Source organism: Mytilus californianus, unplaced genomic scaffold, assembly GCF_021869535.1.
Source record: "Mytilus californianus isolate M0D057914Y unplaced genomic scaffold, xbMytCali1.0.p SCAF_7, whole genome shotgun sequence".
Classification (NCBI taxonomy): Eukaryota; Metazoa; Mollusca; class Bivalvia; order Mytilida; family Mytilidae; genus Mytilus; species Mytilus californianus.
This window is the reverse complement of record NW_026262723.1, coordinates 7,202,301-7,263,248: the sequence shown is the minus strand read 5'-3', so window position 1 is coordinate 7,263,248 and position 60,948 is coordinate 7,202,301. Positions and strand designations below refer to the sequence as shown.

Sequence of the window (60,948 nt, the reverse complement as noted above, 5' to 3'; positions counted from 1 at the left end):
AATGATGAACACTTTTAGCAAAAGATAAATTGGATCGGGGGTCTGTGAATTCACATTATTTGTACAACTCTCCTTACTCGTGGGAAGCGTGTGCTTTACATCGAGGCTTGCGTTGCTTTACATTGACGCCATAGTAGTTCAACCAATCGGGGAATGTTTATTTGGGGGATACATCTATTTTTACTGCAGGTTTTGGCATATTTTAATCGAAATTAGAGAAAAATGGAATGATGTTAGGAGATATAAAACAGAAAATGATAAATATTTTTAGCAAAAGATGAATTGGATCGGGGTTCTGTGTATTCACATTATTTGTACAACTCTCCTTACTGATGGCAAAAAATGGAATTTCCGTGACCTAAATGGTTCGCGAAAATTAATATTTTTATATATATATATATTAAATATGTAAATAAGCAAAACAAATGTAAAATAATTCAATTTTAACCAGCAATAAAATAGTACATTCGTGTATTTATTTACAGTCGCCAAGTTCCATACCATTTATCGACAAACTAGTTCAAACACACCCGCTACTTATTCCTAATAGTATTATTGTAATAAAGTATCGTTCACTATAATTAGATTTGTAAAACTGGCGATCAACTATTATACTTGTAAGAATTCTTGTCTTTTCAGTTTAGATAGTAGTTTAAAAACTTAATAATCTTGGGATCCGGCCTCAAAACTCATGAGCCAGACACATTTAAACTCATCAGTTAGGGTCTTTAAAATGTGTACCCCGGTTTGGTCGGCTTATATGTTTCTGGGATTCACAGTTTTACACCTTATATATTGATTCTAGAACAACGACCGACCTCTCCAATAGCAATATTTGTTGTTTTTTTTTTAATTTACACATCATAAATATTTAGACATTTTTAAATATAACCGGCATTTCTTGTTCAAGATTTATACACTAATATAGTTAAACTATATGACTAAAACAAACCTACGTTCACCAGAAAAGAATCCTAAACGGCCGTGAATATTTTTTAGATCTGGCGAAAAAGACATACTTGAAAATTAGGAATTTGCATATCTTTCCACAAGGATTTGTCTTACCAGAGACATATAATACATTGTTTAAATGTCTCTGGTCCTTACATTCCATAACAAAACCATTTAGAAAACTTTTCAGCCGCATCGGATATTTTGTCCGGAAATGTTCATGAATTCTCCGAAACGGTTTTCTAGTTTTAGAAAAAAAAGTAGTGTCGGAAACGTCATCATTTAATGTGGTTATTACGTTTTTCGCATCCAATGTAAATAAAATGTCTTCAACACATGAACTAAAAGACGGTAAATGGTTTAAGTAGAAAAATTGAGTGCAGGAAACTGCAATTTTATCAGTTTTGCGTCAGCATAATAATTTGTACTACAAATTATCACCAGATAACATATTGTGATATTTTAAACAAAGCTGTAAAGGAAGATGGACTAGTGAAGAACCTGTCTGGTCATGTTATTTGATAAACTGTTAAAACAATTATTCCCACTAACAAGACATAAAATCTGAACAGTTTCCAAAATACAGTACAGAAAAGAATAGGTTTCTCAGGAACAAAACCGACTGGAACAAACTACCTTATATTATAACATCATAAATTGTGGAATATGGGTGCGTTCCCCAAATTCATGTTCACTCATTTGATGTTTGCCCCTCTGCACATTCACATTGCTATAAAAATAAAGATAATAATTTTTTTTATTGTTTTAAAATAAAGAGATTTATTAAAAGGTAAACAGGTTTCCCTTAGTGTTTTGTGAATTGTTTTGAAGAAATAAATAGTCAATGTCATGATGATATATATCACAGGCAAGTTAATTCATTTGAGAATTGTAAAAAAAAAAAGGTGAAATATACCGTAATGTCTATTAAACTTGTCTCAATGACATTGGCACAGCAACAATGAATAACCAAAAAAAAAACAGGCCACAAAGCACATGTTTACTAGGTGTTGTATTTCAGCTACATGTACATGTATAAGTTTCTTTCATAATCCAGAGTCAAAAGTCTTTGATAGTTGGTAATATGAAAATAGTCTTAAGATATGTGTATGCCTGCTATGCCGTTTATGGAATCATATTATTTTTCTATTTTAATATTACATGTTTATTCATTTATAGTCATTAAAGATACATTAGAGAATAAAGGAACTTTAGGACAGATAAAAGCAAGGATAAGAGCTGAGGTGTTTAATGCACTGAATGACGAAAGTGAAAGTAAACCTCAACTTAGCAATGAAAATTTGATTATAAATGAACTAATCAGAGAGTATCTTGATTTTAACAAGTACAGATATTCATCATCAGTGTTGGTAGCTGGTAAGTACTTTACAATTAATTAGGTCTTTCTGACATCAAAACTTAATAGATTTTCATCCAATAATTTTTTTAATGAGCTTGATTTGTACATACATTTTTGTTGTTGATGTAAATTAGGTCATAAGTTTCTCGTTTGAATTGTTTTACATTTGTCATTTTGGGTCCTTTTATAGCTTGCTTTGCGGTGTGAGTTTTGCTCATTGTTAAAGGTGGTATGATAACCAAGAGTTGCCTAAACTCCTACGTAATTTGATCTCTGGTGGAGAGGTGTTTCATTGGCAATAATTTGACATCTTCTTAATTAGACATATTGACATGATTGAAGGCAAAAAAACTTTTTTTATTTTTTTGCCATAATTTGTGAAAACTTATAGCAAAGGAGATCAGAAATCAAGATAAAGATTATTTGTTCTAAATAATCAGGTCAGGCAGGGATATGAGAATCAACAAGTTTTCTATTGCCTTATTTAGTAATTTTAATTAAATACATGCTAAGTATTACAAATTTACCATACAGAGAGGAGTAATACTTATACAAATGTTTTTTATCCAGCCATATTGGATCTATGTCATGTATATGTGACTACTTCAAATTTTAAGATGGTGCAGAATTCTGAGTTGAAGACATATCATGAATAAGCATGTCATGCATGTCTTAGTATAGTTTTTATGACTTGCAGAAAGTACAAAAATGTATATACACCATTTTAATCATCTACTGGCCCGAGAACACAGTTATTTCGTAGTGCATCTCTTTTAGACAATAAATTCAAATTAAAAAAATCGCACCTGCTCTATCTCAAAAAGATTTTTACAGTGTAGTGTACTACTATTGATACAAATAATATCAAAATTATAGAAACTTCTACCAGCTCTTACTCAAAATATTGACAATTCTGTGTTAAGGGGGGCTAAAATTCAGTTTGACAGCTTCAGACATTCTAATTTTTGACCTTTTTTAACTGGACCAAATCACTACTTAACATAAAGATTCAGCACCCAAATTTTTTTAACATGTAATTTCATCCCCTTACTTAATATTTCATGCATAAAATATCAAGAAATAAATTGGGAAAGTGTATCAAAAAAAAAATGCAAGTTATACACTGTTCACACTAGGGACTATATTCGTAGACAACGAAAACCAAAGGACGATAACTGTGTCCTTGGACCTAATAGGATAGAAAGACTTGACCAATTTTAATAAAACTTTGCATGAACTAAGCTTAGGCAGTTATAAGATAGTTGGCCAAGTTTCATGGCCATAGGATATATATTATAGAAACTAGAGCCATTTTAATATTGAAATTTGGATGTTTATTTTTGACGTTTAAATCAAATATTTTCAACTGTCAAGATTTTGGCCTAAAAAATTTAAATATTGCAAAAATTTGCTTTTTAAATACTCTTGAATTTAATATAATAAGTATTAAAAGCAACGGAACACTCATTTGATTTATCAGATTTATTACAGTTATTCAAAAGTCAAATTTATATGAGCCTGTGCCTGAAAATAGAGATTTTCGAATTAAGGGAAGCCTTACATAAACATGCATTTTTTTCAACCAATTTGAAGTTTTTGAAGTTTTTTAACCATACATTATTCTTCCATATATATTAAATGTACTTTAAATGTAAAGAAAAGTTACAAAAACCATACCACATGAGTATAAAATGGTCTTAGGCCATGTAAGACTGAGAATTATTTAGAGTCGATTTAGGCCGTAGCCCATATTTACATATAAAAATGCACACAGAGGCTATAAGAAATTGAAATTTGTTACTTTTTGCTCATTTCTATGCTAAGATGTCATGATACAAGAAGTCTAATTGCAAAAGGACTCTTGAATTCAACTTTTTTTTGCAGACAGTATGGTTTGATGACCAGTTTTTCACTTTTCAATGGAAAACTTGCATGTAGTTTTAGTCTCATTTGGCATATATTTGAACCACTTACTATCCTAAAGAAGGAAATTATGGTTGCATATGAAATGAATAGCTATAGGGTGTACTTTTGACATGTTATTTGCCATTGAATTAAGAAAGGAGAGGTTGAACAGCTACTGAAATATAAGATATATACTTGCATCTATAGATCCTTTGTAAATAAAAATTTATTATATATATTACTATGTATGAATTAAAGTGGAAATGTCATATATCAAATTTAAGCATTTGACATGGTTGATAAGAATATTAGAAAGTATTTTATCAGTATCTCTTATGCTTGTGTAAGTAATTGAATAAAAATGTTTTGGTAAAATTAAGTATTAAAAGTTTTAATTTAAAACAACCTGACCAAAAAAAATGTGTCACTTTCAAAATTGTCTTATTGCAGACATCTTAACATGCTTAAGGCAAAACATCTTATTCATTCAATGTTATTTGGAGTGGAATATTTCAAAAATACAAATCCTTATATCAGACATACTAATGTCTTTTTGAAAATGACAGACAAATAAGATTTGTAGGTAACTGAAATTATCAAAAACATTGGACACCTAACCTAAATATAGTTATTAGTATACACACAGTCTTCACAAAACCTATGGTATACACACATTCTACACACAGCCTATGGTATACACACAGTCTACACACAACCTATGGTATACACACAGTCTAAACACAACCTATAGTATACACACAGTCTTCACAAAACCTATATTATACACAAAGTCTTCACGAATAACAGTCCTTCAGGAAATTACTTTGAATAGGCCTGTGATGTCTCTTTTTAGGATAAATTTATTGTTCGCTACCACAGGGCTTGTATCATACATGTATGATATCAACATCAACCAACTCATCCACATCTGAAAAGATAAGGAAAACAACAAATGGAAAAGCTATGAATTTAAATCATGTTTTATGATATAACTTTTTTTTCAGAGTCAGGACAACCAAATGTTCCATTAGACAGAGGATTTTTAAGCAGAGAACTGAATATCAGAGAAGACAGGAATTCTAGCTCAGTGTGGGTGTTTTTTTGTTTTTATTTATTTTAAGTGCATTCAATCTTTGAATTTCATTGTAATTTGTTCTAGATTTAATGCTATTCTGTCAAATCCTGTTGATATTAGGGCATGTAGGGCAGGCAATTCAACTTGTTGCCATTGATGTTGTATCAAACTTTCTTGTGAACACTTAAAAACTGATCTTAATTGCTACAATACATTGTGTATGTACAATAATAATATGGAAATTTTGACTTTGAAAAAAATTGCTGCTTTAAATTTGTTCTTTAGGTAGCACCCCCACAGTTAGCATGGTTAGGTGTGTAGTTTCGCATCCCTGTGGATTTTTCAAATATGAAAGCTAGTGTGAAATACAATACATTTTTGGATAACTGAAGATTAATATAGCCTTCATAGTGGGCTCAAAGGAACATCAACAAACATGATAAAGATCGTGTAATGTATGTATTATGGGCTGTTTTCTGTATGACAGTCCATATATTCATATCCATTCCAGACATTGGTTTGGAAATTATTGTAATGTTTTTTTCCAACTTTTTGTCGCACGAACTTTGTGATTATCAATTTTACGAGAAAAGGAGGCGAATGAAATACAATTTTTATTTGATCATTTGGTAGATTAATGTCAATAGTTTCAGAAAATGTATCCCTAAAAGGTTTTGAAATTCTAGTTTGAACCAAATTTTGAGGGCATGTGTGACATTTTCAAGCCCTTTTTGCAATATTTTATGGTAAATAAATGCAGAAGGTTGCCATGGATACACAAAAAAGGAATTATATTTCACCATTTTAACTTTTGAAAACCAAATCTATGGAAGATACTGATTACATACATATGCTAATGTATGACACAAACAGTTGGCTTAATGTATTATCAAGCCAGGAATAGAAGATGAATAAACATTTTGTGGTTCAATTTTAATTTTATTTTCTAACTGTGGCGTGCTTGCTACTTATACAAAACATAACAGCAGCTCCAACATTGTCAAATCTGACCTGCGATCTCGTGGGGGGGTGGGGGGGGGGGGGGGAGGATCTGGCAGGGGATCTTGCTACATGACGGCTCATTTGACCTTTAAGAAATGTGTATTGTTAAACCTGTCAAATTTGCTTAAAAGTGCCCCGTGACCTGAGGTAATTTTCAAGCACAACCTTGTGGGTACCCTACTGGGGCCCCATAATAAACCTATTGCAAATCCAAAATCCTCTATTGTCTTTATACTTATATGAAATTTAGATGATCAAAATAATAATTAATAAGATTATATGATGGAATTTTTATCAAACCTGAATGCCTAATAGTTTTCAATAAGAATGGATAAAAATTGTGTATGGTACAGCTATTACCTCATCACACAACTTTTGTCTGTGATCTCAAATTTTCAAAAGTTACCAACATTTGGTCACTATTTAAAATGTTTAAAAGATGAAAAAAAAAAAAAAAAAAAAAAAAAAAAAACACTGACCAAAAAAAAGTGAACAAAATTTGTGGTTCTTAGAACTAAAAATCCATTGAAATAGTAATTAAAGGAAATGTGGGACAAACTTTAATCACAACAACCCAACAACAAAACAACACTCAACTTGAGATGTACAGTGTATAGTCCAGCTTGTGCCTTTTCAATATACATCAAGCTTATAATTGCTTTACATAAAATGTGAATATACTGTGAAGTCTATAAACTCCAATTATATGATTTTATATTGCAAAAATTGCAACAGATGGGGTTTGTAAAATGAAAACTAAAATTTTAAAACCATTATTTCTATGCAGCAGTTCCCGAAATTGCAATGATTAATCTCTAATGTTTGTCGTTTTTTCAACGATCACATATATGAATCCATGCAGAAATTTATATACTTATCAAAAAAAACTAGTGAAGAAGTTCCAGACTTTGGACAGACTATTGAAAATATGCATAATATGTATGTAGGGATGTTTTTTGAAACTCAACAATCTGTCTTCTTTTACTCTCCAAACAGTGGAATTATAAAAGATTAATCTAATATGAATAAAATAAGATGTGAGTATATTTTCATTAGACATCAACCAAACAACAAAAATTACCAATGCATTTTGTGGGCAACATTCAGTCTACAACAATAGACAGGTATACAATACAGTGTACATAGATGTAAGAAGATGTGGTATGAGTGCTAATGAGACAACCCTCCATCCAAGTCAAAAGTTGTAAAAGTAACCCATTATAGGTCAAAGTACGGCCTTCAACACGGAGCCTTGGCTCACACCCAACAGCAAGCTATAAAGGGCCCCAAAAATGACTTGTGTAAACCATTTAAACAGGAAAACCAAATGTCTAATCTATATAAAAAACGAGAAATGAGAAACACTTATGAACCACATCAACAAACGACAACCACTGAACAACAGGTTCCTGACTTAGGACAGGTCAGGCTCTAAATCCTTAAAGTCTTAACCAAGTAAGCATGTAAGGAACAAGGAGTAAATATCAGTTCAGGAGATTTACAGCTCTATAAAACCAATGTCTTCCTTATAGATCAGATTCATGCTTGGGAAAGTTTTTGCAATCTTGTATTTATGTGAATTTAGGTAAAATAAACCCTTGTGAAAATTAAGGTATATTGTTCTAGTTTAATTTACTGAATAAATTCTATTTTACTTTACAGACCTTTATTATATGGGTTGGTATCTACATATCTTAAAGAAAATAGAAAACCAACAGGTCGAGAGACATCACCACAGAGAAATCAGGGTCCAGGCAGGGGAGCTTTTCTAGAGCAGCTTAGGCAAGACTTGGGTAAGCAGAAGGTGTAAATATTCATACATTCATGAGGGTGTGGATGGGGGTTTACAGAATAGAGAATAATGGACAAACAATATAAAGAAAAGAGAAAAATGAAAAAAAAATAGAGAATAATGAGGTGCTAAAATTTAAAGAATAGAGAATAATGGGCAAAAAATATAAAGAATAGAGAAAAATGGCATCAAACATTACAGAATAGAGAAATGAAGGAACCCTCATCCAGACCTTCATTCATTTGGATAATGCTGCATTTCATGTTTGACAGATCATTTGTTCAGCTATCATTAAACCTAAAGATGATTAATTGTGATCTTGTTCAGGTACAGGAAATAGTGAACATTCATATGTGGAACAAAAGGTTTACTTTAATAAGTGGATCAAAAAGTTTACTTTCATACGTGGATGAAAAAGTTTACTTTCATACTTGGATCATACATCATCGTAGCATGGAACAAAATGATAGTTAGTTTGTACTTGGATATGCAGCTTAGCAAATCTCTGATCTATTGTTATTTATTTTTATTGAAAAAAGTGGGTTTGATTTTAAACTATTTTGAGAACAAATTTAGAAATGCGACACATCACAGTGCATGTGTCTGTCCCTCTGTCTGTTTTTCCATCCTTCTGTCTGTCTGTCTTTCTGATAATCTCTCCTGCTTTTTGTCCGTTACATAAATTTTGTACCATTAAACTCTGACCTTGACTTTGACCTCTTTTATAGTAAATCCTTGTTTATTTGGTGTCCAACTCCTAACTTTTGTACTGTTAAACTTAGGTTAACCATGGAAGTATTATATTGACAGGAATAACAACAACGCCAGTTCAAAGGTTTAATCTGCATTACTGCCTATCGTCAATGAAATCACTGAAACTTTCCGGTCATATTCGTGTTCACGGAAATATATGAACAGACCGGTTGTTGTGGGATATACTTACCAAGTAACCAGAACAATTCACTCTTTATATTCCGCTCTATGATGGCCACATTAATCTTGAGTATATATAGAGGACTGGATTTATTCTAACAAATTTACAATTTGCATAAAATAGAGAATGGAAACGGGGAATGTGTCAAAGAGCAAGAAAAAAAACAGCCCAAGGACACCAATGGGTCTTGAACACAGCGAGAAAAGCCTGCACAGTCGTCGTCGTCGTTAGCTTTTTACAAAAATCTTCTCCTCTGAAACCACTGGGCCAAATTTAACCAAACTTAACCACAATCATCATTAGGGTGTCTAGTTTAAAAAATGTGTCCGATGACCCCGCCAACCAACCAAGATGGCCGCCATGGCTAAAAATAGAACATAGGGGTAAAATGTAGATTTTGGCTTATATCTCTGAAACCAAAGCATTTAGAGTAAATCTGACATGTATAAAACTGATTATCAGGTCAAGATCTATCTGCCCTGAAATTTTCAGACAAATCTGACACACTGTTGTTGGGTTGCTGCCCCTGAATTGGTAATTTTAAGAAAATTTTGCAGTTTTTGGTTATTATCTTGAATATTATTATAGATAGAGATAAACTGTAAACAGCAATAATGTTCAGCAAAGTAAGATCTACAAATAAGTTGTCGTGACCAAAATTGTCAGTCGATCCCTTTAGGAGTTATTGCCCTTAATAGTCAATTTTTAACAATTTTTTGTAAATTTTTGTTATCTTTTACAAAAATCTTCTTCTCTGAAACTACTGAGACAAATTTAACCATACTTGGCCATAATCATTATTAGGGTATCTAGTTTAAAAAATTTGTCCGACCATCATGGCCGACTTGGTTAAAAATAGAACATAGGGGTAAAATGCAGTTTTTGGTTTATATCTCTGAAACTAAAGCATTTAGAGCAAATCTGACAGGTGGCAAAAATGTTCATCAGATTTAGATTTATCTGCCCTGAAATTTTCCGACGAATCCGACAACCTGTTGTTGGGTTGCTGCCCCTGAGTTAGTAATTTTACAAAAATTTTGCAGTTTTTTGTTATTATCTTAGATATCATTATAATATCTAATATCTAATACTATTAATTATGATTTTAACCTTATTTTACATGATTTCCAAAGCATCAGTAAATACAGGTGAGCGACACAGGCTCTTGAGAGCCTCTAGTTTAAATAATAATAAAGAAAGTAATTCCTGTTTTCCTGTCAATTAAAATATTTACAATATTAAACATTTCTACTCTTTGATTGTTACATAAACTAATTCATTAAAATTTTTAAATAACCCACTAAAAAACATTTGCAGTAACGTAAAAAGATAGCGTCATGCTCATTTTGTTTGGTTGTTTTTCTTTTTTGTTTTAACTTGTTAGTTAATATGCATTTGTTATCAAAAAACTTTTTGAAAAAAGAAAAAAAAAATAAGACTTTATAATCCCCAATTTCTTTAAAGTAATCATGCAATGACATTTATTACAAATATATAAATCTAAAATACTTGAAAGTAAATATCTTTTTATAAATCTCGATAAACTTGGCACATTTCAAAGGTAAAATATTTTATGTCTTCATATGTCTACATTTTTATGCCCCTGCTGTAGTGGAGGGGGCATTAAGTTTTACCCTTGTCTGTCCGTACGTACGTACGTCTGTACGTCCCAAAGTTGGTTTCCGTTCTCTAACTTTAGTTTGCCTCAACAAAATGTTATGAAACTTATACACAATGCTCATTACCACAAAACACAGATCAAGTTTGAATTTTTGGTGGCGTCACTTAAACTGTTGTAGAGTTATGCCTCTTTAAAAATGGAAAAAATGCTGATTTTTTGTTTAAGTTCTCTAACTTTAGTTTGCCTCAACCAAATGTTATGAAACTTATACACAATGCTTATTACCGCAAAACACAGATCAAGTTTGAATTTTTGTGGCGTCACATAAACTGGTGTAGAGTTATGCCCCTTTACAAATGGAAAAATTGCTGATTTTTTTGTTTAAGTTCTCTAACTTTAGTTTGCCTCAACCAAATGTTATGAAACTAACACAATGCTTATTACCACAAAATACAGATCAAGTTTGAATTAAGATGGTGACAATTAACCCGTTGTAGAGTTATCCCCCTTTACAAATGGAAAAATTGCTGAATTTTTCGTTTCTGTTCTCTAACTTTAGTTTGCCTCAACCAAATGTTATGAAACTTATACACAATGCTTATTACCACAAAATACAGATCAATTTGGAATTTTGGTGGTGTTACTTTAAACGTTCTAGAGTTATCCCCCTTTACAAATGGAAAAATTGCTGAATTTTTCGTTTCTGTTCTCTAACTTTAGTTTGCCTCAACCAAATGTTATGAAACTTATATACAATGCTTATTACCACAAAATACAGATCAAGTTTGAATTTTGATGGTGTCAATTAACCCGTTCTAGAGTTATCCCCCTTTACAAATGGAAAAATTGCTGAATTTTTCGTTTCTGTTCTCTAACTTTAGTTTGCCTCAACCAAATGTTATGAAACTAACACAATGCTTATTACCACAAAATACAGATCAAGTTTGAATTAAGATGGTGACAATTAACCCGTTGTAGAGTTATCCCCCTTTACAAATGGAAAAATTGCTGAATTTTTCGTTTCTGTTCTCTAACTTTAGTTTGCCTCAACCAAATGTTATGAAACTTATATACAATGCTTATTACCACAAAATACAGATCAATTTGGAATTTTGGTGGTGTCACTTTAAACGTTCTAGAGTTATCCCCCTTTACAAAAGGAAAAATTGCTGAATTTTTTGTTTCCGTTCTCAAACTTAAGTTTGCCTCAACCGAATGTTATGAAAATTATACAGAATGCTTATTATCACAAAATACAGATCAAGTTTGAATTTTGATGGTGTCAATTAACCCGTTCTAGAGTTATCCCCCTTTACAAATGGAAAAATTGCTGAATTTTTAGTTTCTGTTCTCTAACTTTAGTTTGCCTCAACTAAATATTATGAAACTTATACACAATGCTTATTACCACAAAATACAGATCAATTTGGAATTTTGGTGGTGTCACTTTCAATGTTCTAGAGTTATCCCCCTTTACAAATGGAAAAATTGCTGAATTTTTCGTTTCTGTTCTCTAACTTTAGTTTGCCTCAACCAAATGTTATGAAACTTATACACAATGCTTATTACCACAAAATACAGATCAATTTGGAATTTTGGTGGTGTTACTTTAAACGTTCTAGAGTTATCCCCCTTTACAAATGGAAAAATTGCTGAATTTTTCGTTTCTGTTCTCTAACTTTAGTTTGCCTCAACCAAATGTTATGAAACTTATATACAATGCTTATTACCACAAAATACAGATCAATTTGGAATTTTGGTGGTGTCACTTTAAACGTTCTAGAGTTATCCCCCTTTACAAAAGGAAAAATTGCTGAATTTTTTGTTTCCGTTCTCAAACTTAAGTTTGCCTCAACCGAATGTTATGAAAATTATACAGAATGCTTATTATCACAAAATACAGATCAAGTTTGAATTTTGATGGTGTCAATTAACCCGTTCTAGAGTTATCCCCCTTTACAAATGGAAAAATTGCTGAATTTTTAGTTTCTGTTCTCTAACTTTAGTTTGCCTCAACTAAATATTATGAAACTTATACACAATGCTTATTACCACAAAATACAGATCAATTTGGAATTTTGGTGGTGTCACTTTCAATGTTCTAGAGTTATCCCCCTTTACAAATGGAAAAATTGCTGAATTTTTCGTTTCTGTTCTCTAACTTTAGTTTGCCTCAACCAAATGTTATGAAACTTATATGCAATGCTTATTACCACAAAATACAGATCAAGTTGGAATTTTGGTGGTGTCACTTTAACTGTTCTAGAGTTATGCCCCTTTACAAAAGAAAAATTGCTGAATTTTTAGTTTCCGTTCTCAAACTTAAGTTTGCCTCAACCAAATGTTATTAAACTTATACACAATACTTATTACCAAGGATCTGGAAATTTTTTCACACAATTTCGGTCATTTTGAGATTGCCTTTTTTTTTAAATTGTCGATATCACACTAGATTCATAGCATCAACAAACTTGTATTGACTGTTTCATTGCATTTACTCATGAATTTTCTTACCATTTTTCTATAAACGTTCAAGAACAGTTTTTGGAGGGCAATGGTTTGAAATTGAAATGATGTTATTGACTCAACGTTTCTTTCCATTTGGAAGTCGAAATTAAAACCGGAAGTTTTGCGACAATACTAAAGTATGAGTAATTCTGGATTCATTTCCTGGATTTGTTTAGTTTATCAAATTGACAGGAAATCACCGGCTTTTTAATTTTATTACATTTAAAAGTGTTTTAATATAACAGATTATTGTTGCACTCGTTTAATTTAGCATGAAATCATTTTGCATTTTACCATTAAATGTCTAATCTGCTGAAGGCAATTTCACACATGCGTATTACATAGTAAATAAAACACACGTGTTACTCGTGAAAAATTACCTTATTCTACATAAATTAAATTAAGTTTTAATTTTTAAATCAGAATTAATGATTATCTTTGCTGAAAGGTAATTAAATAATGAATACAGTTGTCATGGAATTTTAATTTTTTTTTAATATTAGTTCTGAGCTTGTGATCAATGTGTGTGAATTAAAAACACAGTTAAAAAGTGATTAGCAATCATTTAAGCCAATATTTCCCAGAGGCGTTAATATAGTTATGAGGAGGGCCCTCGGGATTATCATACTATACTGGAGTGGCAGTTTTATTACAGGAAAGGGATTATATGATCACAAGTGCAAAATGGTGATCAAGAAACCTAATCTCAATGAAATGACCGAAACTATTTCTGTAAAAAAATTAAAATTTGTCCTAAATCCAAATTTTCATTTAGGACAAATAGCTTTCAGTTTAGGTCATGACTGGCAAATATGACCGTTTCCAGACCCTTGCTTATTACTACAAAACTCAGATCAATAACAAATTTGGGTAGCGTCACTTTTACCGTTCTTCAATTGTCACTTTATAACTTTATATGATATGTAAGCAGGGGCATCATCTGTGTCCCATGGACACATTCCCATTCATTTTTTTAAAACATCACGTGAAACCTGATCGCTTCATCACTATTACCTGTTTTACTCAAGATCCGCTTTCATGGGGAAAATACTTTAAGATCAATTTAAAACAAACAGTAAAAACCAAAAATTTGCAAAAATGAATACAACTTTCCATGTTAAACTGTTGTAGTTTAAACAATTCTCGCCCGTTTTTCAAGTTTTTTACACTATTAAATTTCTTTCAAAAGTTAAAGTTTTATATGATACAGGGCCACCATGTTAATTAATAAACTAGGTATTTCCCACAGGTGCTTTTTAATTACCAGACTCAATAAAATCACGTGACTGAAGAAATTCCAGATGCTATTTTACAACCGCGGTATCACATATAGTTACCAAAGGGGTCTTGCCCCTGTGACAATAATTGAATAAATCCTATGACTATCATATAGAGCTCTGCAGGTCATCAATACATACTAATTAACAGTTGTTTTTCCTTTACATTTTACTTCCATTGGTTAACTTAACATGGTATGCAGTTGCATCAAGGGCTGGGGTGTATCATATACCAAAGTCAGGTCACTCTGACCTTGGCTTTGACCTTTGACCCCTATGATAGTAAAACCTTGTCCGATTTGTGTCCTGTGCATAACTTTTGTACTGTGAACTAAAAGGTGACCAAACTTGGTATGCTTATGCATCATGGGATAGGGGTGTGTCATATATAAGTCAGGTCACTTTGCCCCTATGATACAGCTGTAATAATTGTCTGTTTTTAGGTTTGGTGCATAATAGCACTCAGATTGACAAAAAAATATATATATGCAGAAGCATCATGGAACCAGAATGAGTCTAATACCAAAATAAGGTCACTCTCACCTTGATGTTGATTACCCTTTTGTTGGAAGCAAAATGTCTCAAAATATCATTGTCCGAATACTGAATTTTACAGCAGCAGCTAAAACGCATGTATGGGGGTATTAGTCTCACTAAGAAGACAGCTCTAGTTAAGACTTGTAACCATGGTAACAGCAATATTTTACTCTATAAACCAATTCTTTGTATTTCCACTCTTATATATGATCTCCACATTATATCATCTGCTCTCACTTGACACATTCATAATGGTGTCTGTAAGATGTATGTCCTTGTTTAGGCAAAAAGAAGGTTCTTATGGTGTGGTCTCTGTATTGTCCTTCTTTACATAGTGAGGCAGCTAGTCTCACATACAACCCTCCTCTCACATCCAGGCTTGGACCCAGGCAATGGCAGAAAACCTTAAGTGTATGATTGAAAATTAATCAGTTGTGAAGATGGGCTGCATGCATTTCCCTGAAAAGATGACAAGATGTATCCAATAAAATCTTTTAATTTTTTTTACAAAATTGCTAATGGTTCTAGAAGTAAATAAAGCTTCATGGGATTCAATGTTATGTACAGTTTGCCTAAGCTTCATGGGATTCAATGGTTTGTACAGTTTGCCTAAGCTTCATGGGATTCAATGGTTTGTACAGTTTGCCTAAGCTTCATGGGATTCAATGGTTTGTACAGTTTGCCAAAGCTTCATTGGATTCAATGTTTTGTACAGTTCGTCTAATCTTCATGGGATTCAATGATTTGTACAGTTTGCCTAAGCTTCATGGGATTCAATGTTTAGTACAGTTTGCCTAAATTAGTTTTGTATTTCAAAACATAGCCTCCAATATTCAGTTCAACATTCAAGAATATTATTAATACATTTCATTTTCTACATGTTAACCTCATTCAAACAGATGGGGAAGGTGGGGTTGTTTGATTGCTCTCAAAAAAGTTTAAGCAAAGCCTTTTTAGCATAAGTTGCATATACAGTTCTGCCAACTTTTAATAATACAAATGCGTGAGATTTGGCCAAAATCGTAAAGATCAAAGAGAAAAAACAATAGATCAAAGGAAAATGCCGCCAAATAAGCATGAAAATGCGTGAGTCTCACGCTAAATGCGTGAGACTTGGCAGCCCTGCATATATATGATCAGTTTGTATTATATAAAATTCTTTTCATTCTGCACAATATGTTTAAATGATTTAACATCTGAAAAAGACAAATAAAAATTGTAGATTAGGCTATCATTATAAAAATAAGAAGATGTGGTATGATTGCCTATGAGACAACTCTCCACCAAAGACCAAATGATGTAGAAGTTAACAACTATAGGCCACTGAATGGTTTACTAAAAATGCATCTCTTTTATGTTATCATTGCTTGAAAAATTAAGGAGATGTGGTATGATTGCCAATGAAACAACTATCTACCAGAGTTTAAATGATGTGGATTTAAGCAACTAAGTGTTACAGCTCGCCCTTAAAAATTAGCAAAACCCATACATATAGTCAGATAAGGGCTATTCCATTAAAACGTATGTGGGAGGGTAGGAAGGGACTTTCAAAATATCCCTACAACCAAGAACCATTTAGATAATTTTGCATAATGGTAATAGACGCATACTGAAAAAAGACCCATGACCAACATTTAAAAATTAAATTCCCTTCCTACCCTCCCACATACATTTTAATGGAATAGCCCAAAACAAGGTCCTGACATTGGGTCATTTAAAAAAAAAAGGTGAATTTTGAAATTGCAAAATTGAATAAAAGTTACTAGTTTAAACCACTCTCTTTATAAGCAAATCAAAACAAACAATACTTTTGGAACAACATATTAAAAAATGCAATCTTAATATTGTCATACAAGAATACATTGAATTATTTTTTGATAGGTGGTGTAATATTTTGTCTTTCCTGTTACCATTTTCAAAAGGATTTTTCTGCTATTTAGAAAAGGTCTCAATAAAATTTAAGCTTGTTTTTCATGGCCAATAAGGTGGTTTTCAAGAACAAAACATCTATATATTTTCATGTATACATAGATTGTTTGTCAATTTTCCATGTTGTACTGAAAAATACCTCTATAAATTGGTTTTTAAAGGTTTTGAAAATAACCATCAGCAATGTAAGTCAAAGATAGCAATTCGTAATATTCAGAATTTTTTCTCTTTCTAATAAACCCAACATTAATTAAGTAAATCCCTAATTATCCTGTTACTGATAGCAGTAGTGCATTTTGTGTGTGCTCAATTGAGAAGATAAATAAGTTTTAACCTTTAAATGAGTTCAAATAACCAACCATTTCATTATGTGAAAAAAAAATGTATGTAATTATATACTTTTCGAAGATGTTTCTGTCAAATATTGTCTATAATGTTACTGTAGTAACAGGATAGACAAATTTCTATATTTCTAAATTCATGTGTGAAATAACTACTCCCTTTGATGCAGTAATGGTGTTTTTATGCCCCACCTAGGGGCATTATGTTTTTCGGTCTGTGCATCCGTTCGTCTGTCTGTCCGTCTGTTTGTCCGTCTGTCCCGCTTCAGGTTAAAGTTTTTGGTCGCTTCAGGTTAAAGTTTTTGGTCAAGGTAGTTTTTGATGAAGTTGAAGTCCAATCAACTTGAAACTTAGTACACATGTTCCTTATGATATGATCTTTCTAATTTTAATGCCAAATTAGAGTTTTGAGCCCAGTGTCACGTTCCACTGAACATAGAAAATGATAGTGTGAGTGGGGCATCCATGTACTATGGACACATTCTTGTTCTTCTGTGGTCTTGGTTTCCAACACATAATTGCACTTTTTTCAAGTATAATATAATTAATAAATTTGTTGGTAACAGCAAAGACAGAATAAAATAGTTTGCACTTATTTTTTCACTAAATGTCTTGAATTTTCTTTTTTCTACACTGTTATACAAGAAACATGCCGTGTTCAATTTTTAGGATGCTTTGTGCTTTTGAAATCATCAGCGAATAGTTCCATATTGAATTTCACAGAGAGAAACAATTTACTGGTTAATCTTTTATCGGTTAATGTATAGACATGTATTTCATGTAGCTGGTTGAATTAATTTGTAGACAAAATGTTACATATAATAATAAAGAAGCTGTGATTTTTCATTAGAGTTATCATAAACTTTTTAAAAAAAAATTTTTTGCAGATTTCAATGCAATCAGAAAACAGGAAAAAATCATTTGAAATTTGTTACCCTGACGCTGTAAGCACATAAATTACGCAAAAATCTGACTTAAAATCATTTTATTCTGAATTGTGTATATCATTGATTTATCAATGTATATAGACTCATAAATCCTACAAACTTTCATTTAAACACTTACAACTACCTTTTTCATTAAAAATTAAAATTTTAGCATAGGTGTACTGAAAATTTCAACATTTTTATTAAATGACCCACATGACTAGCTGTGAAATAAATCAAGCGAGAAAACTGACAGCTTAATTTATTAAAAAAAAAATATGACCAACATTGAGTCAACCTTATAAGTTTTAAACTTTTTATTTTATTTCAAACAGGAGAAAGAGGAGAAGGTGAAGATGCTGTGATAATAAAACGGTGATAAGACAGACTTCAAAATATTCAGTCTTATTTATTTGTCAAATCATGGTGATTAAGAGGGAAGTGAAGGCTTGCACGGACAGTAGAATAGTACAAAACAAGAGGAAATATTTTATTTTCAAAGACATTCTGAACTAGTTTGTACATGTATTTCTGTTTTGTAGATTTATATATTTGATAATATTATTTGAATGTATGCTATTCATTGTTAGTCATGAATATAAAGAAGAGACTGCCTTTTAAAAATTTTAAATTGTCTGTCTTCGTTTTTATGTCTCAAAAATGTATAAATGATAAGAATTTTACATTAAATTTACTTTTGTATATATATTGTTAATAATTTATAGTTTTATAATAAACATTGGTGAAATTTTTTGATTTTTGGTCAGAAAGATGAAGTCCAAAACCAGCTTATAGTATGGGGATGTTGGGAAGACGGGTGGTCGAGGAAAAGTGGGTACCTTGATTGTGTAATGAACTGCTATATTTTTCAACCCAGATCCCTGAAACTTCACAGGAAGATTGCACATGTGTTGGAAGATGTGAACCTGCTATTATGGAATTTTCTCATTTTTCCAGACTTGGGAACTAAGTCCTTTTTCAGAAAAATTTATTAAAGGGGGTACAAGTTTTCAATTTCTCTTACAGTTTTCAACCAAGATCACTAAGACTTGACAGACAGATTGTACACATGTTCTTCTTTCGCCTTCATTTTATTACAACTACATTGTAAACATTCTACATTATTATAAGTCACAATTATTACAACTACATTGTAAACATTCTACATTATTATAAGTCACAGATATTACAACTACATTGTAAACATTTCTCGAGAATTTCTCGCTGCATTGAAGACCTGTTGGTGACCTTCTGCTGTTGTCTGTTCTATGGTCGGGTTGTTGTCTCTTTGACACATTCCCCATTTCCATTCTCAATTTTACATTATTATAAGTCATTACAGCTACATTGTAAACATTCTACATTATTATAAGTCACAATTATTACATCAACATTGTAAACATTCAACATTTTTATAAGTCATTGCAACTAAATTGTAAACATTCTACATTATTATTAGTCTCAGATATTACAGCTACATTGTAAACATTCTACATTATTATAAGTCACAAATATTACAACTACATTGTAAACATTCTACATTATTATAAGTCATTACAACTACATTGTAAACATTCTACATTATTATTAGTCTCAGATATAACAACTACATTGTAAACATTCTACATTATTATTAGTCTCAGATATAACAACTACATTGTAAACATTCTACATTATTATTAGTCTCAGATATAACAACTACATTGTAAACATTCTACATTATTATAAGTCTCAGATATAACAACTACATTGTAAACATTCTACATTACAACTACATTGTAAACATTCTACATTATTATAAGTCATTACAACTACATTGTAAACATTCTACATTATTATAAGTCACAAATATTACAGCTACATTGTAAACATTCTACATTATTATAGGTCACAAATATTACAACTACGTTGTAAACATTCTACATTATTATAAGTCACAATTATTACATCTACATTGTAAACATTCTACATTATTATAAGTCACAAATATTACAACTACATTGTAAACATTCTACATTATTATAAGTCACAAATATTACAGCTACATTGTAAACATTCTACATTATTATAAGTCACAAATATTACAACTACATTGTAAACATTCTACATTATTATAAGTCATTACAACTACATTGTAAACATTCTACATTATTATTAGTCTCAGATATAACAACTACATTGTAAACATTCTACATTATTATTAGTCTCAGATATAACAACTACATTGTAAACATTCTACATTATTATTAGTCTCAGATATAACAACTACATTGTAAACATTTTACATTATTATAAGTCATTACAACTACATTGTAAACATTCTACATTATTATAAGTCATTACAACTACATTGTAAACATTCTACATTATTATTAGTCTCAGATATAACAACTACATTGTAAACATTCTACATTATTATTAGTCTCAGATATTACAGCTACATTGTAAACATTCTACATTATTATTAGTCTCAGATATAACAACTACATTGTAAACATTCTACATTATTATAAGTCATTACAACTACATTGTAAACATTCTACATTATTATAAGTCACAAATATTACAGCTACATTGTAAACATTCTACATTATTATAGGTCACAAATATTACAACTACGTTGTAAACATTCTACATTATTTTAAGTCATTACAACTACGTTGTAAACATTCTACATTATTATAAGTCACAATTATTACATCTACATTGTAAACATTCTACATTATTATAAGTCACAAATATTACAACTACATTGTAAACACTCTACATTATTATAAGTCACAATTATTACATCTACATTGTAAACATTCTACATTTTTATAAGTCATTACAACTACATTGTAAACATTCTACATTGTTATAAGTCACAAATATTACAACTACATTGTAAACATTCTACATTATTATAAGTCACAATTATTACATCTACATTGTAAACATTCTACATTATTATAAGTCACAAATATTACAGCTACATTGTAAACATTCTACATTATTATAAGTCACAAATATTACAACTACATTGTAAACATTCTACATTATTATAAGTCACAAATATTACAACTACATTTTAAACATTCTACATTATTATAAGTCACAAATATTACAACTACATTGTAAACATTCTACATTATTATAAGTCACAAATATTACAATTACATTGTAAACATTCTACATTATTATAAGTCACAATTATTACATCTACATTGTAAACATTCTACATTTTTATAAGTCATTACAACTACATTGTAAACATTCTGCATTGTTATAAGTCACAAATATTACAACTACATTGTAAACATTCTACATTATTATAAGTCACAATTATTACATCTTCATTGTACACATTCTACATTATTATAAGTCACAAATATTACAACTACATTTTAAACATTCTACATTATTATAAGTCACAAATATTACAACTACATTGTAAACATTCTACATTATTACAAGTCACAAATATTACAATTACATTGTAAACATTCTACCTTATTATAAGTCACAATTATTACATCTACATTGTAAACATTCTACATTTTTATAAGTCATTACAACTACATTGTAAACATTCTACATTGTTATAAGTCACAAATATTACAACTACATTGTAAACATTCTACATTATTATAAGTCACAATTATTACATCTACATTGTAAACATTCTACATTAGTATAAGTCACAAATATTACAGCTACATTGTAAACATTCTACATTATTATAAGTCACAAATATTACAGCTACATTGTAAACATTCTACATTATTATTAGTCTCAGATATAACAACTACATTGTAAACATTCTACATTTTTATAAATCATTACAACTACATTGTAAACATTCTACATTATTATTAGTCTCAGATATTACAGCTACATTGTAAACATTCTACATTATAATTAGTCGCAAATATTACAACTATATATTTTTTTTAGAGTTTTATAGTTTTTGAGAATTTCAAAATAAATTTTGTAGTAGTTGCATTTAAAAATTCTGCGAGGCACTAGTGGCTTTTTGTAATAAAAAAAGAAAAAAAGATACCGGTCATTGTGCATATTCACATTTATTTCTGCATACTTTAGTGAAATTGTTTCAGTTAACTGCGTGGGTAGGTTCTTGGTCAACATTATAAGGTGGTGAAAAGTCTGGAAAGGTTTCATTACACCTATGGCCCAGAAAATACCCACATCCTACCTGTATGTGCAAACCGAAAACAAGAAAAGTTTTTACCATCAAATTTTAGTTTTTATATAAAAATTAAAGAGTTATCTCCCTTTTAGCATAGTTTGACTAAAATTTTATTGATGATATTATTATGGTGGAAGTTAATATGTTTTTTCTCTCATTTGCTCTTTCACAGCCTATCTACAATAAAGTAGTCTTTAGACAAATATCACAACTATTTATGATGTTAATAAATTGTGAGATTATCTTTTGAAAACATCCACAGGTTTACATCTCAGTCATCAATTCAAGAACCAGTAATCCATGAGGAATCAAACTTGACAAGAATGATTTTTGAAAAACCATTTTAGAATAAAAATAGAATTGTAATGCCATTCTGAAAGTAACTACAGAGGCTCTAGAGAGCATGTAACTATGTTGTTTACTAGTATTCAAAGGATTGATTAGTTTACATGGATCTTATCTAAATTTACGGGGTTTATTAATTTATTTTCAAAGGTTATCAATCTAACACAGTAGTAAAATCTTTAAATATTGTTTTTATTGGTATTAACATTGATTTTGTTTTAAAAAAATTGAAACATAACTAAATATATATCCCTATGAACACTCAACAGTTAAGAGTTAAAACAGTTAAATCATGATCCTACATCCTGTCAATACTGTTATAACTTATATTTTGGCATAGCACAAGGTCATGCATTTCTCAGACTGTTTATGATGTCTTTACACTAAATCCGATGGATGTGTACTGATTGATTCTTTAGTCACGGAGTACATAATTTTTTATTACGCGGTAGTTGTAATTAGCTTTGAACTAGCTTTCAGTAACTGCAAGTTCTTTTACTTCGGTGCTTTTAGTTCAGCAGCTAAGTCCAATATTTTGGCACAATTGATCACTTTATGGTAAAAGCATGAAACTTTGCACAGTGTTAGTTATGATGTTTTTAAACATTTTTGGTTGGGAGCAATCTAAAAAATTCCACAATGGCCGCCAATAGTAAAGAGGCAGAGTAAAAAAAAATGGTTTAATTAATCATTTTGAAATAAAAGCATAAAACTTTGCTCAGTGCTAGTTATGATGCTAATAAACCTTTTCTGAATATTGAGCAATCTAAAATAAAATCCATAATGGCAGGCAAATTCAAAATGGACGCCAATAGTCAAGAGGCAGAGTCCCAAAAAATGGTATAACTGATCTCTTTATAGTAAAAACATGAAACTATGCACAGTGTTAGTTATGATGCTAATGATAATTTTTGAATGTAAAACCATTAAAAAAAAATCCATAATTGCCGACAAATTCAAAATGGTCGCCAAGGTGTGCTTTGCAAAACCTTTAGGAATTTTAGGTCCTCAATCTTGAACTACATACTTTTTAGTCTTTTCAAGGATTTGTATATCTTTTTAACTTTTTCCATTCAAGCGTCACTGATACGTCATTTGTAGACGAAACGCGCGTCTGGCATACTACAATTATCTACAAGGAATATATAATAGTATTTAAACCAATTTGCGATCATAGTTCTTACAACATTGCTACAGAAAAGACGTTCATGATATCATGTGTAGAATATGACAAACCGATTAATACAAAGACAATTGATTGGAACATTTGCATACTATGCCAAGAAATTACAGACGAAAAAGTAATATGTCCTTTTGATTCTAAACGTCTCAATGTTGGGGCCGGTTATCAAACTTAAGCTGACAATATTTAGAAATTTCATGAATTACGATTGATGCCTGAAGGCATTAATGTGTGCATTGATAACTTAGATGAGGGATCTGGAATATCACAGTCTTTCATTGAACACAAAGCATGTACTAGATCAACCACATCTAAAAAGAAAACTAGGCCCCGGATAGCTTTTCCGTAAAGTCCACCAGTAATCCGTCTGTGTGCTTTATCTGTAATGAACATGGCATAGAAGCACTTCAGGAGTCCTCAACGTTTGTACAAGATACACGTGTGAGAGAATGTGCAGTAAAATTAAATGACACGTTGTTACTTGCAAAGTTGAGCGCTGGTGATCTAATTGCACAGGAAGCAAAGTACCACTTATTTTTTTAGTTTCCTTATATAATCGTGCATCTAGAATTGAAATGAAAAATGAAGCCGGTGAATCTAAGAAGGAAGGCAAATCCATGGTATTGCATTTTCAGAACTAGTCTCTTATATAGATGAAACAAGATCATGCGAAGAGACCGTAAATGTTTACAAGTTGTCAGATCTATGTAAACTGTATACGGAAGAATAACATGTCTAGGTGCAGACGTTTCATCTCGAGTTCATCGTTCTAGACTAAAAGACAGAATTGTATCTAATGTCCCTGACTTAGATGCTTATAAACAAGGCCGTGAAAACATTCTTGCCTTCAAAGATGACATTGGTCCTGCATTGGAGAGAGTCTGCTTAGAAGACTTTGATAATGAGTTTGTCAACATATCAAAAGCAGCCACATTTGTTTGTAAAGGTACTTTCGCATTAAATTCATAATTTAAAGGAACCTTTCCAAAGGAATGCCAGGAAGCTTCTGTTCCCCAGTCATTGCTTTCTTTAGTGAGTATGATTCAGTTTTGACCCAGCATACAGGATCGTTCATATTCTCAGTCGACATTAACAGTAAGACAGCTTCTGATGTATAGTTGTACAAAGAAACAATCCAACCATCACATGAAAGATCATGAACCCCCAGTTTGTGCTTATTTGGGAATCATGATCCACTGTAAGACTAGAAAACGTGATCTAGAAGACACTTTCTTCAAACTTGGACTATCTGTCTCTTACGACCGATTGTTAGCAATTTCTACTTCCATGGCCAATGATGCTTGTCGTCGTTATATCCAAGAAGGTATTGTTTACCCTACCAATCTACTGCAAAATGTATTTAATTCTTCTGCTGTAGACAAAATTGACCACAATCCAAACAGTATATCATCAAAAGATTCATTCCATGGTACCGGTACATCTTTATTCCAACATATACGGAGGATGTTCAATCTGAAGCTATTTTGAAATGTCAGTCAACGAGAGTCTCCCTTTTACCAGAGAGTTATTTGAATCTTCCGCCAGCAGTACTGAGATTCAGCGAACCAGAAATCCCATTAGTTGAAGGAGAATTATATACTGATTTGTCTTCATTCCAAGCTGCATTTATGAGTGGCCGTTCATGTCAAAACAGCGATGGTTTCATCTAGTTGGTTTTTCCATCTAGATACCTGTTGAAAGCATCTATAGATACTTTTAACAAGTATCTAGATGGTTGTAAGAAACATCTAGATACTTTAGCGAACTATTTAGATACTTTTTTCCATCTAGATATTTTCAACAACCATCTAGATACTTCTTGAAAGCATCTTGTTACTTTTAATTAGTATCTAGATGGTTCTCCCAAGTATCTAGTTGATTCGCACAAGTATCTAGTTGATTCGCACAAGTATCTAGATGGTTCTCACAAGTATCTAGATGCTTTGTACAAGTATCTAGATGCTTCGCACAAGTATCTAGATGGTTCTCACAAGTATCAAGATGCTTCGTACACGTATCTATTATAGATGCTTCGTAAAAGTATCTAGATACTTCGTACAACCATCTAGATGCATCTTATATAGTTATGCCTGGGATAGTCCCAGGTTATGCATAATTTTACATTACATACAAATATTCCCGTCAATACATTTTTCCTTAGTCATTGGCTAATCCGTTGAATGGGTTGCAATGATTTCTTGACTACTACACATTTGCAATTTACAAAGAACACAAGGACAAACAACACAATTTAACATATATATATATATATATATATATAGACTGTGATAAGTATTAGTTCTATGCTGAGCCCCGTATTATAAAGGAATAATTGTTTCGATCTTTAGAAAAAAATTAACTTATATTGAAAAATTCTTGTGGATATCCACATATATGTTGTCCTTATTATCTACATAGTTTCATGAAATTCTGTTGTGTGGATCAGAGTTGGGATGATGAACTGTTGTAGTAGTATAATTAGTATATTAAGGCCAAAATTCTAAGTTCAATAATGCATAACTCATAGAAAAAAATTGAATCATAATTTCCTGTCGATATGCACATCTACATAGTATTTTCTTATTATCTACAAAGTTTCATAAAATTCTGTTGTGTGGATTCAGAGAAGTTGCGATGAAAAATTGTTGCAGTCATATATGTAGGCCAAAGTTCAATGTTCAAAGGGCATAACTCCTAAAAAAAACATAGACTCATAATTTCATGTCGATATGCACATCTGCATAGTATGTCCTTATCATCTACAAAGTTTCATATAGTGATATTATTAACTCACTGTTTGGAAAGAAATTACATAAATTCCAATACAAGTACCAATCTATACATGGTGATTTGATGGTCGCAAATTAAGTTTACTGGCGACGCGTTACATATGTGTGCATACACTACCTCCTGCAAAGAAAACTTCTACAATAGATCATCACAAGCTAATGTCTGAAAAAAAGTAATTGTTCTTTATTTTCAAGACTGTATATTGCTTGTAAATCAAGGGATGAAAACTTGACGATTTCTTCAGACATGAGAATCATGCTTTCCCTCCATCGCTTAGTCAAAATGGTACTATCCGTCTAGGAACAAAAGCTGACCTTCTGTCAAAATGTCTGAATAGTTTATCGCCTCCAACAGATGTTCAACCTGTAGTGTCTTCTATTGTTTTTGATGGATCTGCAGTTGTTAATATGCTTAAGCCAGCCAATATCAAAACAAATAATGAATACGCTTCAACGTGTTTATACCGTATATTCAGAATATTGCAAAAGATGGACAAAGAATAGACATTGTATTTGGCACATACATTGACAATAGCTTAAAAGCGTCTACCGGCGCCTCCCGGAAAGTTCACAACAGAATATTGATAAGTTGATACAGATGTTGTTGTCTTGTCTTGTTTCAAAAGACTGCAGATTGAACAGTTATGGATAGGTTTTGGCACTGAAAAGAACTTCCGATATATTTCAGTTCATGGATTATGCCTTGCTCTAGGACCATTGAAATCGAAACTTTTACCACTGTTCCATGCCTTTACCGGTTGTGACACAGTCTCATCTTTTTCTGGGAAAGGTAAGAAATCAGCTTGGGACACATGGTCCGTATACGAGGAATTGTCAGAAGCATTTCTGCAGATTATTGAAAATCCAAATGAAGTGGAAATATTAAAAGTATTAAAAGTTATAGAACAGTATGTTGTGCTTCTGTATGACCGGTCTACTACATTAATACGGTGAATGAGTTAAGAAAACATTTATTCACACAGAAGACCAGAACAATTGACAATATTCCTCCGACACGAGATGCACTACTGCAACATACAAAACGTGCGGCTTACCAAGGTAGTGTTATTTGGAGCAATTATTTAGTCGCAAATCCAGGTATGCCATCACCAGATTTTTTTTGGTTGGCAAAACGTACGTACCTTGATTGTACTTGGGTGCCATTCTGGTATGTGCTTGCAGAAGCTTCAATGTCATGTCAAGAGCCCATCCACTGCAGCGGTAAGAAAAGGTGTCGAGGGGCATGTAATGGCTTGAAAGCAGCATTGAAATGCACAGCATTATGTAACAGCTCACCGGACTGTGAAAAAGAAACTGATTGAGACTGTGCTTTATTTTGATCATCCTGCATTTGGATCACATTCTAATTATAATTTTAATCCGTTCTATAACAGTTGTTATGCTAAAGTAAATAGTTACTTTTGAGCAGCCATTTTTATTTTCGCCCTCATTTCGAAAAAAAAGAAATACTAGTCTTGTATCATTGTAGGATTTGATACATATTTTTTTCATTGTAGGTAAATAGATGTTTTAAGGTAGATTCATGGTATACCGCCATCTTGGATTGTACAATCGCCGTACAAAATCGGTCTAGTTATTTGCCCAAATCTGCAATTTAATGGTTAGACTGTTTATTTATATAAAGAAAACTTGGTAATTTATTGTATAATTCAAAATATTTAAACAAATATCAATTTTTTTTTGTTTTTAGAATCATTTTATTAAATGAGCCATTTCAGGGGAAATAACTCTTTTAGTAAAAAAATTTATACTGCACCAATAGGGAATTTTTTTATTTTTACTTGTAGCAAGAAAACAAGTTCGGTGACACCATTTTTTCTTTTTATTTTCTTAAAACATTTATAAAACCTATCTTCTCACAATTTATTTCAAAATGCTATCTCATAGAATTTTTCTTATGCACACAAATGTGTTTTTTCATGAACAATCTAACCAAATTTAGGCAATTTTCAACGACTCATAGCTTGAAAAATAGCACGGTGACCTATACTTTTTATTATATTTTTGAAAAAAAACATAGTAAAATCTTCATTTTGGCAAATTATAAGAAAATTCTGTCTCAAAAAATATATACTTATGATCTACCGTAAAGTCATGTAGAAATATACTTTTTCCAAGTAGTCACTGAACCATGAAAATGAGGTCAAGGACAATGGACCGATATGACAGACAGAAACTTCATATCAAAAGGCATCTATATATACAGAGTATCGCATCCAGGTCTTCTACCTTCTGAAATATTAAGCTTTTAAGAAGTTAGTTAACGCCACTGTTGGATCACTATCCCTATGTCGAGCTTTCTGCAACAGATGTCGCTGCTTGACAAAACAACATGGTTTTGTATAATTGGTTAACGAGAATAAAGATCCATATATCTATGGATTCGGTTTGCTGAGGTGAAAAGTTTTACTTACTGTTTTAAGTCAATCACTGTTAAGTGTAACCTTAATTATAGGTTAACTGCAGATCATTATTGAAATGATTTGTAAATCAAGTAATAAGAACCTTTGTGAGCACTTACATACCCAACGCCCCCACCTTGTCAGTGGGAGAACAAAATCTCACCCAATTCCCAAGTTCAAAGACTCACAACTTCTACAAACCTCAACCGATACCTATTTAAAGTGCAGTAGACAATCACAGGCACTTATCTCTGAAAAAAATACCTATATATGTTATATTAAGGTGAATCACCTGTAGGCAGAAAATTTTCAGACAATCTGATGGAAAGCAACATTGCAACAATTCAGTCACTGGACCATAACCTGGGGACAGGGACTCGAAATAGTCCTCAAACTGGTTTGTATTAATAGTAATGCAACTTTCTAGAAAATATTATTGATCTATCACAAGCAGTTCTTGTCAAACTGACCTAAGCAGAAAATTTGACATTGAAAAACACTATTTCAAAGTCACTGGACCCTGACCTAGGGGACAAACAATTTTTCCATTTGTATAGGGGCATAACTCTTGAACGGTAAAAGTGACGCCACCAAAATTCGAACTTGATCTGTGTTTTGTGGTAATAAACATTGTGTATAAGTTTCATAACATTTGGTTGAGGCAAACTAAAGTTAGATAAGAGGCTGTCAGAGTGACAGCAAACCGGACTTTCCTGCAGAGGTCGAACCCTGAACAGTTGAGCAAGTATGGACACTACATTTAAGCTTAAAACAGCCCTGAATTTGGATTGTGATTGAATATTTGACACAGCATAGGTTTGTGACACAAAATGAGTGTGGTCAAAGAACTGAAATATTTGAAATTGGACATTTACCTATTATGGTCCAATATCCAAAATCTAAGTACATATTAGAATCAGCATATCAAAGAACCCCAATAATTCAATTTTTGATGAAATCAGACAAAAGTTTAATTTAGGACCCTTTGGACCTCAATGTGGACCAATTTGATAATGGAGCCGACAATTTAAAATCTCTCAATACATGGTTAGATTCAACATTTCAAAGAACCCTATAAGTTCAATTTTTGTTAAATCAAACAAAAAAAGTTTAATTTTGGACCCTGATTTGGACCATCTTGAAAACTGGGCCCAAAAATCTAATATCTAAATACAGGTTTAGATTCAGCAATTGAAAGAACCCTATATATATTTAATTTATGTTGCAATGAAACACAGTTTAATTTTATCCATAATATTTTCTGTGCAAAGGAAAATAACTCAAACTGGATAAATAGTTCTCTAAAATAAGATATGATGCAATTTTTCAAAGTATAATCAATAATATAATAACAACAACCAGTGATGACTAAGTTCTCTAAAATTAGATATGATTTAACACTCAAAGTTGAAACATTGTTAGAATCAGCATATCAAAGAACCAAAGAATTCAATTTTTGATGAAATTAAACAAAAGTTTAATTTAGGACCCTTTGGACCTCAATGTGGTATTATCTTATTAATAGTGAAAATAAATACAGGTTTAGATTAAGCATTTCAAATTACCCTATATATATTGAATTTATGTTGAAATCAAACACAGTTTAATTTTGGATCCCGATTAAGACCAACTTGAAAACTGGGCCCAAAAATATATGTTTATTAATAGACAATATAAGCTTAGATTTTAAAGGAGTTCACTTTATAAAAAAAAAAGTATATAGCATTCAGAAAATTAGTTTTTACAGAATAACAAACAAACTTGCCACAAAATTCCTCAAACAATTTACCAAAGAAAAGAAGAAAAAAATCCAAAATTTTATTTATCATTAATACAATGTCTTTTCAAAATCTATAAAACTTATCAGTAACAAGAAATAATTGTAACAGGATGCTGTTACGAAGTGTCCGAAACAAAACTCCCATAATTCGTCATTCCCATGGTCGCCTGTCATTGGGCAAAGTCCAGTACAAATTGGTTTGTGATATGCATAAGTGACGCCTTTGGATTGACCCTGTATGTCATTCAAATCTTCTTGAAATGACGAATATATATGGTTTAGGGGTGGGGATCTCGACCGTTTACAAGTTCTCAAACAGGAGGGGGTGGGGGTGACCCAGGGGACTCGCCTTTTATTTCATTTGATTTGGTGTAGTGTCCTATACAAGAATATATATGGTTTCGGGTGGGGATCTTAACTGTTTACAAGTTTTCAAAAAGAAGGGGAGTGGGGGTTACCCCAGGGGACTTTCCTTTAATTTCATTTGATTTGTTTTATTGTCCCATACAAGAATATATATGGTTTAGGGATGGGGATCTCGACCGTTTACAAGTTTTCAAAAAGAAGGGGTAGGGGTTACCCCCGTGGACTTCCCCTATATTTCATTTGATTTGTTTTATTGTCCCATACAAGAATATATATGGTTTCGGGGTTGGGGATCTCGACCGTTTACAAGTTTTCATAAAGAAGGGGGTGGGGGTTACCCCAGGGGACTTCCCCTTAATTTCATATGATTTGTTTTATTGTCCCACACAAGAATATATATGGTTTCGGGGTGAGGATCTTGACCGTTTAAAAGTTTTCAAAAGGAGGGGGTGGGGTGACCCCCGTGGACTTCCCCTATATTTCATTTGATTTGTTTTATTGTCCCATACAAGAATATATATGGTTTAGGGGTGGGGATCTCGACCGTTTACAAGTTTTCAAAAAGAAGGGGGTGGGGTGAACCCGGGGACTCCCCCAATATTTCATTTGATTTGTTTTATTGTCCCATACAAGAATATATATGGTTTAGGGTGGGGATCTCGACCGTTTACAAGATAAAACAACATTCTCAAATTGAAAGGGGGTGGGAGTAAGAATATATATAGTTTAGAGAGACTTTATTATCTACAAAATGTCTAAAAATGACCAGTAAACTTCTTACTATATTTATACAGTCCTATATAGCTTATAATCATCAGCACTTAGGAAACAGAGAATTTTCAAAAAATCTGTCACTCCAATTGTAATTGTAAGATGTATGCTTTGTCATAATCTGATAACAGTTGAAAATTAAAAACACTCAGTATAATCAAACTTTGTATATATAATTAACCATTTCTGTACAAAGAGAAATAACTCAATCACATTATAAATACCACTTTTTGGATATTAAAAAGGACGATAACTCAACAAGGAGAAAAGCTAAAATCGTGAAAATTGAACTTGACCTTCATTTAGTCACAGGAAACAACATATCTAAATTTGAAAAAATTTCATCAAAGCGTTTTCATGTTATTGAACGGACACTGTTTGGCAGCCGCCCGCCCGTCGTACATCACCAAATCAATAACCGATATTTCTTTCGAAAATCCGGTTAAAAACGGAAACGAAAAATTCAGCAATTTTTATACGACCGCAAAAATTTGGCGGTCGTATATTGGTATCACGTCGTCGTCGTCGTCCGAAGACACATTGGTTTCCGTACAATAACTTTTGTTTAAGTGTATTGATTTCTATGAAATTTTACCATAAGGTTTATGACCACAAAAGGAAGGTTGGGATTGATTTTGGGGGTTATGGTCCTAACAGTTCAGGAATTAGGGGCCAAAATGGGCCTTAATAAGCATTTTTCTAGTTTCCAGACAACAACTTGTGAAATGGTGTATGGATCTCTTTGAAATTATGCCACAAGTTACCATATCACAAAGGGATGGTAAGAATTTGCTTTTTTTGGGGGGGGGTTGTGGCTCAAACTGTTTAGGAATTAAGGACAAAAAAGGGGGGAAAACAAGGGTTTCCAGGTTAATGGACAATTACTTAAGTACAAAACATAATTCTAAAGCAGTGTAAGGGAGGTAATTCAAACACATATTGTCAAATTACCTCCCTTACACTGCTTGTAAATTATTTTTAAAGAAATGTATTGTCTTTAGGTGATTAGCTGTCAATTTATTTTTAGAAGTTACTATTTTAAAAATTTTTAATAAAGGTAATTTAATTATAGCCATGATTATGTATGTGAAGGAATTAGATTTTTATTACTATTTAATTTTAGGCATGATTATGATGTCATTTTCTATTTTAATACTTTTTATGATGTATTTGGATGGGTTTTTATGGTTGCAAAGTCCTAGCTGTCAATTTATTTTTAAAAGTTACTTTTAAATGCTGATGAAGGAACTTTATTTTTAGATATTACTATTAAAAGTTGCTGATGAAGGTTTTTTTTTTTAATTTTAGCCATGACTTTGATGTCATTTTCTATTCTAATACTTTTATGATGTATTTAAATAGGCTTTTATGGTTATAAAACAGCATTTTTCTAAGTTTCCAGACAGTAACTTGTGATTAAGTGTATGGATCTCTCTAAACTGTACTACAAAGGAAAGACTGCAATTGAGTTTGATGGTTAATGCTAAAAGGGGGATTCAAAAAGTTGGGGGGGGGGAAGGGGGGGTTTCCAATTCTTTTAAAAAGGGTTCATATTTTTTTTCAAAATTTTCAAAATTTCAAATTTTTGAAAAGTTTCAAGAAGAAATCTTCAATTGCACAGTATTGCGCATTAGATTTGTAAGATCTTTGACCACATTTATTTTGTGTCAGAAACCTATATTATGTAAAAAATTTGATCACAATCCAAATTCAGATAGTATCAAGCTTGAATAATGTGTCCAAATTTGCCCCAACTGTTCAGGGTTCAACCACTGTGGTCGTATCAGGCTGCGCTCAGCGAAGCATTTTATTCTATTTGTAAACAGGCATTACTCTAGATCTGTAAAAGTGACACCACCAAAATTCGATGTTATGTGGTAATAAGCATTTTGTATCAGTTTCATAACATTTGGTTGAGGCAAACTAAAGTAAGAGAACAGAAACCAATTTCGGGACGTATGTATACGTACGGACGTTCAGATAGTTAAGGGTAAAACTTAATGCCCCCTCCGCTACGTTTGTTTTTACCCCTCTTTAGCCGCTAATTCCTGAGTAGATATGCCCATAACCCCCAAATTCAATCAAACTTTCCTTTTGTGATATGGAACCTTGTGGTACTATTTCATACAAATCCTTAACTTAAAACTCAAATTATTGTCCTGAAACCAGAATTCTTTTTTGCTTTTTGGCCCCTTTTTGACCCAAAATTCTTAAACGGTTAGGTCCATAACCCCCAAAAAATCAATCTCAACCTTACTTTTGTGATATTAATCCTTGTGTTGCAATTTCATAGAGATCCATAAACTTATATAGAAATTATTGTCGGGAAACCAAATGTCTTCGGACGAGGACATTGACATATCTTTATACGACCACAAATTTTTGCAGTCGCATAAAAACAAGGGGAAGTGTTCCACATACTAGTAGTTTCTCTGACAATACAATTATCAAAACAACAAGCATTCTGAGAGTATTGCATGGCAATACATAGTCCACTACCGGTTAAAAATTCACTGTACTGGAACAAAATGCTAACTTGATTTATAACTTGTCATGGTGTAAACTATATAACAAATATCAAGTCAATATCTTCAAGCATGACGAAACTACAGGCTCTCAAGAGCCTGTGTCGCTCACCTGTATTTACTGATGCTTTGGAAATCATGTAAATAAAGGTTAAAATCATAATTAATAGTATTAGATATTAGAATGATATCTAAGACAACAAAAAACTGCAAAATTTTTGTAAAATTACAAACTCAGGGGCAGCAACCCAACAACGGGTTGTCGGATTCGTCCGAAAATTTCAGGGCAGATAAATCTAAATCTGATGAACATTTTTGCTACCTGTCAGATTTGCTCTAAATGATTTAGTTTCAGAGATATAAACCAATAAAATGCTCCGCTGGGCGCAGCTTGATACGACCGCAGAGGTCGAACCCTGAACAGTTGGGGCAAGTATGGACACAACATTCAAGCTTGATACAGCTCTGAATTTGGATTGTGATTAAATATTTGACACATCATAGGTTTCTGACAGAGAATGAATGTGGTCTAAGAACTTATTTTTTTTTAATTTACCTATTATGGTCCAATATCCAAAATCTAAATACATGGTTAGATTCAGCATATCAAAGAATCCAAAGAATTCAATTTTTGATGAAATCAAACAAAGTTTAATTTTGGACCCTTTTGACCTCAATGTGGACCAATTTGATAACGGGGCCCAAAAATCAAAATACACGGTTAGATTCAGCATATCAAAGAACCCCATATATTCAATTTTTGTTGAAATCAAACAAAGTTTAATTTTGGACCCCAATTTGGACCAACTTGAAAACTGGGCCCAAAATCAAAAATCTAAATACATGTTTAGATTCAGCATATCAAAGAACCCCATATATTCAATTTTTGTTAAAATCAAACTAAGTTTAATTTTGGACCCCAACTTGGACCAACTTGAAAACTGGGCCCAAAATCAAAAATCTAAACACATGTTTAGATTCAGCATATCAAAGAACCCCAAGAATTCAATTTTTGTTAAAATCAAACTAAGTTTAATTTTGGACCCTTTGGACCTTAATGTAGACCAATTTAAAAAACTGGACCCAAAATTAAAAATCTAAATACACAGTTAGATTTGTCATAATAATTTAATTTTTGATGAAATCAAACAAAGTTTAATTTTGGACCCTTTTGGCCTCAATATGAACCAATTTGATAGCGGGCCCACAAATAAAAAATCTAAATACATGGTTAGATTCAGCATATCAAAGAACCCCATATATTCAATTTTTGTTGAAATCAAACAAAGTTTAATTTTGGACCCCAATTTGGACCAACTTGAAAACTGGGCCAAAAATCTAAAATCTAAATACATGTTTAGATTCAGCATATCAAAGAACCCCAAGAATTCAATTTTTGTTAAAATCAAACTAAGTTTAATTTTGGACCCTTTGGACCTTAATGTAGACAAATTTAAAAAACAGGACCCAAAATTAAAAAATCTAAATACACGGTTAGATTTGGCATATCAAAGAACCCCAATAATTCAATTTTTGATGAAATCAAACGAAGTTTAATTTTGGACCCTTTTGACCTCAATATGAACCAATTTGATAGCGGGGTCCACAAATAAAAAATCTAAATACATGGTTAGATTCAGCATATCAAAGAACCCCATATATTCATTTTTTGTTGAAATAAAACAAAGTTTAATTTTGGACCCCAATTTGGACCAACTTGAAAACTGGGCCAAAAATCAAAAATCTAAATACATGTTAAGATTCAGCATATCAAAGAACCCCATATATTCAATTTTTGTTAAAATCAAACTAAGTTTAATTTTGGACCCTTTGGACCTTAATGTAGACCAATTTGAAAATGGACCCAAAATTAAAAATCTAAATACACAGTTAGATTCGGCATAACAAATAAATAAATGTGGTCAAAGATTTTAAAAATCTAATGCGCCATACTGTGCAATTAAAGATTACTTCTTGAAATTTTTCAATATTTGAAATTTGAAAAAAAAATAATATTTGAAGAATAATTCTTTTTAATTTCTGAAATCTGAAATGAGAAAAAATTGACCCCCCACAATTTCTTTTTACCCCCCCCCCCCCCCCCCCCCCCACTTTTTCCCCAAAAAAAATCTTTCCCTCAAGATATGGTCATAATCTCAATCAAATTTCCAATGGAGTTTGCAACCATAATTACCCATTTAAATTTACCATAGTGCTAACTTAATCTATTTTATAATAGAATTTAAAATATAGTGTCAAATCTTTCATTTGGATTTTTTTGTAAAAAAAAAAGATGCAACATTTGCAGATATTTTTACTGGTCTTCCTTTATAAATATGCATTTCTTTAAGAAAACATAATTTAAAAGCAGTGTAAGGGAAGTAACCAAAACGTTGTATTTGGATTACCTCCCTTACACTGTTTTAAATTATCTTAATTGTTCATTAACCATTACTTTATTCATAATTTAAAAGCAGTGTAAGGGAGATAATTTCAATGATGTATTTGATTTATCATCCTTACACTGCTTTAAATTATGTTTTGTACCAAAGTATTTGTCCATTAACCAGGACAACCTTGTTTTTCCCCCTTTTTTGCCCCTAATTCCTAATCGGTTTGAGCCATAACCCCCCAAAGCAAATCCTAACCATCCCTTTGTGGTATGGAAACTTGTAGTATAATTTCAGAGAGATCCATACACCGTTCCACAGTTATTGTCTGGAAACTAGAAAATGCTTATTTTTGGCCCCTAATTCCTTAACTGTTGGAACCATAACCCTCAAAATCAATCCCCACCTTCCTTTTGTGGTATTGAACCTTATGGTAAAATTTCAAAGAGATCCATTCACTTAAACTAAAGTTAGAGTGCGAAAACCAATGTGTCTTCGGACGACGACGCCAACGTCATACCAATATACGACCGCAAAAATTTTTTGCGGTCGTATAAAAATTAGCAATTTTTCTATTTGTAAACACGCATAACTCTAGAACATTTGGTTGAGACAAACTAAAAAATTCAGCAACTTTTATGTTTATAAAAGGACACAACTCAAGAATGGTAAAAGTGTTGGCACCTTATTTCGTACGGTATCGGGTCCGTTCGCGCCCAATACACGTTCGCACCCCACACGTTCGCCCCCTAGGTCCGTTCGCACCCTACACGTTCGCACCCTTTTTTTATTCAAAAACCTGATAAATTTTTAGATGTTTTATAAAATATTTTTATTTTCATAAATAAAAATTCGGGAATTTTTAAATGAAATATTGTTTTAAATTGATTTGATGATTAATTATTAAATGTTAATTATGTATGATTACTGCTAATTGGTATTTATACACAGCCTAATATGATGTTATTGTTGGGTGTTTAAAAATCATGATTGTTGTCATGGTTGTTTTAACTTGCTTTAAATGTAAATACCGCATGTATTTAGCTTGGTATGAGTAAAACTTTGAAGATTTTAAATAAAAAACATGAAAGATAATTGTTTTTAACAGCTTGGCTCCTTTGATCTCATGTGTGTCAGAATCTCACTTTATTCATAAACAATGAAAAAAAATATTTATAGCAATACACTATCCAAAACATGATTACGAATCATTCAACATATAAAAAAAAACGTTGTGAGAATCCCATTTCCTTTTGAAACAATAATAAAATGCTTCGCTGGGCGCAGCTTGATACGACCGCAGAGGTCGAACCCTGAACAGTTGGGGCAAGTATGGACACAACATTCAAGCTTGATACAGCTCTGAATTTGGATTGTGATTAAATATTTGACACAGCATAGGTTTCTGACACAGAAAGAATGTGGTCTAAGAACTTCAATTTTTTTAATTTACCTATTATGGTCCAATGTCCAAAATCAAAATACATGGTTAGATTCAGCATATCAAAGAACCCCATATATTCAATTTTTGTTGAAATCAAACAAAGTTTAATTTTGGACCCCAACTTGGACAAACTTGAAAACTGGTCCCATAATCAAAAATCTAAACACATGTTTAGATTCAGCATATCAAAGTACCCGAAGAATTCAATTTTTGTTAAAATCAAACTAAGTTTAATTTTGGACCCTTTGGACCTTAATGTAGACAAATTTAAAAAACGGGACCCAAAATTAAAAATCTTAAAACACGGTTAGATTTGGCATATCATAGAACCCCAATTATTCAATTTTTGATGAAATCAAACAAAGTTTAATTTTGGACCCTTTTGACCTCAATATGAACCAATTTGATAGCGGGCCCACTAATAAAAAATCTAAATACATGGTAAGATTCAGCATATCAAAGAACCCCATATATTCAATTTTTGTTGAAATCAAACAAAGTTTAATTTTGGACCCCAATTTGGACCAACTTGAAAACTGGGCCAAAAATCTAAAATCTAAATACATGTTTAGATTCAGCATATCAAAGAACCCCATATATTCAATTTTTGTTGAAATCAAACAAAGTTTAATTTTGGACCCCAACTTGGACAAACTTGAAAACTGGTCCCATAATAAAAAATCTAAACACATGTTTAGATTCAGCATATCAAAGAACCCCAAAAATTCAATTTTTGTTAAAATCAAACTAAGTTTAATTTTGGACCTTTTGGACCTTAATGTAGACCAATTTAAAAAACAGGACCCAAAATTAAAAATCTAAATACACGGTTAGATTTGGCATATCAAAGAACCCCAATAATTCAATTTTTGATGAAATCAAACAAAGTTTAATTTTGGACCCTTTTGACCTCAATATGAACCAATTTGATAGCGGGCCCACAAATAAAAAATCTAAATACATGGTAAGATTCAGCATATCAAAGAACCCCATATATTCAATTTTTGTTGAAATCAAACAAAGTTTAATTTTGGACCCCAACTTGGACCAACTTGAAAACTGGGCTCATAATCAAAAATCTAAACACATGTTTAGATTCAGCATATCAAAGAACCCCAAGAATTCATTTTTTGTTAAAATCAAACTAAGTTTAATTTTGACCCTTTGGACCTTAATGTAGACCAATTTAAAAAACGGGACCAAAATTAAAAATCTATATACACGGTTAGATTCGGCATATCAAAGAACCCCAATAATTCAATTTTTGATGAAATCAAACAAAGTTAAATTTTGGACCCTTTGGACCTCAATGTGGACCAATTTAAAAACGGGGCCCAAAATCCAAAAACTTAATACACGGTTAGATTCAGCATATTAAAGAACCCCAAGAATTCAAGAATAAAACCCCATTGAAATTGATCAAGAAATAAGCAATTTATACGAAGTATCTTCTTTTGCACAATACTGTGCAATTGAATATTTCTTGCTATTGCGCAATACTGTACAATTGACAATTTCTTGCTATTGCGCAATACTGTACAATTGACAATTTCTTGCTATTGCGCAATATTGTGCTATTGGATATTTCTTGCTATTGCGCAATACTGTGCAATTGAAGATTTCTTGCTATTGCGCAATACTGCGCAATTGAAGATTTCTTGCTATTGTGCAATACTGTGCAATTGAAAATTTCTTGCTATTGCACAATACTTATTATATAATAATTTACACATCCTGTTTGGTGTATATCTCCTACCATATCATTATTATTTGATTTTAAATATAAATCAGAAATAACCAACTTAAAATGGAAAATTTTTAAAAGAAAAAAAAAAGGAAAAAAAGAAAAAAAAAAAAAAAAAAAATCCCCCCCCCAAAATTTTTTGAACCCCCTTATGATTCATCACCCCCAAACTCAATCCCAGCCTTCCCTTTGTGGTATGGTACCTTGCAGTACAATTTCAGAGAGATCCATACACTTGAACACAAGTTATTGTCTGGAAACTAGAAAAATGCTTATTTTTGGCCCCTTTTTGGCCCCCAATTCCTAAACGTTTCGGGCAATTACCCCCAAACTCAATTCCAGCTTTCCCTTTGTGATATGGAACCTTGTAGTACAATTTCAGAAATATCCAAACACTTACACACAAGTTATTGTCATGAAACTAGAAAAATGCTTGTTTTTTGCCCCTTTTTTGGCCCCTAATTCCTAAAATTTTGAGGCAATTACCCCCAAAATCAATTACAGCCTTCCCTTTGTGATATGGAACCTTGTGGTACAATGTCAGAGAGATCCATACACTTACACACAAGTTATTGTCTGAAAGTTACAAAAATGCTTATTTTTGGCCCCTTTTTGGCCCCTAATTCCTTAACTGTTGGTACCATAACCCCCAAAATCAATCCCAACCTTCCTTTAGTGGTATTGAACCTTATGGTGAAATTTCATGGAGATCCATTCACTTAAACTAAAGTTAGAGTGCGAAAACCAATGTGTCTTCGGACGACGCCAGACGACGCCGGACGACGACGACGACGACGACGACGACGACGACGACGACGACGACGACGCCAACGTCATACCAATATACGACCAAAAAATTTTTAATTTTTGCGGTCGTATAAAAAAGAAATATTTATAGCAATACACTAACCAAAACATGATTAAGATTTTATCAACACCTAAAAAAACGTTGTCAGAATCTCACTTTATTTAGAAACAATGAAAAAAAATAATTTATATATATATATATATATATATTTGTTTTACATGCACACGTATAAAAATTGCGGTTTTTATCCAACGCAATCATAGGTTTGAACGTTGTTTTCAATTTAGACTTGTATATATATAGATATATATAGAGCAATACACTTACCTAAACATGATTAAAAATTATTCAACACAAAACTAAAATACTGGTCGTCAGAATCTCACTTAATTTAAAAACAATGAACAAAAAATGTTAATAGCAATACATTTACCATTTACCATGACACAAAAAAAACCTTGTCAGAATCTCACTTTATTTAGAAACAATGAAAAAATATATATTTATAGCAATACACTTACCAAAACTCGTTTACAAATTATTAAACACAAAACCAATAAAAATTGGGCGCGAACGTGTAGGGTGCGAACGGACTTTGGGTGCGAACGTGTAGGGTGCGAAAGTGAAAGGGGGCGAACGTGCATGGGGGCGAACGTGAATGGGCGCGAACGGACCCGGATTCATTTCGTACTAAGTCTGTATTATGTGGTAATATGCATTGTGTATAAGTTTCATAACATTTGGTTGAGGCAAACTAAAATAAGAAAACGGAAACAAAAAATTTGTACTTGATCTTAGTTTTGTGGTAATGAATATTGTGTATAGGTTTCATAATGTTTGGTTGGGACAAACTTCAGTTACAGAATGGAAACTAAAAATTTTGCAATCTTTCGATTTATAAAGGGGCATAACTCAATAATGGTTAAAGTGACACTACCCAAATTCAACTAGATCTGTGTTTTATCAGTGGAAGTCAAAATTAAACATTGCATTGTATAAAACATTGATTGTAGTTGATTCAACTATAATCATGGACAAAGGAAGATAACTCCAATTTTAAAAATAACTTGATATTAAGAAGAAAATAAAAATTTTGCAATTTTTCCATTTATAAAGGGACATAACTCTAGAACAGTTAAAGTGTCGCCACCAAAATTCAAACTTGATCTGTGTTTTGTGGTAATAAGCATTGTACATAAGTTTCATAACATTTGGTTGAGGCAAACTTAAGTAAAAGAACGGAAACTAAAAATTTTGCAATTTTTCCTTTTATAAAGGGGCATAACTCTAGAACAGTTGAAGTGACGCCACCAAAATTCAAACTTGATCTGTGTTTTGGGGTTATAAGCATTGTATATAAGATTCATAACATTTGGTTGAGGCAAACTTAAGTTAGAGAACAGAAACTAAAAATTTTACAATTTTTCCATTTATAAAGGGCCATAACTCTAGAACTGTTAAAGTGACACCACCAAAATACAAACTTGATCTGTGTTTTGTGGTAATCAGCATTGTGTATAAGTTTCATATCATTTGGTTGAGGCAAACTCAAGTTAGAGAACGGAAACTAAAAATTTTACAATTTTTCCATTTATAAAGGGGGATAACTCTAGAACGGTTAAAGTGACGCCACCAAAATTCAAACCTGATCTGTGTTTTGTGGTAATAAGCATTGTGTATAAGTTTCATAACATTTGGTTGAGGCAAACTCAAGTTAGAGAACGGAAACCAATTTCGGGACGTACAGACGGACATACGTACGTACGTACAGACAGACAAGGGTAAAACTTAATGACCCCACCGCTACGGCGGGGACATAAAAAAAATGTGGAAAACTGATTATTTGAGTGAATTTTCTAAGTCCAAGGACCATAACTCAGCACAAAATCATCAGACCGGAACAAAAATTGAACTTGATCTGTAACTTGTCATGATAAAACAATATACAAAATATCAAATCAATATCTTCAAGCACGAATAAAATAAATGGGGAATGTGTCCATGGGACAGATGATGTTCCCGGTTGCATATCATATAAAATTTTAAAATGACATTACTAATGAACAGTAAAAGTGACACTACCCAAATTTGTACTTGATCTGAGTTTTGTGGTATTAAGTATTGTGTACAAGTCTCATAACATTTGGTTGAAACTAAGTTAAGTTAGAGAACAGAAACGAAAAATTCAGCAATTTTTCCATTTGTAAACAGGCATAACTCTAGAACGGTAAAAGTGACACCACCAAAATTCAAACTTGATCTGTATTTTGTGCTAATTAGCATTGTGTACAAGTTTCATAACATTTGGTTGAGGCAAACTAAAGTTAGAGAACGGAAACAGAAAATTCAGCAATTTTTATGTTTATAAAGGGGCATAACTAAAGACAGTTACAAATGATGCCACCCTATTTCATACTTCATCTGTACTATGTTGTAATAACAGTGTGTATACGTTTCATAACATTTGGTTCAGACAACTAAAGTTAGAAAACGGAAACGAATAAAAATATTCAGCAATTTTTTCTATTTGTAAAGGGGCATAACTCTAGAACTGTTTTAGTGACGCCACCAAAATTCAAACTTGATCTGTGTTTTGTGGTAATAAGCATTTTGTACAAGTTAGAGAACGGAACCAACTTTGGGACGTATGGACAGACATACAGACGGACAAGGGTAAAACTTAATGCCCCCTCCGCTACGGTGGGGGCATAAAAAGTATGGAAAACAATTTGACAAACTGACGGATGGACAGACAGACAGATGGAGTGCAAACCTAAAGTCCCCTTCGACTATGTCGGTAGGGGACTAAAAACAAAATTTTTAAATCCTGCCTTCCTAAAATACTGTCCAATGCCTTCCTGTATTAACATTATATAAACACATACATGTATAAAATATTTTTATTCAACTGAAAGATCTCTGGTTTTCTGTTGATCAATGATTATCAAATGAAAAGTAGTTGCATAAATAAATAAACATTTCATTGAAATGAGCAATATGACATATCTTACATGTAATTAAACATACAAGTATTAACAATAACTATCAACTTTACAAATCTGACAAATATTAAAATTTGACACACTATTGTACAATATTTTCAATCATTTTCTCTAAAAACCACTCTCCATCATTAGAGTTTTATATAAGCATGATCCAGTTGAACCATGCATTCAAATTTTAGCTTACAATACATGTCATGACTGGGCATATGGTGCACAACTATTTCTTAATGTCTCTCATAGCCTTCATATCAATTGTTCAAATAAATACATCATACCACTGTATAATTTGCATATAAACAATATTTGTTTATACCAAGAGGACAGCATGAAATATAAAATATTAAAAGGAAGCAAAAATGCTGCAACCTTTATAGAAAGAAATTTTTATTAAATCCCCAGACAGATTTACAACAAATTCCACTACATTTTCACAGTCAAAAATGCTCAGTAGCAACAATTGGCACTAGTTAAAATGAACATGTCTGTCTTTAAAATACTCCTCATTCATAAACCAGATAGCAGCAGTTCCCTGAGTTGATGCAGTTCCTGTATGAACTGGACTTCCATATTCTCTAGCCTTCTTTCTTATTTCAATCCACATGTCTTTGAAACCTTAAATAAATAGCAAAAACAATTAATTTATCTACATATACCGTAGAAAGGCTTGTATAGTTCGCAGTGGTACATAGTCCGCACCCCCTTCTCCCCACGAAATTTTAGGTAAAAAAACTTTTTGTAACTGTTAGAAAAGGTCTAATGAAACTCCGGTAATTTCAAATCCTGTGCGGTCGTTTGCGGTATTTTCTTGGAAAAACCTGTTTTCCATCATCAAACAGAAGCTGAAACTGCTTGTTAATGATTCTAGAACGCTTCATGATTGTTGAAATAAGTTTAATTCACTTAAAAAACAATTTAGAAACTTGTGTATGTTTAAACAGGAAGTTTAAAAAGCACGTGTAAAAGAAGAAATTAACCGGTGAGAGTCGAAATCCGTACATAACAGATATCACTATAATACGACTTTGAAAGTAAAACAGTTCCATCCTTTTGTAAAACAGTCTTTAATATATCTATCACATTAATGTTTGAAGGGTCTTAAGCTAATACAAACCATATTAGTCAGTATGAAACACCAAAACGGAACGAACAATAACCGATTTCGTTTTGTAGTTTACAAATTCTAAGCTGGTTTACGGTTGTCTTTTTCACTATGTTTGTATCGTTTCAATCGAGCAGATACCAGTTTATTTCAACCAATGCATTGAAAAGAAACAAGAAATTTGTAATGAAAGGTTTAGTTTTTATATTTATCAGTATTAATTTGATATTGAATAGAAATAACTTATTAATATGGATGAGTTAAAATTATTAGTTTGAAAAATGATGAGCGCCCTCTACAATAGAAATAACAAAGATGGCGGAACGTAAACAAACCACCTCGACCGCGAAATTGAAATTTTTCTCTTATTTCTTGCTTATTGTACTCTATAGTCCGCACCCCGTCTGGAAGGTCCAATTTTGGAGAATAAAACCGCGGACTATACAAGCCTTTCTACGGTATAATACTTGCAAAGATTTTAAAAAATACACACTCCATATCAGTTTAAGAAAGATTCCATCATTCTGATTGGTAGACAACAATCATGTAGTGTTTTATATACCAATACATTGCAACATCAATGACTGTAAGTGATCTCCTTAAGAATATGTAGGAATATTTAGAACAAAAACCTTGATTTGACTTACGATTTCCTGGTACTACTATAAAAAGTAAATGCTTCCTTTACAAAATTAAGGGCGTTAAAAGTTTCACACGCATTTTTATGCTTTTGTTCCACTTGTACACCCAAAAATAATTACAAATAGAAGCTTTCAATTCTAGAAAATTAACATGCATTACAAAGAGAGAAAATTGTTTCGAATGCACATGAAACCTATTCCTCATTTTACAATAACAGCATGTCAAAAAATACCATTGAAAAGTGAAAGAAATTTTCATTGAACTCTTTTCCTAAAAATCTTGAAATGAGGATTCACTGTGTAGCATCAACATCGGATATAGATACACCTGAAGTTTTGGAAAAAACCAAAGTGAAGTCAGGTAAGGTCAAACTTCTTTTTTTCATTATATTGTACAATTTGCTGACAAGTCAAGTTTTGTGATACCAATTCTTAATAATGAAGCTAATATTTAGGGCATATAATGATCCTTTGTTGGCTTTCTCTCTCTTCAAATTGTCAGAATCAGAACTGGAAAAACCTGTTCAAAGAAGCATGTGACGAGTTCAAACTTGTTAAAACACAATTGATCAGACGTTTTGGAAGAACAAAGTTAAATCATATTTAAGCTTGAACAACACTGTCTTTCGAAATAACTACTGCTTTCACAGAGAAATTCAAGTAAGTAAAGAGGATAAATTGTACGGCAAATATTATTTTACTGTACTGTACGGGAAATAGAATAGATACTTTTTGCTATCAGTGTTTGTTACCTATATCCGGTGGTGATGCTACACAGTGGGATTTGTCTTACTAACATATACTCAAGTTTATACTTTTCAAGTTTTTGAAAAATATCATTTTTTTGCTGCCAAAAAAAACAACCTACAATTTTAAACATAAAAAAATATCCAGAATTATATGACTTGCCTCTTCATAAATTGTCCACGCCATTGCTGCCATAAGAGTTCTTCTTAAAGCTCTTGGAACAATTCCACGTAAGAAACCATTAAATCCATCCTTCTACAAAACAAAACAAGGATTTAATAAGAGTTTATTCATATTTTACAATGACATTCAACATACATGTAGGCAAAACTTTTATTTTCACAATATTTGCTACACTCAGGTCTTCAGTCCAGTAAATTTTTCTGGAAAGGTCTCCCATATATGTTTAAAGAAATTTTATGAAAGACTGAACTAGGTACTCCAATCTGATCAGGGATTGTTTGTAATTGATAACATTTTTCCAAGTAATCCACAATTATCTGTAATCTTTAAAAAATTCGATTACATGTAATCACAATTGAATCGATTACAGCCAAAAATATCATGTGATCATCGATTATTTTAGATTACATTTCAATCAATTTAGTAATTATATTTGATGAAATAGATCCTAGTTAAAATGCCAAGACAAATGCATGTACCCTTCAGTTTATAGTGCAGTTAAAATAGAATGTATAAATATGTACAAATATGGTTAAAAGACTATTTTGCAACTTTTGTGTGCAGTTATATTTGCTACTGTTGAACAATGGACAAAAATGTGAAATTAATTATTGCAATTTCAGGAAAAGCTGTATACAAAATAAAAATAAGATGTTTAGTGATTGACAATGAGATAACTAATGATTCGATTGATTGATTTTTGGTGTTTTAACGCCACTTTTAAGCACCGCTTTTGGGCTATTTCGTGGCGGCCAGTTTTTATTGGTGGAGGAAGCCTGAGTGCCCAGAGAAAACCACCATCCTTCGTAGGAAAACTGACAATCCTAGTCAATTAAGACCGGATCAGTTTTTGATAGGAACTTCTCTCTCTATAAAAGGAGGAAGAGTCCATGGGAAACAAATGCCCCGGTTGTGAACTTACTGCAAATTCAGCGATTTTTCAATTCATAAAAAGACAAAACTCGAGAACAGTGAAAGTGATGCCACCTTAATTCGAACTTGATCTGTTTAGTGGAAATAAGCATTGTGTACAAGTTTCATTATATTTGGTTGAGGCAAACTTGTTAGATTGCAGATATGGCGACTTTAGCATTTTTTCCATTTATAAAGGGACATAACTTATAATTGTTGAAAGTGACGCCACCCACATTCGAACTTGATCTGTGTTTAGTTGTAATAAGCATTGTGTATAAGTTTCATAACATTTGGTTGAGGCAAACTAAAGTTAAAGAACAGAAACTAATTTTGGGACATTAGGACGTACAAGGGTAAAACTTTATGCCCCCTTTCTATAAATTTTAAAGTGCAGAATTTGAACTTTTTTTGTTATTTAAGCTGATTTTTATCTCTTTTTAATAAATATATTTACCTGATAAATAATTTGGATTGTCTGTTTTAGCTTCTTGTATTTGAGTGGCTCTAGTTGCATATGAGTTTTAACAACATCAGCAGGTTGTGTGATCATTGATGCCATCATCCCAGCTGCAACCCCAGACATGAAGTGATAGGCAGGAAGTAATTTCTCATTTTTAATATCTGGAAAAGAAAACAGAAGCCAGGGCTAAGCGCTTTCTGTTCCCAATTTCCATGATGGTATATACATCTGCTAGTTTTGCATATATGCATTTTCAAAACATGAAGACTAGCCTTTGGAAGAACCATGTCCAGATTTTTTTTCTTCCAAAAATTACAAATATAAATTTACTCAAGTTATTCCCCCTTCTAACAGCTTCCAAAATCACAAAATGTTCTTTTCACATATTCAAAATTAATTCATGGTTTTTTCCATAGGCTAGACTGTCTTGCAGGACATCTCTGGACAAGCTGTCAAAATCTAAATGAAACAAAGCATGCTATTTTAATTCCTCATTTTTTACTGCCACAAAATGTGACATATTTTGAATAAAATTGGTTCATCTAAAAAGGAAAGGGATTATATAGATATATACATATTTCAAAACTCTAATAAATCTTTTTCACCTGCAGATAAAACAATCTTCTCAAGTTACTGTGACAATCAACTTAACACAACTGATAAGATAAAATTAAAAAAAAAAAAAAATTTTAAAAATTACTCTTTACTTAGAAATAACAATGCTATTTCTTAAGCTTTTGAAAAATTTAAAGAGAGTTAAGATACCAAAATTTCTTAACCTGTGATTTCAACTGATCATACTTCTTGCAGAAGGCTACGAAAACAGGAAGGAAAATCTTGAAACTTGCGATTTCATTCCTGCTTTCCACAAAACAATTTGATATGTGTGTATTAAATCAAGAACATGCATTTTCACTCTAATGCAAAGTTTTATTCTGGTATTGGAAATTTCTACACAAGACAATTGCAGTATGCAGAACTTGCTTATCCTAAATGTCGTCTTTTTGTTTCAAATCTCAACACGGTTCCGAAGATATTTTTCGACAGCGTGCAAATCTTTTTCTTAGTAATCTGACATATTCTGAAAAACTAAGTAGACACACGAATGAAGGCTTTATATTTTGTTTTTATTGGTTGTTAGTCGCTTTTCCTCTTCGTGATTTTTTTTCCCACTATAAACCGGTTTCAAGTCCATCTTTTTTTTATTGGTTGCTTGACTTGCTAATCCACTCGTTTAATTTTTTTTTTCAAATAAAATAAACATGCAAATAGTCTCACTTTGTTTCCTTAAAGAAAATAGGACTTTTTTGTTCCTCATTCTTCAAACAAACATAGTAAGTATACAAACACCTCCTGCAAGAGAAAGATGATACTATTTTTCATTTAGACAATTAATCTTTTCAACAGTAATATTTGTTGAATTGTACAGTACCCTAAAAATTCATGCCATCTTGTTTCGTCTATCAAGTGAAAAAGGTTGCACAAACTTGAGCTCTGAAATATGCAAGACAAACAAAAATATTTAAGATTAATTCCCTTTCTGAAAAGCATGGATTTGGAGTCCAAGAGAAGTTACTGCAAGACAAACCAATCTACCTGCTATTAATATGGAAACGGACTTTTTACCTCTTTCATCTCTTGGACTCTGCAGCTAGTAGGAGGAAAATCTATAATAAAATACATATAAAAAAACAGGCAATTAGTGAGGTGTTTTATTTGACTACCAATTAAACGGCAGCCCTGTGGAAAGTTAATTTTCTTGCGATATTTTAAATTTAGCAAATGTAAATAACAGATAGAACAATTTTTAATCTTATAATTTTTATTAAATTTGAAAAATGGTCAACAGAGACAAATTTCCAAAATATTTAATAATTTAAAAAAAAATTATTTTATTTTTAAAATATGTAAAATTAAGAATCATACATTACAATGAAGCAACATTTTGAAACCTTTAGTTCATAAAAACTTATTTAAGCATTCAAGACCTTTAAATACATTACAATGAAGAAACATTTTGAAACCTTTAGTTCATAAAACTTATTTAAGCATTCAAGACCTTTTAGGTTTATAAATTTTGTCCTAACACTTTTGGATTTTTCAAAAAGATTATAATATAAAGAAAAACACAGCAATTTTTTTTTTAAACAATTCCTTAACAATATTTTATGGCAATATTAGATGCAATTTTTTAAGACATTTAAAAGAAACATCCCTGAATAATTTATGCAAATATAGGTAAAGTTATGTTAATGTAGAGAAACCATTAACTAGTTACACTTACTTCCACTAATTGAACTCTTTAGTTGAGAGTAAAACATGAAGTAGAGCCCAGAAAAGGGCACATCCCTTGCCAGTGTTGGAGACAGACCAGAAAACAGAGCTGAAAAAAAAATGCAAATCAAAATAAATATTATTTTTTCACATATATAAAGAAATAATGTACTTGCAATCAACTATGGATACAAAGTCTGAAAATTGTGAATCTAAAATTTAAATTAAATGTTTATACAACATGAACAATGTCAAAAATATACTCTACATGTGTTTTTTTTATAAACTTGCATTGCTAAAAAAGATTTCCAAGTCGTCAACATCAAAATCCCCATCTTCATCTCTTAACCTTATTATGGCCACGGCACAAAGTGGTTGGGCCATATAGTTTTACCCTTATCTGTTATTCCGCAACAAATAGTTTTATAGACTTTTTTCTAAATTACTTCACATATAAGGCTGATTTTTAGTATGCGAGTCTACTATGATGAGTTACAGATTGAGTTTGCGTTTAAATCTGCTCCACTGATTTGTGCCGTAATTACAGGCTTTGGATTTGGAAGATTTATGAAAATAACAGTTATACAGATTTTCATTCTCAAATTTCCACTTCACCTGTATCTTGGCATTGCACAAGGTCATGTTTTTCTCTGACTGTTTATGATGTCTTTACACTAAATCCATTAGATGTTGGATGTGAACTGATTGATATTAGAGTCTTAGATGCATGATTTTTTTATTAGTTGTTATTGGATTTGAAATAGCTGTCAGTACTCTCAGATCTGTACTTGGTGTCTATTTTGTTGTAGGGATGTATAAGTACCCTGCAACATCCGGTGTGTTTTTGTTTGATGTATTTGTATTTTGTATCAATGAGTTAAGCCCTTTTCAACTAATTTTTATAGTTTTTTCTCAAGTTGTACAGTTAAACCACTGTCCCAGGTTAGGGGAGAGTTGGCATCTAACCCCACCACATTCTATATGTGCCTGTCCCACGTCTGGAGCCTGTAATTCAGTGGTTTCGTTTGTTCCTGTATATCATATTTGTTTTTCGTTCATTATTTTGTACATAAATCAGGCTTGTTTGATTGTTTTATATTTGTCATTTCGTTGCCTATGCTGTATGGGTTTTGCTCATTGTTGAAGGCAGTATGGTGACCTGTAGTTATAATAAAGTTCTATGTCATTTGGCAATTATACCACTTCTTATTTTTTATATTGAAGCTTTTTTTGCGAATAGGGCCATTTGTATGTAGTTTTATACTTACTTTTAACACCTTCTGTTTTAATAATATTGTTAAGAGCACCAAACATACTGCTGTAATTAAATTTTCCACTCTGAAATACATATAATAATACTACTTATAAAGCACACTGTTTAGGATTTATGAATATAACATATATAAGGTTAATCATCAATTAATAAATGGGGAATGTGTCCAAGGGACACAGATGATGCCCCCGCTTGCATATAACGTTATAAAGGGACATAACTCAAGAACAGGGTGCTACCCAAATTTATACTTAATCTGAGTTTTGTGGTAATAAGCATTGTGTATAAGTTTCATTACATTTGGTTGAGACAAATTTAAGTTCGAGAAGGGAAACGAAAAATTTTTCCATTTGTAAAGGGGCATAACTCTAGAAAAGTAAAAGTGGAGCCTTTGAAATTCAAACTTGATCAGTGTTTTGTGGCAATAAGCATTGTGTATAAGATTCATAACATTTGGTTGAACCAACTAAAGTTAGAGAACGGAAACCAATTTGGGGACGTATGGATGGATGTACAAGGGTAAAATTTAATGCCCCCTCTGCTACGGATGGGGCTTAAAAAATTGAAACACTGGATACATGACACCAAGTTTGTGGTTACTTTTTTAAATGAATTCATAATATATCCTTTCATAAATTGAATGACTTACAATTTTTTACACTTCTAAATCATTGCTCATAAAGATGTTTCTTACCTCAAATCTGGTCTTCAACACTGTAAAAGGCATAACTGTTATTCCTGAGGTGGCCCTGGCAACTGCTCCAATCAAAACTGATTTCAAAGGGTTGGGTTTCTTTCCCTTTTCTTCAAATTTTCCTTTTAAGGCTGTAATTCCAGAAAAGTAGATGGCAATGCCAGGGACTCCTCTTGAGATGGACTGAGAGAAGAAAAAGAAAATATTAGTTCAATAGTTAAACAACTACAGATAATTTTTTTACTTCTAACTACGATAAAGTAAATGAGACATGTTATTCAAAACTACTACGGATGATGTGATTTTTTACTACTATTTAGGTTAAGGTAGTGTTTCTTTGTACAAAAGATAAATCAGTGACCACTGAATCAGCAGTCATAACTTACATATATATCAAACACTATGTTCAGAATACAAGTTTCGTGTTGCCCAATCCAGAATGTTTTACAGGGTTATATCAAAATGCTCCGCTGGTCGCAGCTTGATACGAACGCAGAGGTCTAACCCTGAACAGTTGGGGCAAGTATGGACACAACATTCAAGCTTGATACAGCACTGAATTTGGATTGTGATTAAATATTTGACACAGCATAGGTTTCTGACACACAATGAATGTGGTCTAAGAACTTAAAATTTTTTAATTTACCTATTCAAACCATATCACTATTATTTGCTTTTATATATAAATCAGAAATAACCAATTTAAAATCGAAAATTTTAAAGAAAAAAAAAAAACTCAATCCCAGCCTTCCCTTTGTGGTATGGTACCTTGCAGTACAATTTCAGAGAGATCCATACACTTGAACACAAGTTATTGTCTGGAAACTAGAAAAATGCTTGTTTTTAGGCCCCTTTTTGGCCCCAAATTCCTAAACGTTTAGGGCAATTACCCCCAAACTCAAACCCAGCTTTTCCTTTGTGATATGGAACCTTGTAGTACAATTTCATAAAGATCCATACATTTACACACAAGTTATTGTCCTGAAACTAGAAAAATGCTTGTTTTTTTACCCTTTTTGGCGCCCAATTTTTTGCCCCTAATTCCTAAAATTTTGAGGCAATTACCCCCAAAATCAATCCCAGCCTTCCCTTTGTAGTATGGTACCTTGCAGTACAATTTCAGAGAGATCCATACACTTGAACACAAGTAATTGTCTGGAAACTTAGAAAAATGCTTATTTTTGGCCCCTTATTCCTCAACGTTTAGGCAATTACCCCCAAACTCAATTCCAGCTTTCCCTTTGTGATATGGAACCTTGTAGTTCAATTTCAGAAAGATCCATACACTTACACACAAGTTATTGTCATGAAACTAGAAAAATGCTTGTTTTTTGCCCCTTTTTTCGTCCCTAATTCCTAAAATTTTGAGGCAATTACCCCCAAAATCAATCCCAGCATTCCCTTTGTGATATGGAACCTTGTGGTACAATGTCAGAGAGATCCATACACTAACACACAAGTTATGTCTGGAAGTTACAAAAATGCTTATTTTTGGCCCCTAATTCCTTAACTGTTGGTACCATAACCCCCAAAATCAATCCCAACCTTCCCTTTGTAGTATTGAACCTTATGGTAAAATTTCATAGAGATCCATTCACTTAAACTAAAGTTAGAGTGCGAAAACCAATGTGTCTTCGGATGACAACGCCAACGTCATACCAATTTACGACCGCAAATTTTTTTTGCGGTCGTATAAAAATGAGTTGGAAAAGAGCAACCCTTAACAAGTTTTCATTTTGGACTGTGCAAGATTTGACTTAAGATAACAAAAAATAAAATTTAGTCATAAATGATACTTACAGGAACAAGACCTTTCCATAAACCTCTCATAGTGTCTTTTTGTACAACATTGCAAAAGATGGTGACCATTCCTACTCGTCCTCTGAAAAACACATTTTTTTTCTTAATATAAAATTATAATAAATGGTTTTCTACATCAATCTTAACATAACAATCTGAAGTAACAAAAAAGATGTTACATAAATTTGACAATTCCTCTGTCAGAGCTAAGTTGTTCACAAATTGTTCTTTTTCTGATATCATATTAAATCAATTGTGACCATGGTGAAATTGTTAGTTTGTAAATAATTGATATGGTACTTCTTGTGTGCATGATTGAAAGTAAAACTTGTGTTCCTTCCAAAATTTTTAACAATTAATTATGTTTAAAGATTTTTTTAAAGGATCAATACAATTAGTAAAATTAAACTGTTCCAACTGTTTTTTTGCCAAAAGATAACCATTGTAATATAATGTGTATACTGTAAATTCAGAAATTATGGTGATCATTTTTATTGTGATTTTAGAAGAGACTTTGATGAAAGATTAAATTTTACAATTTCAGATATTATGCATCAGACTGCGAGTTATTATTACTGCGATACTCATCCACTGGCATTATTCACATTAATAAAAACTTTGCAATAATTTCTTAATTTACAGTTTTCAAAATTTGAAACAAAGTACATCTGTTCATTCTATTCTATAAATATTTGAGTCTGCCACCCTAGCTGTTAAAGTTTTAATTGGACTAACAAGTATTTGCAAAACTTTGATTAGACACATAATAACATGTTGGAATATTGGTTCTTCAGACTAGTAGTTGGAAACTGTTTTGGTGCAGACTTTTATCTGAAATATTGATTTCTCATATTCTTCTTTTTCTTCCGATAAGAGGCCACCATCAACTGGTTGACTATTCTGCCACATTTTTTGGAGTGAGCGCATGAATTATTTTTGAAATTTAATAAAAAAAAATTTAATATATATACATGTACAGGTGCAATTAAAAACATGTCATATATTATATTCTATTTAAATATTTTCGGTGTTTGTGTACACTTTTTAAAACCTAGTTATCAACTGATTATATATAAAGGACATTTTAATATCTTACCCAACATTTACTGAAACTTGTAAACGGGTTTTGACCAGGTCTAATGGCTGGAACAGTAGTGTTGAACATGTTCCACTGAACATTCCACACATGAAGGATTTCACAACTGGTGACTGAAAAATAATATTTAGTCTGATAAATATTATACAATTAATCAATAATGCTTTTTTGTAAGTACTCAAGACTCGATTCATAAAAGTTTTAAAGGGTAATAAATTGTACAAATAGCACCTTGGAAAGAATACAAAGAGTTATCTCCACTTGATGTGCCGCCTTGCAATGTCGTAGGTAGGCGTCTCAGAAAAACCTAAATAACAGACGTCAGAATTATTGGACTAGTGCCAAGGAAAACTTAACACCAATCAACGTGTGACCCATCGATTCTTATTATTTATCGTCAACATTAGAAATATTCTTACACAATAAGTACAAATATTGCATGGTGTTTACAGCCGATTAATGTGTATATAGAACAAAATATGTCCAGTGTTTTTCCTAGACCCTAAAAATAAATTAAGTATTCGTGAAGATTGAGGACAATTTAAGACTTTCTTTATTGTTCATACTTGACACAAATAGGCGTCATAGACAAAGCAAATACAAAATATCATACAAAGGCTTCACCTGTCCCCAACCTCTCCCCCATTTTCAACGACAATATTAATACACAAAATTTAAACCTTACCGTTAATGCGGATTCCATTGCTGAAAGTTTTTAAGCAGATTGTGTATCAGTTTTGTTGAAACAGTTGCCCGACCGATTTTAACTAAATACGGTTTATTTAGGAACGGGGACGAACCCCAGCTTGTTTAAAACATGGTCCGAGAAAATCGTCTTTTGCGATTGAAAAATATAATCGCTTTGAAAAATAAAGACAAATAAATTCCTTAGAATGTAATCTGGCTTTATTAATATCTCCTCTGATAAATATTTTCACCAAAGACTCAGAAGGTTAACGAAGAAATTCTTTGATACACAAGTACTGTTCACTTCTCTGTTATGTTTGTTGATCTAACGTAAATTAGTGGCGCGGGGGTTAATATGTATATTCCTACGCAGTTTGGCTGCATGCCAAACATGTTTGAAGCAATGTTTACGTCATATTTTATGTTTACTGCTTGCAATATAATTATCATTGTTATTTTGTCTATAAAATATACAAAGGTTAGATTTTAATTCAGGCGAAAGGTACAATAATTTTATAAATAAAATTAACGGACTATATTTACATTGCAACTTTTTTAACAGTAAAGTAGTAAAGTAGTGCTCAATGAAACCACTTCTGACCAGTTTTAACTGCTTAGATATTTTAAATTCAATACACCTGATTTTAATTTCATTGTTATGTTAATGCAATATTTACTCTTATGTGGCTACTTTTATACCAGGTCATTGACAATACACACAGGCAATTACCATGAAACCTAAACTATGGAGCGCAATTGCGTCATCAAACAGAAAATCATTTCATAAATTTCGGAGGAGGACATTTAGCACATTGATAGGGCATTTGTTAAGCGAGAGAGAAAAATTCAACATTTTAGCGTTGAAGTATGACCCATTTTAGCACGAGATTTTTAACCCATTTTAGCGATAAGTGAAATTATCAATGCCCATTTTAGCCGGAAAAAAATTAATTGATCGTACACGTAGAATAAAAAGGACCAAGACAGCACAACATAAAAACTACTGCGTCGATTAAAATATGCCACTAACTACTGTGTAAAAGTTAACTCAAGTGTTCCCAGTCCGTTATACCCATACAGGAATATATATCCCAGAAGATATACGCTATGGGCTCTTGATATCATCCCTTTACAATACTGTATATACAACCCGGGACATACAATTGCAATAAGAACTATTTCTTCTGTTTATCTTGTCTAGATTGAAGTGCAGATTCATTCGATACTTTTTAGTTTGATATATATGTTGTTGTTTGTTATTTGATGATAGTTTCCAGAAAATCCATCACATATTGCACTTTTATTTCCTATTTATTTCATAAACATGTTTATTCAAATTGTACAACACTGCTGTACATTTGCAAGGACGTATGTTAGTTATACGTCCTCGACATTTAATTGTAATCAAATTGTAAATGCACTTAACTCAAACATTAAAAAAGCCAACAGAAATTACTGTTTGAGTATGGTTATTATCCAACAAGGTAGGTTTTCGCTAAAATGGGCTATCGCAAATACAGGTGAACGGATTAATCCGGCGCTAAAATGGGCTATCGCAAATACAGGTGAACGGATTAATCCCGCGCTAAAATGGGCTATCGCAAATACAGGTGAACGGATTAATCCCGCGCTAAAATGGGCTATCGCAAATACAGGTGAACGGATTAATCCGGCGCTAAAATGGGCTATCGCAAATACAGGTGAACGGATTAATCCCGCGCTAAAATGGGCTCTAATGTCTGCGCTAAATTGTCTCCTAGTAGTTTTGAATATTTCGCTAAAATGTCCTGCGCCCAATTTCACCTTAAATTTATTACTGCATGCCAAATTAAATGCATTCACTTGATAAATAAATCTGACACTAATTGATGCTTGTTGTTTATAAGCTTCTGTTTATAGGTTGATGATGCTAATATAAAGGTCGACAACAAGTACATAATGTATTATTACATTCCAGAGTTTGTTGTCATTTTCGTGTGATCATTAGTCATTGCATACGGTGTAGGTAAATGTTCGGGATACTTTTTGTAATTTTATTTTTAGGTCACCTGGTCCACGGGGTCAGTGTTAGATATTCTTATCATATATATTATGCGTCGTATCCTCTGCACCTTTGAAAATAAAAAAAAATAAAAAACAATAATTGTTAATGCTGGATGAGAGACCCTTTAACTTACAGTACACATAAGCAGCGTGTATTATATATAAACGTACTACCAGCGGGAATAATAACTGAAAGTCTTGATGGGGGTCTTCATTAAGTAGTCTTGAACTTTTTAGACCAATGCCATGTTTTTCTATTCTTTTCTATTGTTTTTTGTCCATTACTTTGTTAATCTTATTTTCTAAACCCATTTTTCTTTTTTTCTAGATTTGTTTACCCATTTTTCTATATTCTTTACCCCCCCCCCCCCCCCATTAATATCTATTCTGTAAACCCCCAATCAGACACTCATACTGTCCGGATTTTCAACAGGTGCGCTTGAGACCGAAATACATAAATCGTCAGGGTGGTGTAAAACCAAAAACTAAACGGAACAGACAGATTTTGTTTTCTTGAGGAAGTTATACTGCATGAAAGAAAAGTTCCTTAAGATAGTTATACTGTCATGAAATAAAAGTTCCTTGAGGGAGTTATACTGTCATGAAATAAAAGTTCCTTGAGGGAGTTATACTGTCATGAAAAGAAAGTTCCCCGAGGGAGTTATACTGTCCTGAAATAAAAGTTCCTTGAGGGAGTTTCCTGCGTAACTTCTGATTGGCGGGACGATTATGGATGACGTTGACAAATACGACTGAACCAACTAGTCTTTGATTTCTTCTTAATTATTCTTCCTTACAATTTACAGTAATTTATTATTTATCTTATACATTTTAGAGTCAGACAGGAATTCCGCCGGGTTATCTTAAGACGCATTAGTCGGTTTAGTTATACAAATGGTAATAAATACTATCGAAATCCTTTTGTTCTACTTAATATATAAAGAGGTTTAACGAATTAGATAAAATTGATGATATAACCTGAAGCATGAATGACGAACGTGATTTTGTCGTGAACAATAGAAACACATGCGTTGTGATTATAAGTTGTTGGTTATAGTTGTAAATTTATTGGTTTAACAACATTTTTGGAAATGTCACTTGCACCCCCCTCTCCCCCCCCCCCCCCAAAAAAAACAAAAATAAAAACCTTAAGAAATATATTTTTTTCAATGCCGCAGGGGGTTCGAACAGACCAAAGATTCTGGATATCCATTTTGGCATCTGAATCCCGATTTTACTTTATGACATACTAATTGTTGTTACGATCATTTTTTGGATATCAGACGACTTGTTCCAAATGTTTTGTGGAATCAAAATGTTCAGCTTCTCCTTCGAAACTAAAACGTGATGCAGAAGTGGATTCTATGCAAAATTATAATTTCTCTCGTACGAACGAATGAGGCAAAAATGTCTTTCAAAGTAGAACATTCTTATCGAATGTGAATATAGGAGGAAAACGAGAAACAAATGGACTAAACTTCAAGGTATATTCTATATACATGTGCTTTTCTTTATATATAAGAGATGGACTAAACTTCAAGGTATATTCTATATACACGTGATTTTCTTTATATATAAGGGTCTGGGTTGGAGTCTACAGTTCTGTAATTTTTTTTGTCAATTATTCTCTTTTCTTTATATTTAGCACCCAATTATTCTCTATTCTTGATTTTTGGTCCATTATTCTCTATTCTTTATTTTTACCACATTATTCTCTATTCTATAAAACCCATCCACATTCACATATATATAATATACTTGTTATTAAGGGGGAAATCTCCACATACGATTCACATTGGAATAATTGGCAATTGGTTGTCATAGCCCTGTCATGGAACGTGCACTGTCGACAATAGAAATGCCAATCTGCTACTGTATGATGTCTTTTAACAGCACGAAGATTGTCACTAGTGCAACAGAAACTGGTGGTTCTGCAACACTAGATTTCAGCCCAGGTTTTTGTTTGGGTTCGCCCAATCTTCAATTTTATTTGTAGTGCAAGTTTTGTGTACTGCATATTGTTCGTATTTTCGTCAGTTTATGCTTTCGGGAAAAATCGGGACTGTATATATTTGTCGATTTGTCCGTCCGTCTGTTAGACACATCTGGTGTACGGTCATGATATTTACTTCAGTATCCCTTATTGGACTTGAATGAAATTTATACAAATAGGAAATATAGAAGGTGAAGCCTGTTGATTGTGTCACGTGATCAATAGGTAAAAAGTGAAGGTCGCCGTAACCTATATAAACAGTGATGTTTGTGGAGAACTGGTTTCTGGATATTAACTTGAGTATTCCTTACAAAATTGGAATAAACATTATATCGAGGGAAGGTATAGGAAAGGGGGCGATGCTTGTTGTGTTATGGGATCAATAAGTCGGAGGTTAATATCACAGTTACACAATTTCTGGACAACACAACACTCAGACAACAAAGACAAATTAAAGATCAACGAAAGGACACATCTTAATTACTTACTAGAACAAGACATTTAAAAAAAAAATGCATAACCCATTATAATTCGTGGTTGTAAAACATGCAGGAATAACATACAAATTATAAGCAGGGGTCGTCAAGGATTTTTGAAAAGGCGGGGGTGGGGTGGGTGGGGGCCTAATTCCAGAAAAGTGAAGATACACATTTTTGGATGATTTTATGCTAAAATTTTACATAAATCGTGAGGAACATGACATTTAAAAAAAAAAATTGCGATAAAAATGGGGGGTTTACGCTCTTTACGCCCTACCTAGGATCCACCACTAATAAGTACAAAAATTGTATTTACTAGTACATTAAAACCTATGGATGCATTTAAAACACTCGACCGTAGATATCTATCTTATTTACACATAAAATACAACAACATGTCACTTTAAACGCTTTTCGTGCACTTAAAGGTCAGTTTCCATACATTATACATTTCATAACATGCAGTGACGTAATTTGTACGAAACATAAACAAATTACACAAAGTGCATAATGAATACATTAAACCTAAGTTTTTATTACAATGATAAAAACATCCTGTTATGCTCATCTTTAAGGTGATTTATTGTTAAGAATATTTCCTTGGGAGAGTAAATTGTTTTTCTCTGCGTATATACAAAATACAT

At 32.1% G+C, this 60,948-nt stretch overlaps 2 protein-coding genes across 2 annotated transcripts; one reads left to right on the top strand and one right to left on the bottom strand.

Annotated features, from left to right (window-relative positions):
- Positions 1–1,224: 1,224 nt before the first annotated feature.
- Positions 1,225–18,909, top strand: LOC127708989 (centrosomal protein 20-like). Its single transcript, XM_052214243.1, has 5 exons — positions 1,225–1,302; positions 2,131–2,328; positions 5,221–5,305; positions 7,956–8,086; positions 18,494–18,909. The coding sequence occupies exons 1-5, from the start codon at positions 1,275–1,277 to the stop codon at positions 18,535–18,537; spliced, it is 486 nt and encodes a 161-aa protein (XP_052070203.1). The 5' UTR covers positions 1,225–1,274; the 3' UTR covers positions 18,538–18,909.
- Positions 18,910–43,801: 24,892 nt separating this feature from the next.
- Positions 43,802–56,133, bottom strand: LOC127708981 (mitochondrial glycine transporter B-like). Its single transcript, XM_052214228.1, has 9 exons — positions 55,788–56,133; positions 55,103–55,215; positions 54,007–54,088; positions 52,207–52,389; positions 51,508–51,577; positions 50,250–50,348; positions 47,960–48,126; positions 46,570–46,662; positions 43,802–44,532 (listed from the first exon to the last, which is right to left on the bottom strand). The coding sequence occupies exons 1-9, from the start codon at positions 55,803–55,805 to the stop codon at positions 44,506–44,508; spliced, it is 852 nt and encodes a 283-aa protein (XP_052070188.1). The 5' UTR covers positions 55,806–56,133; the 3' UTR covers positions 43,802–44,505.
- Positions 56,134–60,948: the final 4,815 nt, after the last annotated feature.

Coding starts and splice junctions, on each gene's coding strand:
- LOC127708989 (XM_052214243.1), top strand. CDS start 1,275: ATGTCTTCAACACATGAACTAAAAGACG. Junction 1,303..2,130: donor AACACATGAACTAAAAGACG/GTAAATGGTTTA, acceptor ATTCATTTATAG/TCATTAAAGATACATTAGAG. Junction 2,329..5,220: donor ATCATCAGTGTTGGTAGCTG/GTAAGTACTTTA, acceptor CTTTTTTTTCAG/AGTCAGGACAACCAAATGTT.
- LOC127708981 (XM_052214228.1), bottom strand. Junction 51,578..52,206: donor TGTTGAAGACCAGATTTGAG/GTAAGAAACATC, acceptor TATGTATTTCAG/AGTGGAAAATTTAATTACAG. Junction 48,127..50,249: donor AAAGAGTTCAATTAGTGGAA/GTAAGTGTAACT, acceptor TTTCTTTTCCAG/ATATTAAAAATGAGAAATTA.